Source organism: Prinia subflava, chromosome 1 (genome assembly GCF_021018805.1).
Source record: "Prinia subflava isolate CZ2003 ecotype Zambia chromosome 1, Cam_Psub_1.2, whole genome shotgun sequence".
Classification (NCBI taxonomy): Eukaryota; Metazoa; Chordata; class Aves; order Passeriformes; family Cisticolidae; genus Prinia; species Prinia subflava.
Genome location: NC_086247.1, coordinates 23,909,438 through 23,970,385, shown reverse-complemented (window position 1 = coordinate 23,970,385; position 60,948 = coordinate 23,909,438). Strand labels below are relative to the sequence as shown.

The 60,948-nt window shown below is 41.4% G+C and overlaps 1 protein-coding gene and 1 long non-coding RNA gene across 8 annotated transcripts; one reads left to right on the top strand and one right to left on the bottom strand.

Moving 5' to 3' along the window:
- Nucleotides 1–10,293: 10,293 nt before the first annotated feature.
- On the top strand, nucleotides 10,294–17,913 carry PDP1 (pyruvate dehydrogenase phosphatase catalytic subunit 1). 4 transcript variants are annotated; one of them, XM_063391109.1, is made up of 3 exons: nucleotides 10,315–10,444; nucleotides 10,884–10,918; nucleotides 13,953–17,913. In XM_063391109.1, exons 2-3 carry the CDS (start codon nucleotides 10,888–10,890, stop codon nucleotides 15,602–15,604), a joined length of 1,683 nt encoding a protein of 560 aa, XP_063247179.1. In that variant the 5' UTR covers nucleotides 10,315–10,444; nucleotides 10,884–10,887; the 3' UTR covers nucleotides 15,605–17,913. The 4 variants fall into 4 exon arrangements, with proteins under 4 accessions (XP_063247195.1, XP_063247187.1, XP_063247179.1 ...); XM_063391125.1 differs by lacking the exon at nucleotides 10,884–10,918 and having other exon boundaries at nucleotides 10,294–10,343; XM_063391117.1 differs by lacking the exon at nucleotides 10,884–10,918 and having other exon boundaries at nucleotides 10,311–10,444.
- A 5,893-nt stretch (nucleotides 17,914–23,806) lies between these two features.
- On the bottom strand, nucleotides 23,807–42,728 carry LOC134547336 (uncharacterized). 4 transcript variants are annotated; one of them, XR_010079446.1, is made up of 5 exons: nucleotides 42,596–42,717; nucleotides 41,027–41,147; nucleotides 31,451–31,525; nucleotides 29,219–29,263; nucleotides 23,807–27,417 (listed from the first exon to the last, which is right to left on the bottom strand). It is a non-coding gene; the product is annotated as an uncharacterized LOC134547336 (long non-coding RNA). The 4 variants fall into 4 exon arrangements; XR_010079447.1 differs by having other exon boundaries at nucleotides 23,807–27,342; XR_010079448.1 differs by lacking the exon at nucleotides 41,027–41,147 and having other exon boundaries at nucleotides 42,596–42,728.
- Between the last annotated feature and the right edge of the window lie 18,220 nt (nucleotides 42,729–60,948).

Genomic DNA, 60,948 nt, shown 5'->3' with positions numbered 1-60,948 from the left:
GTGCCCCCATATGTAAACTCAAACAAAGGAGTAATATGGTACTAAGAGAAAACAAAACAAAGCAGAAGAAATGGATCAATATAGCACATTTCCTGTCTGCATCCAGCTCCCCTGATGTTCTGGGCTGTCAGGGAGCGCTCCACTCACCAGCTGCTCCCTGGTAGGTGGTACAAGCCTATTGTTCATCTCTGCTTCATACAGCATTTTCCTCTACTCTTCTGGTACAGAAAGTAAAAGCAAAGGATGAAAAAGAATAATTGTCAAACGTCAAAACCAAATCTTCCTTAACAGAGGTGTTTGGTTTGAGACAGCCAGTGAACAAGTTTTTGCTTGCTATTTTATGTCCAAGAGAAGCCAGAGAATGCTCTGGATGCTGTATTTATTTCAACATTCACTATACCAATGCATCATGTAGAGCAACTGCACCGTACATGTGTTTGGCAAACACTTAAGCTAATCCATAGCCAGACAAGTTTGGTTAGTGATGCTTGGAGGCAACAAAGAAGGCATTTCTAGTTCACAGAGATGGGCACATTTCTGGTAGGACTCATCACTGAATCCCAACCTGGTCAGGGACATCTGGCTTCCCAATATCACACTACATCTGGTGATTTGGCCTTGGTAGCAAGACCAAACAGGCTTGGCCAAAGTAACAAAACAAAAGGTAAAAGTGGCAAGGCACTTGGCAGAATTATGATTGCTGCAGGCGAGATAAAATCATGAAAACATCATGGTCTGCACTGTGAGTGCTGTAAAGCTGGCCTTAAGGAACGACTGTGGAAAATGGTACAGTGTGAGAAGAGACTCAGTTATTCTATAGTCCCTTTTCCCTGAAATTGTCTTTGAAGCTTTTTTTTTTTTTTTTTAAGAAAGACATAACAGCAGATTTTTAAACTTTTCTTTACTGACATGATTGGAATGTTTGGGTGTGAGCCTTGCTGCAATATGTGTTACAGGCTGAACACTGCAGCAAGTCCCATGCCTTTAAGCACAAGCTGGGCACTTCTTGTGCACTTGGGAGCCCTGATATTTTACTGTCTGGAAACAGTTCAGAGTCGTCAACGACGCAGATTTGCTTATCAAAACCCCACATGGCTGAAGGACACACACACACTGACCTTTACTACGGCTCTGGGAATGCTGCTGCAGCCTGAAATGACTTTCTAGAGTTGCTCCCACTGTTTGAGTTCTTTGCAAGTACTGGCAGGGATACTGTGCCTCTGAACAAAGCACCTTTTAAATATGTACTTTTTAGAGAGAGGGAGAACTATCTCTGATTCAGCAAGGCTTTCAGATACCCTTTCCAGATTACTACAGTGGTTTCATTCAGTTATGAAGACTTCAAATTAAAAGTTAATGAAAACTGACACACTTCTTATTTCTCCTGAGGCGCATTTGCACTCCTATTCAGACGGCTGAGAAAAGTAAGTCAGAAGAAAATGCCTCCTTGTCTGACAAAGGGTGCAGGGATTCTGGGAACTGCCTGGCAGCAAATTCCTGCATCAACACCGTTGCTGTAATTTTGAATCGCTTGTGCTCATTTTCCAAGTGTGCTTTATAGCCACCTCCCACATGGCAGCACATGAGTAAAGTATCATTAGCTCTGATGGGCACCCTTTGTCTTCCCAGGAAACGACTAAATGCTATCCTCAAAAAGCTGACCATTGGAGAGAAATTACAGACTCATGTTTGGCACAGAGTGTGGCGCTCGCAGCTGTACTGACTGCCTGCCAGGAGCTGCCTGCCTACAGAACATGCTGTCTTCCAGCTGCTCGACCCAAGATAGTCCAACAGGATAAGAGCAGTGTTAGAGAAGTGAATGGACCTTCTGTTTGCAGATTTCTCTTGCTTGGTTTTGTAGCTCTTTTCTGGGGAAAGTGAGTTAGTTGCTAGTCTTCACAAGATGGCAGATTCAAAAAGTGAATATACCTGGATTAACCTAAGGCACTGCTTTTTGACTCAGGGCAAGGTGTCCATTATTAACATGCAAGAAAAAAACCCCACTGTGGCTCATATATTCTACCCACTGATAAATGCAAATACAACCCAGAATGACTTGAATACAGAAAAATAATTGGGCTTTTTTTTTTTTTTGCTAACACCTTTAAACCCTTATGCTTCATAGACCCTGTCCTTACTTATTCCAGCTCTTCTTTTAGCTGTTTCTGTTTAATCCTAGCAATCACCTTGAGTCATAACATTGGGTATAATGCAATAGACTCACATGTACAATTCTTGTATTTTAAAAGTGCTTGTTTTTCTGAATAGAGCAAAAAGCAGGCAAACAGCAAGATCTCACCTGTGCTCACATTCAAGCCCTTTCCAGGAAGTCCTTTGCACCAGTGTTCTCCTTTTTTTCAGTGTCATGACCCTGAACTCAGTTTACTGTGCTCTTTGTGTTTCTCGCATTTTTTTTGTTTGTTTGTTGTTTGTTTTGGTTTGTTTTTGTTTTGGTTTGGTTTTTTTAGTTTGTTTTTCTCCCCTCTCCTACATGCACATGTATGACTCCACAATTTCTGGCTTAACCACTTCCTGTCTCTATCACTTACGAGCACACTGCATTGCAAGTGTAAATGGGGACATGCTATTACTTAACTTTGTGATATTGGTGCAATATTTGGGGAGGTGGATTGTACTGGTTTGAGTTTCAGTAATCAGAGTAATTTAACTGCTTCCTCATGCCAAACCAATTTAATGTATTTTTTTTCCCATCACATAGCTTTTTCCTACTATTTTCAACAGGAGTTGATGTGATCACAAGTTGATTACATTTTGCTGCATGAAAACAGAAGTAAATTAGAATTGCACACATGAATTTTGCAAATGGCGAAAATGATGATGGGATAGCTCCATACACTGATGGAGAGAACAAAAATCACTCCCAGGGTATGGTTTTGTATTTTCTGCTGCTCCCCTGGCCTTCTGCAATGCCCTCCCCTGCTGCCAGAGACTGCTGCCTTCCTCCTCTGCGTGCTGAGCACTTGGTGGAGTCGTGCCCCGATCTGCTCTGTCAAGTGATCCAAGTTTAAAAGTGCTTTTGGGAGAGTTCAGAGCACTTTCACTTTAAAGTACAGCTGCATACACTTTTTTATGGGCGGTGACTTGGAGGGCCTCAAAGGGGACATGAAATAGGAAGCAAGAAAGGTCTTTCTATGAATGAGGGTACAGTTGGATGGCTTAAACCAGACAGCAGACAGAGTGAACAGAAACACAGCAATCTGCCCTAGAGAGCCCAGGGTTCTCTGCTCTGGTACCTTTAACCTGCATGGTATGGGTATGACTGAGCCCGTTTACACAAGGGCGCAGTGACACATCTCAACCCAGTTGTTCACTGGGTAGATCAAAGCACTCTGTGCACTTTGACCCTGACTCTTACATCTTCCACTGGGATCAAATGGGAATGGAGATGAATTGCTGTGAGCACCAAAAGTGAATGAGCATGAAGACTGTGCCTATGATGACAATATCTGTGAATGCATTTGTTTTCTAGTATTGAAAGTAAATATTTTATTCATTCTCTCATAGGAATGCATGATTATATCAGCAACACATTTAAAAGAAACAAAAAATATCGTGTGTTGCAGCAGTTTGCTAAGGAAACTGAAATAGTGAGTTAGGTTAATCAGTCCTTGATAACCCAAACTGTAATTTAAAACGCAAATGCCTTTCTGAGCTCATCTATTCTGAGCTGGATAGAGCCCAGCATGTTTCAGTTTTTAAATAACTCATTCCCATGACCTTTGCAATTCACTACCTTACACAACAGTGCAAAAAAGAGCCTCATACACATGACTCAGGCTGCCTTAGGGTTCCTGAAATTTAAGAAGGCAGCCTACATAACATGATCACAAGCAAAAGGAAAATAAAAGACAGTTTATATAACACCCAGACAAACTGAACAAACCTCTGCAGTTACACAAGGCTGCAGAGACGCACCTAAAGTTCAAAGAAGTTTCCAAGAAACAGCCTGATGTGGCTGGTGTTTAGCCCATGTTTAAAGTCAACACTAACAGAATAATCCTTATTCTTAAAATGCTACTCTAAAACACTTAGCTTGCAATCTGGACAAATGCTCCAGGGCATTTGAAACACATTGAGTAAAATGATCATGGGGAAGGAATAAGGTGCCTGGACTGCTAACTTGCAAGCCCAAAAGGCTTGCAGGAAATGTGTCCTGAGCTCCTGAGAAGCAGCAGGGTAGCAGTCATCTTGTGCTTATTGAATGTCCTCCCAATGGTCCTAGATCTTTTTGGAGGTTTCTCAGAGGAACAGCCCATCTGTGGGGGAACATGAGATCAGGCACCACCTCCCTAGCCTCTGCCACAGGGACAACATTGAGCTGTGTAACAGAATATGCAGGTTATTCAGACTTGCAAGCCAAATCCAGCCCTGGGCTGGAATCCAGATTCAAAGAAAGCATCCCAGTGCCAAAGCAGGGCAAAATTAGAATGGGGATCTCTAAATGACCTTATAAAAATTCCCCATGAGAAGAAAGGCACCCCTAAAGCAGGCCTGCTGGAAATGATCACAGTCAGGCCTTCTCTTTTGATTAAAAGCCTGGCAACAGGAGCACAGCTTTGCTCTGCTGAGACGGCCTGGATCTCTCAGAGGGAGTTGGCTGCCTGCAGTTCCTGAATACCATAAACAAAGCTCCAGATCCACTTGAAAGACACAGTGTTGCTCCTTCTGCTTGTGGCTATCTTACCTTGTAACAGCCTAATGGCTAAAGCTTTTAACTGTAAAAGGCTGGTGTAATTGTCACCTGCATTCCACACCACCTCTTTTTCCAGGTGAATCCTGTTACTGTCTTGCTGCAGGTCAGCTGAGGCAAGGACAATGCCTTACCACGAAGTGAAGACTGCTCACTCACACAGGAATCCACCACTCCTTGGCTCAGAAGGCAGCAAATGAGACTCTGTAACCTTCTGCTTAGGTACACCTGCCTGGAAGAACAGAATACTGGATCTAGTCAGGGAAGGGAAGAGATTAGAACAAATACATGTTTGGTTTGTTGTTTAAAAATATACATTAAACATATAGTATAAAGCAAATGATAAATATTTATGTAGATGGGGTCACTTGCGATAATCAGTCTATTTACCAACCAAGGAAACCAGTAACCTGACTCATCTTTTTTTCTACAGAGAAAAACAACAAATGCTTATTTTTTATCATCAAATACAAACCCTAAAGGATACAAGGTCTTGCTTTCCCAGCATTTAGGTAAGGCTAAACTGAGAAAGGCAAAGAGGAATAAGAAGGAGGTCACTTTGTGATTCTTTCTAAACTTCCATGTTACAAGTGGAAATGTGACCTGATCTAGCCCTGGGCCCCAAGACACCTAAGAGGTTGGTTGAGAGCCTATTCTTGGTTCTAAATTGAAATTTCTAATTTTGTCTTCCATAACTACTTTTCACTTCAAAGTATCCCCTCATGCTAAGACAGTAACACTGGTACTGCTATTAGTTAGCATTGGTTGCTCTTCCTCATTGCTGGAGAGAATATTAGTCTTTAACATTCACTTTTGCATAGAAAGATCTCAACTGAAGCAAGCTGTTTCTACAGACAATCCATTGGCTTCCATCTCTCAACTCCAGTGACCTCAAATAAAGACAAAAGGCTGTATTCAATTATCAGTGTCTGAGCAATATTTTATTTCAGGGCATCATCTCTGATAAAAAGAACCCAGGATATCATTCCAGCAGAATTAGGTAAACAATATTTTATCTGTTGAAAAGTGTAAGCTATTCTCTGCATGGAAAAATGCAGGCAGATTCCCCTCCCAAGTTTATTCTCTGCTATTTCCCCTGAAGTCTGTTGAATCTTTTGCATGGCAGCCATTATAACTGCAAATGTAGTTACTTTTTAAAATGACTGTAACAAAAAAATATGAAAAATTATGAACTACAACTGGAAAAGGGATCAGACTCTTCAGAACAAAGGTAATGGCTGGATCCAGCTTCCTGATATCCTGAAATTACTTCCTCATAGCCAGACACTGATAATGTCATAAGTATCATTCTTGAAGCTGGCAAAAAATTATTTTTCTACAGAATTTCCCTTACTTCATCAAGCTGTCAGAATGCTGTATTGCCCAAACTGGATACCAGACCCTGAAAAACCAGCCCAGGTGAAGAGTGCAAACTAGTGCACAACTACTACCAAATGAAAAAAATGCAGTTAATTCTCTGCTAATGAGATGGAAATCAACACATAGGATGGTACAAAGAAGTCCTGAGGGGCAAGAGGCAACAGTTACAAGCCTAACATGGAAGATTCTGATTAACTAAAAATCTTCAGAATGAAAGTGGTGAAGTACTGGAACTAGGGTCCAGGCAGACTGGAGAACCTCAGTCCTCAAAGATGTCCAAAACAGGACTGACCACGTCCCTGAACAACCTAGCTTTAAAGATGGCCCTGCTTTCAGCAGGTTCTGTCTGACCTCAATTACTCTCTGCGTCTAGGAAGCTGGATCTGAATTGTTGAATGTGTCAGGCCCATTGCTTCACTTCAGAAAGGAATTAAGAGTGAAGATACAAAGGGCCTGCAGGGGAGGCAAAATAAATTAATCTATCTGTGAATTCCACAATGACAGCAAAATGCCCACTGAAAGCAATTGTCTGTGATTTGCCATTGGACTTGCCTTTAGAAAGGGCAGGGGAGAGATGAATCCTGTGGCTCAGTGCTGCTGCCTTTCTCTAAAGTCGATACTCCCAGACATTCTTTAAAAATCACTTTTTGCAGGGCTCATTGTAAAACTTCAGAAATGTTCACTGTACTCAGGAACCCTGCTGTGCAGAGGCAGGACAGATGCACCACCCACAGCAAACACTCCCTGAGAGGGCAGCAGAACATTTGAATGTACAACCAAACTCTCCCTTTGAAGCAGACTAAAGAGCACAGGCCACCGCTGTTTGCAGGTTCTCCATCTGCTCTGAGCTCTACTGACACATTTATTTTTGCCACATAATGGTCCTGATTTCCGCAAAAAATAAATTGCTGCCCTGTGGAACATCATACTTAGATTGCTGTCATTGCTTCTGTAATGCTCTCAGGAAAGGAAATAACAGAGTTTAGTCCTGTCCAATCCTTCCTGTTTATTCCATACCTGGCTTGTTTGTCTCCCTTATTCTCTCCCTTGTTAGGCTTTTCTTTCTGCTCTCAAAACTTATCTGAGTCTTCTGCCCATTTTTCCTGCTCCAGGTTGGTAGGGCAGCCTGCCAACTGTTTGATCCATGCACTCAGTTTTAAGACAGGTTTTATGAGCAACTGCTCCTTTCAACAAGCACAGGAGCAACACGGCATTTCTGTAACATTGGGTGCAAGGATATCATAAGAATGTTAAGGAGTCAAGGGATATAAAACCAAGTGAAATATTATCCCGTGCTCCTGAACTAGCTTTCAGTAAAAATGAGTCAATAAAAATGAATCAATAAAATATTTATACATCAGGCACAAGAACGTATTTAAACTAGAAAGTTAATGCAAACACTTGATTTCAAATGAAAATGGATTTTGATGACCTGTAATAGAATTTCTCTGGAAATGTATTGTTTTGAAAATGTGTGTTAGGGTAAGTACTGCAGCACTTTAGCTGCAGTGCTAATGCATAGCTGCCTGTTGGTTCTGCAGTGCAGAATTAGCCACTGCTGACAACAGGCACGTTAAGATAAGAACTGATGTCTCTTGTTACACTCTGTTGATAATCCTTTCATCCAGGGAAACAGAGAGACTTTGCATACCTTGAAGAAGTTACAAGTAATTGCTTTTCCATCAGTCCCTGGTGTAAAATGTTAAATGTGGAACAACATGTTTTTATTCATTAGAATATTTTTTATTCTTTAGAATCAGCAAAATATGGAGTGTTGCTCAAAGTGCACAGAAAGTCTTGGCAGCAACAAGATGAAGAGAAGGAAAATCTAACTTTCCAGTTAAATTGCAACATCCAACTTCCAGCAGCATACCAGCAAACTCACATAAGCGCAAGGAGCAAAATGTCAGCCAAATTTTAGCATTTTGTCTCTAATTTGTGGGATTTATATCTGGCTGCTAGGACTACAATCTTTCCTCACTCAGTATTTTATAATTCAAATTTTGTCTTATGTTCAGATATATCAACAGGATCCTATGAGACAGGGAGCTACAGCTTCCAAGACCAACTCTAAAAGTAGCTCCTCTCCTGGCCTTAAATCAGGAAGAAAGGGATAATTAAATCAATAAACAGGGAACTGTACCATTAACCTTTCAATTTCAGTGCAAATTACAGAGAATTGAACTAATGGGCACAAGATGTTCTGAAGGCCAAAAGTGCTAAATGTTAACTATTTTGTGGATTTTTTTTCCTAGGTAGGCAACTCTAAACAGCAACATTCTCTGTGAAAGTCATACATGAAGCCACTCTACAAACTCCTCACTTAGAGGAATATGACTTCATCCCAATCCATTTCTGTGTTATCTGCTCATAAAATGATGACTCAGATTCACCCAGGCAGAGGTCTGTCTTCCCACAGCCTTCTCCCTTCTGACAAGGTAAGAAGGTGGCTTGGTAGTGCACCTTTACATAGTCTATAAGAAAATTTCTAAACTTGGAGGCCTTACAGTCACTCTTGCTGCAAGTAGAAAATTATGTAAAGGGTTGTTATTTCAGCACATGCTGGCAATCTATTTTTAACCATATGCTATTGTTAAAAAGGAATGCAAATGCAATTAATTTATTTTCCATGCTGTTTAATGAAGTTTTTAGTGTATAATGGTGTGTGTCAGATGCCTCTTTTTTTTCACTTCTAAAATAAGCCTCAAAGAAAAGATGATGGCGTACCATTCTGGACAAACAAATGTCTCAAAAGTCACCCAGAACACCGATAAATAAAAATTTTAATACTCTGTGTTTTGAACTACTACCATGAAAAAATTCCATTTCTAATGATGGTATAACTTTATCTTTCTAGCTGATTTTTACACAGAGGGTCACAGGGCAATACTTTCCATTCTAACATTTCAAGTAGAGCTCTTGAGTCTTCTGGGCACTAAGCGCAGATTTTCCTTTATTTCTTCTCCTGGTTTTGGTACACAGCTGTACACATCCTACCAAGTGAGCGAAGATGTAAGTACGATCAAAAATCTATGTTCTGTTACAGCTGCTGAGGGAATGCTAATTGGGACACCCCAAGGCTTGCTAACATCTGCTGGCAACAAAACACAGCAAAGTGGATATCCCAGACACCCTGAAAAATAGTAAAGAGTGACAACACAGACATCTATAAACAGAGATGATCAAGGAAATCAAAATACTATCAAATTTATGTACTTTCCATGTTCAGAAATATACAGGAAGAATAAGTCTAGATCAGAATACCTCAAAAACACATGCAAAATTGAGTGTTGCCCTGGAGATGTGAAGCAGAACATTAATTAAGAGAGGGGAGAGAAAGAGGGAGGGGAGACTGCTGCTGCTGCTGCACTGGCAGGAAGCACAGGTGTTGCCCTTGCAGGTAAGAGCTGCTCCTTCTTCGTCGCCAATGCCCTCAAACCATTCCTTGCTGGCGCTGACGGCTGCAGTGTGGCCATGGCAGGGCAGAGAGGTCCCAAGTCTTTGGCGCTCCACAGCAGCCTGCTTTGCCTGGATGGATTCTGGAGAAGACGAAACACCACAGGACAATTAAAAAAAAAAACACCAATCCAAAACAAAAACCATAACGTCCCCATGTTTCAGTATAAGCTTCAGTGGCCTCTTGCGGAGTTAACATACTTTGTGACTGCAAGTCAGCTCAAACATTTCAAGGGGACCCCCCCTCCCCAAAAAAAAAAACAACTAACAGAGTAAATGCAAATACACCCTACAAAATTTAAACATTCTCCCACATTCGGTCTCCGTAACAGTAAGAAGCTGTGTGACTCTTGACTCCTGACCAAAGGAGTCAGGAGCTTTCCCAGGCCAGAGAGGTCCCTGGCTTAGGGGACAGACTTTAGCCGTGTCTTGCGGAGCTAACGTGCTCCGTAGCTGTTAAAGACACTTCATGAACGTTTCAGGGGAACGGCCCCGGCCCCATTTCCCTCCCTTCCCTTCCCTTCCCGCTCTCCCTGCCCTCACGGACACGTCCGGGGGCGGGGCGCGGGCACAGCGCTCGCGCGCGCCGCCGGCGCCTTCCCGCCCCTGCGCGTGCGCGCGCACGCGGCGCCCCCTTCTCCCCCGCCCGCCGCCTTCTCCCTCAGCCTGAGCGTCACGTGCCCGCCTTGCCCTCCTCAGCAGCCAATGGGCGGCGCGCCGCGCGCCGCAGGGCCCTTTATAAAGTCGCGGCGGCCGCGGGCGTGAGGCGGTGGCTGTGGGGGTTTGCGAGTGGCGGGTGCGTTCGGGGCGGCGCGGTCTTGGGCCTTCCACCCGCCTCCCTTCCTGTGCCGTACGGTCCTTCCACCCGCCTTCCTGAGCCGCCTGGGAAAGGCCCAGGTCTGTGCCCTGGACGGGCGGAGGGAGGAGGAGGTGGTCGTGCTGGAGGCGGGCGGGCGGCTGCCTGGGGAGGGGCGGCCATGTCGGGGCCGCGCAGCGCCTGAGTGGGCAGCGGTATCCGCCGCCGCCGGGGCGCGCAGCGAGAGCGGGCCCTGCCCCTCGCCCTGCCGGAAGGGAGAACGGGGCCAGCGGGGCTCGGTGCCCGGGCGGGCGGCGGGTTCGGGCGATCCCTGCGGAGCTGGCTCACTCCCATCGCTGGGCGAGTGGCAGCAGCGGCGCCGTGCGCCCGCAGAAGGGCTGTGTGTGCGTGTCTCCTCCTGTCTGCCGTCCCACCTCCGTGCCGGAGCTCTACGTCTTCTCTAACAAACTCTCTGCCTTGCTTCTCCCCCGCCCCCCGGGCTTCTGCTTTGTGGATGTTGGCGGCTTCATGTTGTGACAGGAGAATGTGTGTATGTCCTGGGCCCAGGCGGATCGGTATGTATCTCCCTTCGCGGAGCGACGGGCTCGGGGGCTCGGATGGGACCCAGGGAAAGGGGCTGCTAGGCTGGGCTGTGTCTGAGGCCGGAGGGAAGGATTAACGGTGCTGCTTGTATTGAATACTTCTTATTCCTCCTCTCCACCTCCCCGTCCTCTCCAGCTGGCTCATTCAGCTATGTCAGGTATAGGAAAGGCACCCGAGTATTTTTACCTGAAGCCGTGGGTGTCTTTAGCGCAGTGTTTTGGAGGAACCTGTGCAGTGTCAATTAGCCCTAATAGTATGGCTATAACGAGCCTCCATTAAGGAAAGATGGCATATTTTCCTGGTTTTTTAGTACTACAAAACCTGTAAGTTGACCATTTGACTCGTTACTGGTCGTATTACATTCATAGTTTGAAAAATAGCACTTGTACCCTGCTCCAAGCTTGGAGAGGTATTTATACTGGATTGATTCTAATATCTTGACAAATTTTGATTGTACTGTAAAATTTGTACTTTTTTTTTCCTCTGCTGTCTTTTGATCAACCATCATGATCTTGGGATCTTAAATATTTAAAGGGCAGGTGGAGTGTCTGGTTATATTTGGGGCAGTTGTGTTGGGGGTAAGTGGGAGTGACTTTAATTTCAGTTCAGGTTTGGACACTTGGAATCAGGCATTTACTTAATCAGCGTGGCATTATTGAAGCTGGTACATGAAACAGACTGATCTCTTAAGCTGGTATAGATCTGCTGTAAATGATATGAGCCATGGAAAATGTGAGGCCAACTTCTTACTACTTCCTCTTGGATTTCATGTAACGTTTGATAAACTAATGATTAAAAATCATAAGAATATCCTTTGGTGGCACTGCAGAACTGTAACAGTTAGCAGCAATACATTTGTGGTCTTGCTTCATCATGGACTGGCAGAACAGTTGAGGCATCACTGTGGGTCAGCACTGGACACAAAAGCTGAGCAGTCAGGACAGCTCGATCCAGGTGGAGTCTGACAGGAGATAAGTGCTGAAGCTGAGGTGCTGCTGCAGGCCAGGCACATCCATAGAACCTTAAGCAAAATTGTTGCTTTTAAATGTCCTGTGAAGAAATATCCATAATTTTAACCAAACTAGCTCCCATATAATTAGAAGGCTGTAAATAGAATTTAAAATCTATATTTGGAGTTGCAGTCTACTGCTGTCATGCTGTGTGTATGTGAAGCCTGGAGTGGAGAAGCAAATGGCTAACATAAATTCAGTATGCATCTGGAAGCTTCAGCCAGTTCACTGCTCCTCTTTGTCTGGACTACAGCCCAAGCACTTCCTGGTACCTGCACAACAGAAAACTTCAATCTTCAGCTGTCAGTGGGAGACTCAGGAGAGTTTTTGTCAATGTAAAATAGTCACTCATTAGTACTGGGGAGTCAGTGGAGTGACAGCAACATGAATTCTGTTCTGCTTTCAGCACTTACATGTCGTGTAACTGAGAAATGGGCTCTACTCTGGTTTACTTATAAAGAAAAAACAAGCCTGGAGGGAAGAATATGACTTGCTTCCCTTTCTTGAAACAAGGAGAAAGGGGTGAAGCTTCATGTTTCCAGACACTTCTCAGCTGGCACAGGTGATCAGAATCATGGCTGAAGCTATGGAAAGCTAATGGAACAGGGTGATGCAAAATGCAGTTTCTGCTATATATTGCATGATCCTTTAGGCTGAGTATGGGGGCTGTTGGGTTGAGTCTCATCTGAAATACTGGTATGCCTGCTTGGCTAAAAAAAGAATCCATTTAATGACTGAAGCACCTTGCATTACACAGCAATATCCATTTCTTCAGTAAAACAATTTGACATCTAGCAGTGCTGATAGATTAGTACTTATGACTGCTGTACTTATAATGGGCTTTTCTGAGTAAAAGCTTTTGTGATGAAACTTGATCATAAAAGACAAAATTGAATTTGCCTTAAATGTGTGTACTTCACACAAGGCACAGTTGAGCACCATTTCCACTCTGGAATTGTCTCTCAAGTATTACATTGTGAAAGACTTCCTTGTAGCGAGGCTTGGTGAATCAGGCTTTTGAGAGGCACTCTCACTAATGTTGTGGTTTGGTATGTAAATGGAGACAAGGAAGTGTATGCCAGTGTACTCTTTCTTTAGGGAAGTGAAAAATAAGGAGGTTTTAGATGTGGCAAATAGCAGTAGACTATTTTGTCAGATACTAGTGGTTTATCTTAACACTGAACTAGCTTTAGAGTATTGTCCAAGCCTCTATTCTAGTCATGAAAGCAAACAATTTGCATCTAGGCTTTCAATTGAGTAGTTTTTAAAAGTGTTTTAGAATCTTAAAATGTACTGGGATGGAATAGCTGTTGGAAAGGTGTATTTCCTTTCTACCTATTGTACTTCCATCTTAAGCTAGAAAATTGCTGCATAGACTGCTGTGGCTGTTTTGTATATGTCACACAAGTTTGAGGTTTTACCCGTGAAAAGGGGAAAAGGAAACAACCCACTACTGACTTCCGATTGCATAAAGAATATCAGTTGTCTATCACCTACTTCTTGCTTCTGCTGTCTAAACCATCTTTGTTGTATATCCTCTCAGAATTGTTTCTTGAGTCTTCCTGTTAGATGCTTTCTTTTCTTCAGCCTTAGAGTTTTCTTCCCTGTGTGTCACATCTGTCAGCTGTGAAATGACCAGGAGAGCAAATATCTGCAGAAGTCGTGTGGGAATTCTGTAGAGCGCTCCATGCTAACCGTTGTGCTGCTGTTTGAAGCTTCACTGACTGTCTGGGTGATGCTTTCACTTCCTGCCTGCTGAGCGGGTATAAGAGCTAAAATACCTGTGCTGGAGCACAGTGCAGCTTTTTTTGTTACAGCCCACTGTAGTGTCTATAAACAAGCGACTTGTAATGCCTTTCCTTGTCAAGTCCTTTGAAGCTATGTACTCCATATAATAAAAAACTTGGTTAGGAGCTGTGAACATCCTAACGCAGGGTTCTGGGGAAAATAATCTGTTAGCTGTCCCGCTAAGCATAGTTGTTCTCTTGTCTTTCAGCAATTCCAGTCCGAAGCTCCAGGCTGCCATTGTTGTCTGATGCCATGCCAGCACCAGCTCATCTGTTCCCATTGATTCGTAACTGTGAGATTAGCAGAATAGGCAGTACTGCGTGTTACTGCCACCATAAACATTTGTGTTGTTTGTCAACTCACTTTGCTCACAGTCACTTCAGATATGCACCGCAGAAGAAATTTGCGGCACTTTACAGGCCAAAGGAGCACTTTAATCATTTTATGCACACAAGGGATTATGCTTCTACGCCGCAGAGGTTTTACCTCACCCCTTCACAGGTCAATAGCATTCTGAAGGCAAATGAATACAGTTTCAAAGTCCCAGAATTTGATGGTAAAAATGTAAGTTCTGTTCTGGGCTTCGACAGCAACCAGCTGCCTGCTAATGCTCCGATAGAGGACCGGAGGAGTGCTGCCACGTGTTTACAGACAAGAGGAATGCTTCTGGGTGTGTTTGATGGCCACGCAGGCTGTGCTTGTGCTCAAGCTGTCAGTGAAAGACTGTTTTACTACATTGCTGTCTCTTTGTTACCTCACGAGACTTTACTTGAAATAGAAAATGCCGTGGAGAGTGGCAGAGCGCTGTTGCCCATTTTACAGTGGCACAAGCATCCCAACGATTATTTTAGCAAAGAGGCTTCCAAGCTTTACTTCAACAGTCTAAGAACTTACTGGCAGGAGCTGATTGATCTCAACAGTGGAGAGACTACTGATGTGAGAGAAGCTTTAATTAATGCCTTTAAGAGACTTGATAATGATATTTCTTTGGAAGCTCAAGTAGGAGATCCAAATTCTTTTCTCAACTACCTAGTACTGCGAGTAGCATTTTCTGGCGCGACTGCCTGCGTGGCCCATGTGGATGGGGTTGACTTGCACATTGCAAACACAGGTGACAGTAGAGCGATGCTTGGCGTCCAGGAAGAAGATGGATCTTGGTCTGCAGTTAATTTGTCATATGACCACAATGCACAAAATGAGCATGAAGTGGAACGTGTGAAAATGGAGCATCCAAAGTCTGAAGAGAAAAGTCTTGTGAAACAAGATCGTCTCTTGGGTCTCCTGATGCCTTTCAGAGCTTTTGGTGACGTGAAGTTTAAATGGAGTATTGAACTGCAGAAGAGAGTAGTAGAATCAGGCCCAGATCAGCTGAATGACAATGAGTATACAAAGTTTATTCCTCCAAACTATCACACTCCCCCATACCTCACAGCTGAACCAGAAGTCATACATCACAAGTTACGGCCACAGGATAAATTCCTGGTTTTGGCCACAGATGGGCTGTGGGAGACAATGCACAGGCAAGATGTGGCTAGAATTGTGGGGGAGTACCTCACTGGTGTTCACCACCAACAGCCAATAGCTGTTGGTGGCTATAAGGTAACTTTGGGACAGATGCGTGGTCTCTTAACAGAAAGGAGAGCAAGAATCTCTTCAGTATTCGAAGATCAGAACGCAGCAACTCACCTGATCCGTCATGCAGTGGGTAATAATGAATTTGGAACTGTGGATCATGAGCGACTGTCCAAGATGCTTAGTCTTCCAGAGGAGCTGGCTCGAATGTATAGAGATGACATTACAATTATTGTGGTGCAGTTCAATTCACATGTTATAGGCGCATATCAAAATGAGGGATTGTGAATTTAATGCAATGATCTAGTTACCAAAGTTGTAACAAGGGCCAGTATGAGCAGCAAATTTAAAACACCCAAAAATTAAAATTAAAAAAAGCCTTTGGCAAACAATTGTTCATTTGTTAGATTCAGCATATCTTGTTTCTGCCTTTCCCTAGAGCTCTAAAAACATGGGAAGTGCTATTGACCCAATACAAAGGTGAAGAGGATGTCCTAGCTTGGGAAAAGAGTTTTTTATAACAACTTTGCACTATTGATTTCATGAATGCTGCTAAAACAATGTCTTGAATTTGGCAAATTTGAATGAGGGAGGAAGTAGGATAAAGAATTAACTATCAAAGATCTGGCTGTTCAAGAAACAGCTTACTTATAAAATATCTGCAAATATATATACTTAAGGTAAAGATAAGTAAAAAGTATTGTTGAATTTTTTACAGGGCTAATTCTTGCAATGGTTATCTGTGAATATATTGTCTATTGTTTCTTCTAAGCAGGTCACTTTAACCAAGTAAGTCTTCAGTGTAACAAAGTTGTCTCACTTTCATATGGACAATGTCATTCACATAAGGATATTTGTCTAAGTGTTGACTTTCAATGCAGGTCTAAGCCATAATCAATACCTGAGATTCTGTTACAGCTTAATCATATCTTATGCATGGTAATTCCTAAACTTCTTGTGCATTAATACTTGGCTGTGGGTTTCTGCACAACTTGGAGGGCAATAATGCATTACAACATGCAGCAAGATACCAGGTAACTTTGTGGAGGACTTCAGTTTTCAGTATAAAGAAACTTTTAGACTTTCCAAAAAAGTCAATATTGTTGGTTAAGGCTATGTTTGCTTGCCTAAAGGTTATGTCCTTCATGGACTCCACCTCTCCCTGACATTGCTTATCTAGTAAACAATTTTTCACCTGAAAAGTCAGGAAATCATTGCTGACCTCTTTGTAGCTTTGTAACTTGCACTCATTTTCACTTTGGCTATTTCAAAAGGTCACAATGTTTGTCCTTCACTTGAATTTGTATGTGTAAGTTGGATTAAAAACTACAAATTACAAAAAAAAATGGAAGTATGGCTTGTAAATAGCATTTTAATTGGGAAACTCATTGGCATGCACGTGTATGTTCAGTGGCTATTTCTAGCAACTTCTTTTAGTTGTGTTTCTGGGCAGCTGGTGTATGCATGTCTTTACAGTCCAGAATGCTATCACAGAGCAGTCTCTGAAATGGATCTTGCTGGCTCTGACTGGTTAAATTTGAACTTAAAGGATTGGCTGTACTTGTGTGCCAAAGTTGTTGGGCTTGTAACAGTAAAAGTAGAGGCTGACAGCTAATTGGTCATCATTGCATCTATTTGAGGTATGTTGCATTGTGTACGGATTTATTTTAACCTGCCCTTAGGTTAAAAACTGAAATGCCTGCTGAAACGCTAGTCCTTGATGACTGAGAGAACACATTTAACTTTATTCCTGGGTTCTAGAGAGCAATGATACGTCAGCTTATTTCACTTCACCAAAGTGTTTCAGTTAAAATAACTTCCTAGCCCTCATCATAGCTAGTTAAATCAACACTTTACTCAATTAACTGAAATATGCTAGGTTTCTAAAGTGGCTTTTTCTACTAAATATGTCTTGCCAATTAATGCTGCTGTTACATAGGGTGCACTTACTTTGAACAACGAACCTGTCCTATAGTAAACATTGGCTCCTCAAACTCAAAAATGCTATGTGTGCTCAGTGGCCTGCAGCTTTAGGATGTCTCTACCTAACCTTAACTATCAGCACCAATATTGTTGTAAGGTTAATGATGCCTAAGTTCACCTTCAAGATGTACATAACCCTTCTTTATTTGAAGGGAAAAGGGGAACTCTAAAATGCTTAGACAAGTACTGGCTGTTGACATTGCTTCTGTATGTTGTGTTTTGGTGACTGTGTCATGAACTAGGTCAATAGACTGTTCTACCATTAGAATGCAGTATGTATCTCAGCTGTTGCAGTATTTCACTTTCTTAACTTTTTTACTGTTAAAGCTCTTAACATGCTTTGATGTATTTAACCTATGATTGTTGGTACGGATTTGGTACAAGTCGTAGCTAGAAGAAATGCACACTGGTCCCATGGATACAACTTCTGTTGAGGAGAAGCTGCTTTTTGTATTAAAGATACTTAAGTATGGGGTCAGACAATATTTATGTATTGCTTGGAGACTTGCTCAGTATGTATGCAGTAAACAGAAGCAGCGTAACTGCCTGCTGAACAGGTGATCTGAACAAACATCTTCTAACAGATTCCAATAAAATGATCAATTATGCAGAAATCCATGTGTATTGAGTTGATGTAGAATGTGAAATCTGTTCTGCTAGGACTTTGTTCTTTTGTGTGATCCCTGTTATGAATACAGGTGGCCAGTAAAAGTGAAGTATAAATGGGACAGAGACTTGTCCTTCAGAGTTCAGTGCCACTTGAGAGCGCTTCAGTGCCACTGTGAGGCTCAGGGCCACTCTGCGTCAGGCACGCTGCTGATGCTGCCTCCCCTAGGCAGCAAAGCTCAGATCCTTCATCTCTATTGCTGTGTGTCTCGGTTCCCAGCACCTCAGGAGTGCCTTCAGGGCCAGTGCTGCTGGGGAAGCAGCATCATTTTAGATCTTAAAACTGTGTACTGTACTCTGTATCAAGCAATAGAGATTTTCATAAACAGTCTAAAATATGTGAAGATTAAATTGGGGCAAGAACAAGATGATGGTGAGCTGAGCAGAAACAGCGCTTGTGCTGCAGGCTGAGGACATGTTTGCCTTGTCTACCAGAATTGTTGCATTGTGAAAAATACAGATTTTCTGTATGTAAGGGTGGTGCTAGGATTACTTTTTTGAATAAGGATTTCACTGCTGCAAATATGTGGTTCAACCATGAAGGATGGCTCAAGTCTTCACAGTCAAGACAAGATTAAGGTCAGTCTTTAAAACTGTTGTAAATGAATATGTCAGTTCAAGAGTAATACTGTATAAGAGGAGTGGGAGATGTGTTGCCTGTACTTCTTACTTAAGGCTCTGTGAACTGTTGGCCTGTGTTCAGTGGTATGTGCATTGTATTTGCAGCCCATCCATCCAAATGCTGAAGCACAACCCATGTCAGTTGTACAGAGTGTTGTTTCTAATTGAAGCTGATGCAGAACTGTATTCAAAAGCCTTCTTGGCTGGTTTCAGTATTAATTCACACCACTGACATGGTGGTTGATGGCAAGTCCATGACGTGGTGGTTGTATTTGCAATGCAATAAGCCTATTGTTACAATGCTGGTTACACCTTCTGTTTTATTTGCTGTTTGTGAGTATTAATAATAAATTTCTGGGTAGAGGGAAAGGATAATCTGACTTTTGTAACTAGATCACAGATGAAGTATAAGTTGGCAGAGAATTTTGTGGCAAAATGAAAAGCAATCCGAGATGCAAAAATGGTCTGTTCCTATCTGTACTGCAAGGGTTGAGGGTAAAAAAACCCCATACAGTTTCTCTCATGCATTGATCAGTGTGCAAGTCTTCGAAAACTGCATTTCTTGCAAATTACCCTCCTAATCAGTCATGAAACTTTGCAGGATTACATAAAACAACATAAGCAAATACAGGCACCATTCAGTATATACCATGATAAGCAGGTAATTTATTTTGTTCCTGGCAGTTAATAAGAAATCAGATTTTTTTTTTTTCTTTTTTTTTTTAGAACTTAACAAATAAAAGCAGTAGACTGAAAGTTCTCTAGCTCAAAAACTAAGGACTGCCCCGTACAAGATTGTTCTAGGTTTGTTCTCCTATATCATCTTTCTATGTTGAAGGAAAAAAATAGATGAAAAGAACTGCAAAGTATATATCTGTTATGGTTCCTAGCCTGGGTAATTAAGTAATCAGTCTTACAGATTTCAGGGGATGTTTTATAAAGCAGGCTGTTCACTATCCTCATGGCAAATCTTTCTCTGAATAGAAAAATGCTTGCTTTATAGGCTTTCTACTAGATTTCCTACATAGAAAATCCTCTTTAATAAAACTTGTGAATACCAAACTATTTTTATAGCATCATGAACTAGTCAGTTTTAATATCCAAAATGTGTGCTTAGGGTAGCCCTTAATGTATTACCTCACATCTTAATTGCAGAAATAATCCAGTTAGGGCTGTCTAACTGGACATCATGTGTCATGGCACATGATGCTTGAAGACAGCAAATATGCCTAAGAAATAGGGAGATCATTGGTGTTAAGAGGAAGGCTCCCCTGATCTGACACACAGCCATGCATTAAGCATAGTTTCATTCAAAAGCTCTGTATGTTAATGAAATGAATTGCTAGTCAAAACTGCTATAAACCTTTAGTCATTAATTCTGTAGTCTTCCTGTTGCTTCATCCCTAGTACTTCTTTGCCCACTGTAGTGGTGCAATAGCTGAGCTAATAAGAATACTGTTTTCTGGCATTTTGTGGATTTTGTGCAAGGTGATTAAATGGCTAATAGTAATTAGTGTTCCCAGGTTCAGGCAAGTGGGAGAGGAAAGAATGTTTCTTCCCTGGTAGCAGCCTCTTCTAGAAGGGGGGAAATGTAAATCTTTCTCTTAACAAAACCTGGCTGCTGTACAGAAGACCTAGCCATAGCACGGCAGTGTTTGATAGGCATTTATTACTCCTGCTAAAAAGCAAAGTATGTTAATTTGTACAGCATGCTGCATTAGTGCAGCTGCCACCCTGCTACTCTGGAAGTAGCTCAAGTGTCCCTGCAAAACTTGGTGTAGTCCTATGTATGCACAGCACTGTTGCTTGTGGGCAGATCCCTTACCAGCGTTTTCTTAACACACCTGGCTTGGGTACTTGTGTGTGTGTGTGCTGCGTGGTGAGTGTTGGAGTGCCTCTTACAGGTGCTGGAGCTGTGTTCAGTGCGTGCTGTGGGGTCTCAGTAGCTGTTCAGCCTGCTCCACATCTACATTCAACTTCATTAAGGTTTTTTCCAGAGGCAAATCTTAAACATTTTTTCCTAGGTCTTCAAAGGTAGAGTAGTCCTGAAGTTTTTGCATCTACCACTTTGCAAAATAACTTTGGGTTTTTATTGTCTTACACTGAATATTCCTGTAATTAGCCCTATTCTAAGGGCTTGTTCGTGCTCTTTGGTTCTTAAGGTATGTGGAAGTGCAGCTCAAGCTCCAGTGTCATCTTTTGTATTGACCTGCACAGATGGTGTGTTAGGATGTCACTGCTGTGCACTGTGAGGTGTTGCTGTTACACCAAGGACTCTTCTGATGTCCCCTGCTCCAGAGCCCTGCCAGTGTTCAACAGTGAAGTGAGCAACATACGATTTCCTTGGCATAACCTCTGAAGCCTGCACTTGGAACAGTGTTCAGCACTCGTTCTTGCTTTCATGACTAAGAATCTGTAAAGCTTCCAACACAGCTGATCAGAGGAATCTATGTTCTTCTATTCATACTTTTAGAAAGCTCAATCCTAAGAACAGCTTGACAGAAAAGATAATCCACGTCTTTACAAAGTCCCCCCTTCTATGAAAAAAAAGTAAAATATCCAAAATTGAGGAGGCAGTGCCTTTTAATCAAAATAGTCCAGCTAGTAAAATGTTGAAATATTATTAATTAAGGAAAAAACAGAGCCTGAACTTCTGATTGGTAGTACAGAAGTTGGAAGAGTGTTCCAGTTGGTGGCTTGGGAGCACGGTGGTGTAGCAATGCAAGGCAGTCCTGTGTCTTTCCTGAGGCTGATCTAGAACAGAACACTGAAGTACCATTCACTGCTTAGCAGACGCTGACATTAAAGAGTCTGAGAAGCTGTCTAGCTCAAGGTCAGAAAGACAGATAAGCATCAAATACATGTAAATTTTTTACAGACACTTCGTATTTTTAGTATTTGGGGCTTTTTTTATGTTTGGGCCATGTTTATATGATGTCATGCCAAATTACGTTCAAATAGTTGAAAAAGAGTCTGTATTCTATAGAATCAATGTGTAGGAGGCCCTTCTTACAGCTGAGGAAGGCTCCTGACCACTCCTACTACTTAATGAAGAATATATAAGGAGCTGTTGTGAAAATCTAACTGACAGAAAAATGCAGTGAAAGGGTCATGCAAGATAACATAGGCTCTTCCAGGTTGGTAGATGGCAAGCATTTAAGCTGGTGTACTGCATTTTAGAGCCACTGTATCATACAAGATTTTGGGAATTAGAATTGCCTGAGCTATGACAAGGGTTCAGACAGTTGAAATATATCATTACTAAATTGATAAAAGGCAATTCTGATGTCTGCTGTATTTGCTAACTTGTATTAAAATAGAAATATTGGAGTATTATGGGTCTTATTTCTCAATGATGCAGTTGAAAGGAGTATTTGAAGCATATCACAGCAGTGATATTAAAAGCTCAGTTCTGAAGTCAGAGAACCATAAAAGTCCTTTTGATGTGAGATCAAGTGTTCCCAGGGTACCTGCAGGAAGAGTGCTTGGAAACTCACTTGCTGCAGATGCTAACACTTAAAAAAAAAGTTTACACAACGTCTGTCTAGCTAATGAAGAGACATTGTAAGCCCATCATAAGCTGTGAAGCAGTGACTAAAATGGCAATAGGAAGTTAGGAGACAGATTCAGAAAAGCAATAGAATGTGGAGTATTTCAAAAGTACACAGAAACACAAGAGTGAATCCTAAAAAAAGTTCAGGATGAAATAGGAAAATATAAGGGAGAAAAAGCCCATCAAAATGTGTCTGTAAAGCTGAAATTGCACACATGAAAGAAAACTTAGGTGTGTGTCATGAAACAACTGCAGAAGGCAGCACAGTAAACCACAATGATGGCAGAGAGGGCAATGAAGAGAAAGGTCTTGGATCAGTTATGGTTGGTGACGTGGTCCTGTTCAGAAAAACAGCCAGCAGATCAAGAGATCAGAAATGACTGAATGTCTAAGGTGAAGATCAAAAAACCCCTGAAACAATAAAAGCTGAATAAAGAACAGCCACTGTTGTTCTGATTTTTAAGTGTTTACTGTTTCTGTGCAAATATGAAAACAGGCACAAGTCATCCAAACAAATGGATGTGTGCAGGGAATTTTGAAATCCAAGGGCAGTGCACATTACAAAACATTACTTTCTCGATTTTTACATGCATTAGTACCTCAGTACAGAAGACAGAAAGAAAGCTGTGAGTGAGGATGAAAAAAAAGATCAGAAAAAACTAGGCAGAGGAAAGAAAATGAGCTGAGGAGAACTTGTAACTTCTTTTTCTGTCTGTTTTCTAATTGGAATGATGCCCGTGTGGGTTTTTTGAGCCCTGGGGCTATGTTTGTAGACCATGAAAAGTAAAGTTTGGCTTAGAATGTAGTTTAAAGCAACTACAGGCTTACATTTTCGAAGGTGTTAAAATGCCAAACTGCAAGTTTTGCTCTCCTGCATTCCACCAGTTGCTGCCCAGATGAATGCTAATCGTTGTGGCATTCCCTTGTCTGACAAGTTTTTCTTGTTCTCCATACCTCAGGTGAATGCTGCTATCCTGAAGACAGAGTGTTCATTTTGTCTATCTTAAATTATCTTCACCCAAGAACAATGCTGCAAGTATGCAGATGGGTGTTCATGTGCATTCCTTAAATGCAACATCCTCAAGGCATTTGGAGATCCTGCCAGTCTTATCAGGGACAACTGGGTCAACTGCTACCAAGAGGGGAGTAAATAATCAGATGACTGAATTGTTAGCAAAACTGGGAAACATCTCATGATGCCTGCCAGCTTCATAAGCAGAGAACTGTAATTTTTATCATAGGATAAAAATAGGACTTTGAGGATGTTTTGTTTCCAGAACCTTCCTCTGAGATAAATTTAGTTGCCAGAATATTCCACTGGTGGCCATTTAGTAGAACAGTGAATATGTCTGTATTGATGGTGTGATTGGGCAGAACCTGCCAGGGACATAACTGCAACATACATTTCAACTTTGAAATAGCAAATTGATTAATTATTGACTGAACTAAGCAAAAATTGCATTCTAGAGCATTTGACTAGCAGGGACAGTAATACATCCACAGCAAAACAACAGGAAAGAAAAACCTAAAGTAAATAGAAAACTTGACTCAGATCTTAAGTTTAATCACTTAGTAGGCAATCCTATATACTATGACAATAAAAGCATTATTGTCTGGATGAAAGTTTGTAAAATATTAAGTAAAACAGCCTGTTCCAGCCGAAACAAACAACCAAAAGGCCTAACACACCTAGAATAAACAAATCATTTCCATTGTAATTTCAAAGGTTTTTTGTAAGAGAAGGGTAAAACCCCAAAACGCCAGTGGTTAATAATAAGGACAGAGATACTGTTTGAGCAAATGGATGCCAGTTTTGATCTACTCTTTATTTTAAAAAAATCAATAGACTACTCAAGAAACAGGTCTTTACAGATGTACGTGTAAGAGAAAACTAAGAAGCAGTGTAAGCTACAATGGCTGAGACATCTTGGATATAAATAATGAATTTGCTGAATTACTCTTCAAAGAGTGCTTCCAGTGACATCAGCCAGCACTGTCAGGAGGCATGGATACATCCCGTAAGTTCCCATGGACTTTAATATGTCTTTTTAAAAAATTAAATGTTTCTTAACTTGATCTTCTTCCTCTTGCTCCAGACTTTCTTGCAGGTTTGAGAGCATGAGGTCCCTGGAGGCTGGCCTTACCAGTAAACACAGCTAGCTCAGCTTTCTTGTTACCAGGTCCCCTACCCCATTCAGCAGCAGGCCCACATTTTCCCTTGTCTTCCTTTTGCAGGTGATATACTTGTAGATGTCTTTGCTGCTGTCCACAGTTCTTTACCAGGCTCAGCTCCAGATGGGTTTTGCCTATTGTAACCCTGTCCCTGAGTGCTTGGACAGCATCTCTATATTCGTGGCAGTTCACTCATCCTTGCTTCTACCTGTTGTAGAACACTTCTTTTTTCCACCTGACCTTTGTCAGTCTCCTTGCTTGTATTTGCAGGTGCCTCCTGCCTTTGACTGATTTCCTGCACATTGAGGTGGATCATTCTGAAGCTGGAGGAGGTGATACTTGAAACTCAGCTAACTCCTCTAGTTCCCTTTTTTCTTGGTGGATGCATTGCAAGGATTTCTTCAAGTAGACACCTTAAGAGGCCACAGCCTGCTTTTCTGAACTCCACAGGTCAGTTCTGCTATTTTCCTTGTTTTTTGTGGGATGCACCACTATTTCATGGCCATTGCGGCAAGAGCTGCCTGGGACCTTCACATCCCTGATGAATTCTTCCTTGGCTGTATTCCTTGGTTTTAAGTGTGGGGTCCAGCAGAATGCTTTGCCCCCATTGGCTCTGTGATCATATTTGTTAGCAGAGGCTCACTCCAGTAACCCCCAGATTGCTTGAGTCCTTCTGGGTTGACCTCCAGCCAGTATCGTAGCAGGGCAGAGATTTGTTAGAATGCAAAAATTCAACATTTAATTGATTTTATTAAAACAATCTGTTGAAGGTACTTGTTTCTGAATAATGCAGAAAATAAATACCATGAGATTTTTTTTTGAAGTCTTAACAGCTCAAGTAATTTTATTTTGCAAAGCAGGCAACAACTTAAACAAAGTGAAAAGTAATCAAGATAGCAGACAGATAAAAAAGAGATAAACTGCTAACTTTACTGTGAATTCTGGGTTTATAAAATAAATGTACAAACAGGAAGGAAAAAAACACTGCTTTTAAAGTGAGTGAGCTGAAAAAATGAGCTAAAACCCATCTACATTAAAGAAATCTTGAATTAAATTCTTCCTTAAGTGAAATCAAGAGAAATTATTGCTTGTTCTTTTGAGGTGTCTGGCAGCATTTTATTGATCTTTGACAGGTGTGGATTTTGTTCGTTTTTCTACGAGGAATGACTGGGTAACTGTAGGCAAGTTGCTCAAAGTGAAGTTTTGAAACAAGATCACTTAATTTGCAAACCTCAGGCTTTGGATTACAGTTTCAAGAGCCCGTGCCCATACAGGCTCAGAGTGCACATGCACCCTTTTGGCATCAAACAGCTCTCAGAAGGCTCAGTACACCTGAAAATCGAGCAAGAGAAGTCACAACTGCACAACTGTTTGCACATTTGCTCTTTCTACTCTTCTCCACATTGTTGTAGCTGTAGGATAGTAATGAGGCTATTCACAAAGACAGTGCTCAGTTAAACTGAGCTTTGTGGGTTATACTAAAATAAGCACAGTAAATTCGAAATGAAAACTGCTGTTGCACTTTCATGTAGTAACTTTACTGGGTAAATCTCTACTTTTACAGCGCTTCTTTCAGCATCATCTTGTAGTTCCTGTAAGGATCTTGAATCTGTAGGGAAGCAGTTTCACTTAATCACACCTTCCTGCCCAGGCAAAACGTGTTTGGCATAATAAATAATCAAGTGTAAGGGAAAAAAATTGATTTTGTAGGCTCTTGTTGTAGGCAGTTGGTCTTTGATGTTCCTTCCCTTTGGGTTAATTTCCAGTCACAAAACATCTGTTCTCCTTGTAATTGGGAAAAGTTGGGATAATTTAATTAGACAAACAACCCCTATCTGGCACATCTTCTTTCTGATGGGAGTTTAGTTGAAAAGAACGGCACTGTTTCTTTCATCAAGAAGTGGTTCTTTGCTAATCTGTTTAGCCTGGGTACGGCTGAGGCAGAACCCTCGTCTTTTCTCTTAATGAATTATTTGTAAATGGGGCTCCTCCTTGTGGGTGATGCTCGTAGCACAGGGCTGCGCAGAGGCGGGCGGTGCTGCGGCTGCCTGGGTTTGGGCACAGCAAATCATTCACGATTAATGTGCAAAAAGCCTTTCAGTCATGGGTCAGCACTTCACACCGGAGGTTCATGTGCAAGCCCGAGGGAGGGTTGATGGATACGAGCTCTGGAGGTGTTTTTGTAGAGCCAGGCCAAGGCGGTTCGAAGGGAGATGCTCTCCAGACTAACCCAGCCATCCTTTTGTTCACAGCATAGCTAATGTCTCAATGGCTGCAAGGCACAATGGCTGATACCTGCACGTTTACACACCACTCTTCAATTAATGTAAAATTATTTTACATTTACTGGAGCTGATGCTGGCAACAGCATCAGGCTTGGCAAAGGCAAGGACCCTGAGAAGAAACACTCCCCTTTGTCCTGTGCCTGCAGTTCTATTTTGCTGTGATTTTTCAGTCAAATAGTCTCTTAGTAAAGCTGGAGTAATGTGCTGCATTTTCAGCCTTTAAATATCATATTGGAAGATTATGTGGAAATGAAGGGCCCTGTAGAAACTGAAACTGTCCATTCAAGTTTGAAAAATTCAAATTTTATCTTAATAGAAGTTACAGATAGCTCTTATATGCAATATTTTTTATTTGATGTTCTATGTTGTATATATCTCCAATCACAAAACATGTTTTCCATCTAATTATGAAAAGTCAAAAAAAAAAAAATTAGGTGCACTTGAAATAAAAACTCAGATTTTCTCAGTATAACCCTTTTGAATTTTCATTAATTTTAAATTCATTATTTGTGAAAGGCAAATTCTTAAAAGGAAACTGACCTATTTTTTACAGAAATTGTGAAAAAAATCTCCTTTTTTTTAATATTAGCTGCTTTTTTATGGTGTCTTCAGGCAGCACTGCTTCTCTTTGTACTTAGCATTGAGATTCCCTGGGCAGGAAAAGCAGTAGAGGTTGGTTCTGGTCCTGGTGGGGTGTTTGTGTAGCTCCCAGCTTTAGTAAATGGCAAGTATGACATCCACACTCACTTGGAAAAGAGGGGAGGAAAAAGCAGTCATTCGACTTCATTTCACTTTAGTACTGTTTTCTTTTCACTTTTAAGCTAGAAGGAGAAGAGGAAGCAAAACTGTATGTCTATGCATTGTCTTTATTCTCTAGTGAACATGTTAACCAAGGATTTGTTACGGAACTCCTATGAAAGCGATATGCAGGTGATTAGACAAGATCCAATACAGGGAATAGCCTCCACAGTTCTCCTTTGCTTTGCTCTTGGTCAGATTCTAGACAAGACACGAGCAATGACTTTTCTGTGTCTTTCAAAGTACAGCTGTGACCAGACATGTGTCTGTCCCTGGATGTGTGACAAGTGCTGGCTCTGCCTGCAAGCTCCACGCACTGCAGCTGTGTCAGTACTGTCAGTGTGTCAGCTGCTATGAGCTGGCTTGGCAGCAGGAGCATAGTCCAGGGACTTCTCATGTCCCTTTCCTCGTGCTGTAGCTTCACCCTACTGAGTCCTGAAGTGACACCAGAGCAGCCAGAGGAGTCACCAAACCAGCGATTTGGATTTCTCGTAAGATATATCTGCATAAGCCTTGGGACATGAGGATGACCACAGGCAGTGCTGTTGTGATTTTATATTTTGATCAGAGTTATAACAGTAGAAATATACTATGAAAATAGTAATTAAAAAACCTATCTAAGTGATCTGACTGAATCATTATCTACTATGCATGCTACTGAGTGCAGAAAAAATTCCCATACAGATAGGTAAAACTTTTTCTGTACAGGTAGTTAAGAAAATAAGCCAATTTCTTTGCTGTTTGTGATATGGAAAGAGTATATTCAACAGCCCTGAAAGGAAATAAAAGTAAGAACTATAAAAGAAAAGGTTTCTTACAATCGACCTGTCAACAGTCTTGCCAAGAAGAAATGAATCAGTTATTATCTTTGTGTCTATGTCATTGTCCCAGAGATAATGATATCATAAACAGCTGAAGTACTTGCAAATTTTATAACTGCATTTGGAAATTAGAATGACTTCCATACCTTTAAAGGTGAAAGCTATTTTGAGCACCCTAGGAAGTACATTGTTTTAGTGACAAGGTTTTTTTTGACTGCAAACTGTGGATTTCCTCTAACTTTCTCAAACAACTGTTGTGTTGGCTTTGGAGATGGTATAGAAGATAGAGGATAATGGAATGTGAGAAGAATGGTTTAGTAAACGGATAAATATGATGTGTGAATTTATTGGCAGTTGTTTTCCTGCTTGAGTCAATAATCCAAATGAGCCTTTCCTACAGAATCTAATGTCACTGTATTGTAATTAATTCAAATTTATCTTCCTGAAAGACTGGCAGAAAAATACCTTTTAAAATTCAATATGCATACTGTTCCTCAAAGGAAGAATAAATAAGCTTGAACAGTTTCAGAAGAACTAACAAGATAAAGAATTGAAAAATACTTGAACTGACAGAACTGTTTTAGGAGAGAACTTGGTATTTGAGTGGATAAGCAGGAAATTATGATCTCCCTGCCATCTTACCATGTAGAAAATGAACAGCCACTTCATGGCAAGGTGTTTTTTTTCTTTAAATTTTGTCCCTATGACTAGTCCTATATTTTATGAGAAATGATCCTGACATCTGTGATATAATAATTCTATCATTTTCATATACATAACAAAACTGGTAATGCTAAAATTTGTCTGAGCTTCTGTAACCCAGATCTCAGCCTAGAAAGAAATACTATTCCCCTGTGATAGAAGCTGACTTTGGAAAGGGAATTTATTGAGATGATTATAACTGTGTAGATCCTCTAGTAAATCACATTATCCTAGTGTTTTGCACTAAATGGACTTCTGGCCTGAGCTAACTAAAAATTATTATGTTGCTAAAAATGCTTACCAAAACTCAGTCCTGCTCTTGGTACATTATGGGAACCATGTTCACCTGTAAGAAAACAAAATAATTTGTTTAATGTACCAATGGGGACTAAATGTAAGACCAGAGAAGTACAACTGTGTAAGAAGCACTTTGTTTTGGTGTTGTATCTGTGAGAACCCTCTGGACATTCCCAAACTTGGACTCTCAATGGCAAAACACCCCCCATTACTTGCTGAAACAAAAGCTGCATGATGTTTGCATGATGCCCAGTGTGCTGCCCTCCAGGTCCTTGGCTCCTGGAAGGAAGGGGCTGAGCTGCTGAAGTCAGGGGAAAGTTGTAGCATTCATATCCTGCTTTGAATTTTGGAATAGTGTCTGCGATGTCTGAATTTACTCCTTGTGACTCCATGCTGGAAAGCACCATCTGAAGAGTATTCTGCTTGTTATTTCCTACATCTGTCATGATGCTTGTTGCACGCCTGAGTGTGGATGTGCCCTGGCTGGCATAAACCAAATGACTCATGAGTCAAGAATGCCTCTCTCCAGATTTAGCTCAGCTTTACAGATTGAGATTGCTGGCCTTTGCTTTTCAGCTGACATCAAAGAGTACAAAAAGAGTTGGGGTTTTGTCTCCGAGCATTTTCCTCAACTTATTTATTCCTTGTTATATTATTCCTTATATTTCTTATATTTATTATAAGAAATATAATATAATTCTTATAATTATTCCTTATATTTCCTTAATGCCTTTAATTCTCAAATATTTCCATTTCACAGAGCAGCAAATTGAGTGCTTTGTGCCCAGAGTTTTTCCTCACGTGGCACACACTGAGCAGCAATGTCCTTCTCAAGTCCTCCCTTCCATTATTTGGCCTTTGGTCTCATTACTTAAATGGATGATCTTTAAAAGATGAACACTTTGTTGTGTTTAAAACCATCTTTTTAGAGGGAATTATTGGAAATCTTGTTACTCAATTTTGAATGTAAATATGGCCATTTTGCAAAGACACAAGGACCAAGGCTTATGCCTTTAATGGGCCCTTAATTTTTTTCTCATTTTCTACCTCCTAGCAGCTTAGACATGCAGCAGATTTCACAAGGGGGTGGCAGATCTGATAGCTCTGGTTAGTTCTTCCATCCTTCTTGGCACATGACAAGTTCAAAACAAATTCTAAATTAATTTTTCATTTATAGTATGGAGATCCTAATAAATAGAGCAGCTAGGATGTTTTCTTTCTCTATAGTTAAAGCAGTTCCAAGGGACAAAAAAGAAACAAAATAAAACAAAGAATAAAAGAATAACATATTCTATGACAAAAAGTAAAGGTGGGAGAGGGATACAAGGTATGCCAAAATGAAAATTGCAAACTTTGAAGTAGGAAATTTGTTTCAAACAGGCCATTTTTATACCTCAAAAAAACCCATTTGCTTGGTACACTAATATGCCTGAGAGTCCTTTAGTGTGGCACAAATATTGCCTTAATAATTTTAAATAATCACTTTTACAGGCAAGAGTCTGCTCAAGAATTCCATTCTTCTGTTTTCAACTATACATTTGAAATGGATGTTGTATTGCAGGCACATCTGTCTGCTGAAGTTACTGTTAGCTTTTCTTGGTGTGCCACAGCTTGGCTCAAACCCTGAGTAACAGAAGTCGGTTCACCAGTGTAGCTGGGGTATTATTTTGACACTTAAACATTATTAATTGTTACTGAAGTAGATGTCTGCAGATGCTATTAGAGAGGATTCCCTCATTATTTAATAACCAGGAAAATTTTCTTATTATTATTGCAGGCATCATTTGTTTCCTTTCCTTTAAACTTTCAGAAGTTTAAGAATAATAGTACTAAAATGTTAAAAGGCTAATACAAGGGTTGGCCTATTCCAGTGTGTTGACACTCTGTTGTTGGCATTTTCTGAAGCCTTGTATTGTACTGAATTTCATAATTTATAATAATTCACAGTTGAGTGAATTGGGGCCATCCTTCCAACAGAATCTGTAATGGCTTGTTTTAAAGAGTCAGAATGAATCCTTTCTCACATTTCTCACGTCTCCTTTCTGCAGAGCTAGTGCCCCATAGGCTCTCAGCACCACACAGGAGTACTGAGCAGACTCTCCACCACCCTGGGAGTACTCTGGGCTTTAGATCATTTTCACAGTGCTCTTGTCACATCCCCTGGCAGCATCTGAAAGCTGTGCTGGGTAGGGCAAAAGAAGCAGCCCTCATCTGCCACCATCAGTAAAACTCTCACCTCCAGATTTCTCCTGGGACTCGCCTCATCTCCCAAAGTCTTGCAGAACAATGTTCTTCATTCCTGTTTGAAGAGCTATTTCACAGAAAAGTGCCAAAATATTAGGGGCCCAACATTTACTGGAATAAGTTGTATTTATTATTCATATCCTAAAATGCATGTGGGCATATAAACAGCAGAATTGTAGAACAGTCCAGTATGGAAGGGACCTCAGAAGATTGCCTAGTCCAACCTTTTTATGGGAAAGGGAGTGTAGATGAGATTAGTTTAACCACCCTGTTCAACCACATCTTCAAAACCTCCAGTAATTCCCTCCACAACCCTGGGAATATAGTTCAGTGAATGATTATTCTCACTGGAAAAAAAATCTTTATCTGAATGCCATGTGTGTACATGGCAGTCGCTGTGCCTGCCTGAGTCAGCAGTGCATGAGCAGTGAGCTGCAGCTGGTGACTCCACAGTAGGGTAAGGGTCCTGCCCAGTCACCAATACATCCTGGAAAAACCTGCCTACCCATTTTGGCAGAGATTTTACCTGGGTTCATTATCTAAACAGGCTAAAATCATCAGCAGAACTGTTAACCTCAAGTCCTAGTGGCAACATCTCATAGTGAGAAGTACAATGTGACAGTGGTAGAGTTGCTCAGTAGTTGACCAGCATAATGATTTTTCACTAGAAAGTGCTAATTTACCAAACTTTGTATTGTAAAACAACAATTTCAGTAAGTTTAAAGCCTCTTTCAAAATGTCTAGAAGTTGTTCAAATATCCTACTTCAACTTTTCAGTTAGATTTTTAAAAAAACTCATTTTAAAATTTAAATTAATTTCAGTAAAATTAAAGCCAAATTGAAACAAGTATTTTGATCATCAGCAGGAAAAATCATATGTCTAATCTAAAGTTACTCCTTTGCCAGCTTTCATTGGTTAAGCATACATCAGATAATTATATATTTTCAACTGAAGATAGCTGATAAGATCTCGACTCATGGATGAAGGCAGTGACAAAATGCCTGGCATTCTGATGGTGTCATAATTTTACCCTGTCTCTAAACAAAATGTTTCCCTACAACTTTTAAACCATTAAGATGTCTTTATATGCCTGTACAGTTATACAGAGGTCATGTTGTCTCAGTTCCTCTGAGATATTTCTCATTTGGTCATTGCAATGGGAAAAATAAGTTTGAGAGAATTCTTGCCCTGCCATGGCAAGATGACACAGCTCTTCCGAGCCACAATATGATGCTTTGGTGCAGCTATTTGGTCAGGAATCTGGGTCTGTTCTGTTACTTTCACATTTTTAGCTTTTTGGCTGCATGGCTAGATCTTCCTCATTTTCTCACCCATTACTGGACCCTCAGTTGCCCTCCTCTGGTCTTGAAATGGATAGCAAATCTCCCCAGTCCTTAAAGCTACTCATGTTTCTCTCAATTTCCGTTTTCCAGTCCTCAGGTTTTGTCCACACAGAACCTGAAATTGCATTCTGGCAGAGATACCAAGGTATGCAAATCTGCATGTAAAGATGAACAAAGCTGGCAGCGTTATGGGTTCATGTATCAACAATGTAGAGCTGCTTGTTGGCTTCCTCCTGTTCATTGCAGATAGCAGGCAAATTATACTCCAAGCTTAGTTGGCAATAAGTGATATTGAAAAGCCATAGCGGTCAGGTGAATTCCTTCATGATAGAAAAAAGTGAAACATTGCACCCATTTTTAAAAAGGGGAGAAAGGAGAGCTCTAGGGACTACGGACCTGTCACCTCTGTGCCTGGGAAGATAATGGGACAGATCCTCCCAGCAGCTGTGCTAAGGCACACGGAGAACAGGGAGGTGAATTAGGACACCCAGCACGGCTACACCAAGGGCAAGTCCTGCCTGAACAAACTTCTGGCCTGCCATGATGGGGTGACTACATCAATGGACAGGGGAATGGCTGTGGATGTCATCTGTCTGGACTGGTGTAAGGTCTTTGACATGGTCCTCCACAATGTCCTTCTCTCTAAATTGGAGAGAGATGGATTCGATGGGTGGACTTCTAGGTGGATGAGGGATTAATTGTATGATCACGTCCAGAGGGCAGTGATCAATGGCTCAGTATTCCAATAGGGATCAGTGGCAGATGATGTCCTTCCTAGAGTCCATGTTGGGAACAGTATTTAATGTCTTCATCAGTGATATAGACAGTGGGACCAGTGCCCCCTCAGTAAGATTTCTACTGACACCAAGCTGAGTGGTGTAACTGACACATGAAGGATGGGATACCATCCAGACGGATCTGGAGAAGCTCCAGAAGTGGGCCCATGGGAATCTAATAGTCAACAAGCCCAAGTGCAAGGTACTGCACCTGAGTTGGAGCAACCCTCAGTATCAAGTCTGGAGAGGAAGAGATTGCAAGCAGCCCTGACAAGAAGGACTTGAGGGTGCTGGTGAATGAAAAACTGGACATGACCTGGCAATGTGCACTTGTTGTTCAGAAAGCCAGCTGTGTCCTGGGCTGCAAAGAGGTGTGTGCAGCAGAGTGAGGGAGGTGATTCTGCCCCTCTACTCTGTGCTGATGAGGTCCCACCTGGAGTGCTGCATCTAGCTCTGGGGTCCCAGCACAAGGAAGATGTGGAGTGTTGGAGCAAGAGTGTCATACACATGATTAGGGGGCTGCCCACTATTTACAAAGTACGATGATTCACTTACATTTGCATAGCAGCAAGGCTCCTAGGCCACCTTTCTGGGAGCCCTTGGCTCTCATGTTGGCATCTGTCCCCCCAAGTCCAGAATAAGCTGGATGCAGCCATCACAACTCCTACTGGTGGTTATGGCTTAAGCATGGATGAAGAGGGGGTGGGAGAATGTGCTGCTACACTGTCCAAGGTCTGTCTACAGCATTTAAGGTTGACTTTGACTGGGTTTTTTTGAAAAAGAGGCTGCATTCCTTTTGGAAATTTAGCAGAACCTGGAAGCGGACCCTGGAAGGAAACCAGTGGGATTTGTAGTGTTGATTTTTACAGCTGGAAGGAACAAAATAGTGAGGGAACCTAATTGCAGCTTATCTACTTAGGTACAATTTCTCCAACAAGCTGCAGACTCTAGTTACAACAGGATGCTACAGACTTGGTGTCATTCAAAACAGGAAATGCAAAAAAACCCAGAAACTAATAAAGTATCATAAAGTCAGTATAGTGCAGCCCAAAAAGATCTGAGATAATCTACTATTGTCTTATTATGTGGGACATAGGCACTTCCCCTTTTTAATGATGCTCAGCAATTTGAGCAACTGTTCAAAGTGACCTTCTAGTGCCTACAAAAATTATTTTCCCAGGCAACTAACTGTATTTTTTTCCTGTCTTTCACCACTATCTTGTTTTTGGAGTTCCTCCTGTGGCATACCTGCTAATTTGGAGTGGAACTGTGATCATGGAGTGGCCAAGGGAACTGGGGTTGTTTAGTCTGGGAAAACCTGAAGGGAGGTTGTAGACAGGTAAGGTTGGTCTCTTCTCTCAGGTAACAAGGGGCAAACAGGCTCAAGTTGTACCTGGGGAGGTTTAGATTGGATATTAGGAAAAAATTATTCACTGAAAGGGTAGTTAGGCATTGGAACAGGCCGCCTGGGGAAGCGGTGGGATCACCAGCCCTGCAAGTATTCAAAAACATACGTAGACATGATGCCTAAAAAAATGATGTAGTGGTGGACCTGGAGTTCACGGCTGGACTTGATGATCTTCCAGGTCTTTTTCAATCTTAGTGCTTCTGTGGTTCTATGATTCCATGCCAGGAGAGGCAAAAGCTCCTTTGCCTCCGGGAGAGCTCAGCCGGGGCCGGGAAGGAGAAGCCAGGCAGGGGGCAGCATCCGCTCATCCAGGGCCCGCTCCGTGGCTGCAGCCGCTCGGGAGGTGCGGCCAGAACGGGGAAAGAGGGTTTGAATCTCTTTGATGTGCTGATCCAGGTTCTGCGGTAGCGGTGCATCAAAGCAGCGGCAGCCTCGCTGGCGAACCTATTTATACAGATATCAAAGTGTTCTGCGGCAGGAAACCTACTGTCACGTCACTGGTGCAGCATCCGTGGCTAGAGAACTGGGTGCTAAGAAAAGCAGTGGGGACAGTAAATGGGACATCTGGCTGTGGACTTCTGTTGGATCTTGTTTTATCTGGAGTGCAGAAACAGATCAAAAAACGACAACTAGTCCAGTTTACTGCTAATCCAAGAGTTACTACTTCTTATATATGTATATATGGGCCCTTTGTTTCTTGGTGATAGATTTGTTTATGTAGAGACACAAAAAGCTGCAGGTTGTGGTGACAATTTGAATTGCAGAACACCTATGCAGTTATTTCCCTCCACAGCTAACCCTGGAAGCCACAGATCAGGGTATGAATTGCAAAATTAATAGAGTCAGTTCCTGAGCCTCCTATAAAGGATACAATACAAAAGGGAACAGTGATAGGTCCTTTTTAGACTATGAGACTGTAAAAATGAACACCTAACAGTCAGTATTACCAGTCCTAGGAACCTTTGTGGAGTTAAGCTTGTGCAAACCAATTAATGCCTGTCATATGTAGTTTGTTCTTTCTTTCATCTTATTCCCATGAAAACTGAACAGTGAAATGTTTATGAGATGTTTGGTCCTTGAGAATTCAGGCTTTGATTTCCTCTATTCACCAGACATGGCACTTTCCATCACTGGCAGGTTCAGCTCTAAAGCCCCAGCTGTCTTTACTGGAGAGTTATAGGTGCTGGATATGTGTTCTGCAACCTTTTTAGCAGGGTGAAGTTAAATGCTAGATCTGCAAAAATGCACATACAGGCATCTTACTGGCAGAGGGACCATGGCACATCCAAGCACTGGTTGGAGACCCTGTCTTGAACCCAGCCAGGTGAGCTCTCCAACAGCCCTCACCACTCCCTGGGGCATTGGATGTTCCTTTATCATCCGACTGCCAGGCAGCAAGAAACTTGGCAGCTTGCTGCCTGCAGCATTAAAGCCATTGCCTCCTGCAGAATGGCCAGCTCTGTGCCAAAACGAACAGGGGTCAGTTGCAGTCTCCTTTTATGTGGTGTGGTGCAGTTCTGGGTTGCACCAGAGGCTTTCAGAAGGAGACACGGGAGATTCCCAGGAAGCCAGGATAGGCTGCTTGGCTGGCTTTGGTGAGCTGGCAGCCACAGTGCCGGTGCCCTCAGCAGTTTGTTAACGGGATGGACTTGGCCCACTGCTCCTCCTCCCTGCAACAGCACACTGAGATTCTTAATGCAGCATACTGCCCAGCTGATTCCTCAGCCAGGGCTGAACAACAGATACCATCCCTCCCACAGCCCACTGGAGTGCAAGGGAGATTTGTCATTCCTTAGAATTGGAACAAGATTTGTCCTTGAGGGCTATATTCAGAAATTAATTCAGACAGACTGAATGTTTCTAGTCCAGAAGTAATTTTATTTTTCCTGGATATTTCCCTTGAGCTCTTCTGCTGCCTGCTGAGATATTCTCACTCCAGGTCAGCAGGTACAGGGCTTCCCTCACAGTCAGGTCAGATTAGGGGAACTAGCCGGAGTGGTGCAGAGTTCCCTGAGAAGACACAGAGGATACATCTTTTTGGCAAAGTAGATGACAGCAAAAAGTGCTGTCTGGGCTACCACCTTCTTCTCACTGCTGCAGAACTATTTCTGCCTCATATCTGTGACTTCTTAATATAAACTACAGTCATAATCTCACAAGAGGGAGCCACAATATTCCCTCACCTTTGTGAGGGAATCTTTACTCACAAACAGTGCCCTTTCTCTAAGTCTTCTCAGTCCCTTTCTCTCTGCAATCCACATCTCTCCCACAAGACCCTGAAATGGCATGCAGTTTTTACAGAAGGGCTTGTGTTTCTGTCTCTTCTTCCGTCCCCTGCTTTACCAGTTATTGCAGGTATTTTAAGCTCTGGTCTCGCTCTCCTAAGGAGTACTCATCACTAATCAGAGGCAAAAAGTGGGTGCCACTTTGAAAGAAAACAGTGAATCTTGCTCTATTCCTTGAAAGACGTGAGGTAGGTACCTTTTGTCTGAAGGATTCCTGGCTTTGGTACCCGTAGGAGTGCAAGAACCTACCTGCAGACCTGAATTAATCCCCTCAGATCCTCAGAGCTCCAGCTTCCTTCCTCCACCTTGTTTTGTATTTTAAAAAAGTTAGATGTCCATACACTTCATGGGATGGGGTCATATATGTTGAAAGAAACCCCCCACTCAGAGATGCCTGACCCCATCCCATGGGGTGTAGAGATGTCCATCCATTCTGTAACAGGGAATGCTGTGCTCTACTCAACGAGTTCAACATTGCCTTAATGCCTTACTGGTTTCCCAGGGATATGGGTGTTTGTGTTTAATTTTTTTCCACAGGTTGTCTATTTTAAACTTGTTGTTGGTTTTAGATCAAGCCTACATCTCTTCTAAACATCTTAGAGTGCTAAGCCAAGTGAAGCCAAAGGGTTTGTACCAGGAAAACAATGACTCATTTTCTCTAGCCAACCTCATGGCCCAGCACCTATGTCAGCTTTTTAGTGTGCTCCAGTTAGTCCATCCTTGTGTTCAAATAGACAGAAAAATGCATTACATTAAAAAGAAATATCTCTTTCAGTCCCTTTCCTTGCATATATTTGGAAATATGCATGCTAGCACTGAGAGCAGGTGGAGTGGGGCCGTAAGTGTTGTTATGACCTACTCAGGGCTGAAGTTTTTGTACTTAGATGCTTTCCTATTCTAGTAATGGATGCATGTGGAAACTCAGATTGAATTTTTTTCCAATGAGTTAACAAGCGACAGTACTTAAAAGTGCTGTAAGGATTTGTGAGATCAAGTACTTGTATCATTCTCTACAAAGTTAATTAGATTCAAGCAGCTTACTCTTCATGATTAGGATCTTAAACTTCAACTGCATGTGCTTCGTTTTTCACATATGGGCCAGACTGACAAAATTCATAAATACACAGAATCATCCTAGAAAACTGCAAGCATGTTTGTTTTCACATTCAATTTTAATTAGGAAAAGACCACTGTGAATCATCTGAAAGGTTCTCAGACATCTTTTATCTTTATCTAAAGATATCTAATGACATCTTTAGGTTTTTTAATGCAAACTTTAGCTGGCATGCTCACAGAAAAGGTAATTAACAATATACAAATATACTCATCAGAAATAAAACTTGTATTTGCTTCCTATTCAAACAAACAAACACCTTACTGTTAGTCAGGCATGACAATTTTCCAGCTAATAGGTAAATGAGCAGCTGAAGTGAAATGTTTGATATCTCTCTCTTTACAAGTTCTTACTCAGATGTGACATGGAGGTTTAGACAAAAAAAGACATGGACTCTTCCCGTGCTGTGAAAGTGCCTGCTAGAAGAGTGGCACTTCCCACCTGCAGTTGCTAAAATGGAAGCAGTGAGCCCAAGTTAGCTCTGGGGGTGTCTCCATTGCTCCGTTGCTGCCCCATGCCTGTCTGCCCAGAGAAATGTCATCAGCCATTGTACAACATGGTCTGTCCACATTCCTGAAGTGGTCACACACATAACACATGGTGATGCTCTGCAGAAAAAGCATCTATGTCAGTGTGAGCTGAAAACTGTTTAGAAGGGACAGACTGCCTTCACCATGTTCTCTGGTATGGCTGTTGACCTGTGCAGTGGAGAGAGCTGCCAGATCATCTTTTTGCTTCAGTCCTTATGTGAATGTTTTATTGCCAGCCTAAGGCATTAATGTATGGCTTTTCACAATCTTCTTTAAGAGAATTTATGCTTTTTTCTAAGCATGTATCAGATGTTCCAGAGAAGGCACAGTCCTGGGTCCTTCTGCTTTGAGCTCTTGATCTTTATTGATCAGTGCAAGAGTCTCCAGAATAATTCCTTGCTACCATGATTGTTGTATCTTTTCCAAATTCATTTATAAATTGGACTATTACCATGGTAAAAGTTAAACTCTTCATTGTAAATGCTTCACCAGCACATCAGTTTTATTTCTCTCAATCTTATATGCAAGACTATCCGACTATCCGGGTGGCTCTCCTTCCTTGATTGCTGCTGACACACTCTACTGTTTTGTAAACTAACTCCTGTCATTAATTTTGCCTGGGTTTTGTTTTGGGTGGGGTTTTTTTTGCCAGCAGGACTTGCTAGAGTGCAGACAGTGCCAAGGTCTGCAAAAATTTCCATGTGGCTGAGGAATATCTGCAGGAAGGAGGAGGAGACATGAGAGAAGTCACCTTTCATTAGTGTGAATGTCTTGAGTGCAGCATACAGAAAAAAATGCAGTAAGTGGCAGCTTCTATAATTTCCTTTTTTTCTGCAAGGACGAGTCTTTTGTCAAGGAGTCAAAGTGAGTTTCACGCAAATGTATAGAAACACTTAGCACTTAACACTTTCTAGACTTGGAGTGCTAGAAATACTAAAATACACTAAAAACTTTCTGTTCTGAAGATTTATATTTCAATAGGTGACCCCCTGTGTTACATGCATATATGCCACACATCCAGTACATCAGCCCTTATCTCCAGGCCTTTGAAGGGAGCCTGTGATGAGTGCACTACTCTGTGTGCAAGTTTATCATCTGTACAGGGTGGATTCTTTTTGTCAGTTGTATAAGAGCCATAGTGGGATGGGTGGGAGTCCTCATCTTAATCCCACTGAAGTCAGAGGAAGAGCTCCTGTTAACTCTAACAGGCTTTGGATCAGTGCCTGTGGGAAGCTATTTTATAAATCCCAGCTTGCCTTGAGCAGTGTTTAGTTCTTATAATTTACCAGGACATGTTTTGATACAAAGCAATTCTTTATTTCATTTCTTCTAGGAAGGCTTGGAGTAATTAAGTCACTCTGTTGAGCTAAGATCTGCGGTCTTGGAGGTGAGGAGAAAAAAGTGGTGATAGGGCCAGTATTTTCTTTGATGCAGTCCTGTTTATTTGTGAAGAATGTAAATAGCTCTTTTTTCCCCAGAGCACAACTGGGATCACGAAGGTTACAACTCTCTTGCTTCTAGCACTGAAACCTTGCAAAATCATGTCTCCGTCTTTCAACAAATGCAGTCTCATTCCTGTCCACAATGCAGTTATTGTATGACTATGCAGCACTCTCTTGTGCAGTCTGCTTGCTTTTTTTTTCCATTATAAATTAGATCCTCACTCAGTGTTCCTCTAATGAGAGACTGTTTCCCTACTTACCCCCGTTTGGACCCCATTTATGCTGGATATTTATATTTTTGTATTTTTTACATTTATATTTACAAGCTTCTGGGGATAGTGACCATTTTTTGTTCCACGTTTATATATCATTGGTCTCTTGGTCCACCTTGAGGATAACAACAATAATAGCAAAAATGAAAACATGGTGTTCTCAGTTTCTTGCTCCTCTGCCCAGCACTCCTTCCACCCAGTACTGCTCTGGTAACCCTGTCTAAGGTGGGTTTCCAGAGCTTATAGGATGGCTGTTTCCAGCCCCATTTATCCCAAAGGAGCAGTTAACTGAAAGGTGCTGAAGGGATGGGGAAAGCAGACAACAGAAAGGGAATGACTTAAAATAGTGTATCTGGCCTCTTCCTTCCCAACTGAAACTCACAAAAGGCTGACTCACCTGATTTAGGTCTGGGGACAGAAATTCAGGATTCCCAACAGGCCAGAGGAAAAGGCCACAACCAGCACCTGCAGAGGGTTCCCTGTGCATGCAGGCAGTGTTTTCAACAGATGAGTGCTGTCTGAGAAGGATTGAATTACTAATGTGAGTGTATGAAAACAAGCCTCCTGCTGACAGGATTTCCTATCTTAAAGCTTTGTAAGTGAGGGGAAAAGATTTTCTGGAGACAAATTCTGTTCCTTGAAGAATCAGTTGGTAAAAAGGAAAGAATTCACTGTGTTTCCATCCAGTTTGGACTCATTGCTGTTGCATATCCTGCTTTAGCATGGGATTGATTTGTGAAAGTGCAGTGTTTACAGAGGGAAACCTGAGCCGGGCACATCCAGAGAGTTACAGTTTGTCAGTGCAGTTTCTCTAAAAGGAAGATTATATGCAAGCATTTGTAATGTAGCTTGGGTGCCAACCCAATTCTGGGGGCCTGCTGTGTTCAGTATAATGGTACATTGCATTCCTTGCTGCTGGGAGACCATTTTATCACAGCATTAGAAGTATAAACTGAAGTCAAAGTAAAACCCAGCTTTTTTTATTACTGTTGAGAAGGTCATAATGTACCCTGCTGAAAGAGTGCTGGGGCACAGCAGAGGGCATCCTTCAACAGAGGTACCAGTCCAGCCCTCTGGCATGGCTGTGCAGGAGCATTTAACTTCAGCTGGGCAATTGCACCAATGCTTTTCATGCAATCCCTGTGCTCCCAGAGCTCCTGCTGCCCTCATCTCTTCCCACAGTGGGATTATGTGGCATGGGGCAGTGCCATGCTGAGACACCAGCCCTGAATGAGTTGCCTTGTCTACCAGAATCATTTATATCATGCTGATGCAACACTTGACCTTTCTGAGAAACCACATGCAGTTGTTCAAGATGCTCTGTGTTGACATCCCTGTTTTGTTTGTACCCTTGCACTATGTTGAATATCTTCTGCTGAGCTATGGAAACAAATTCATGTACTAGCTTTAGATAGGTGTTTAGATAGCCAAGCTATATCCTCTATGGCCCTGGGTACTCTGAAAGACATAAAAGTATAGAAAGTATAAAGTCTTGCAGATATAAATGAAAAATCATTCATCTGCTCTATTTCAGACACGTTTAGTCTCCTGACATTTTGTCCCATATTCTTCTAACATATTTGAAACTCTGAATGGTGTAGGAAAAAAAATAAGGTTATGCTGAAAATACAGAGCACTGGAGAACAGCTGTGTTGTGCCTATCTATCATTAAATAAAGAATAGAGCTCTAAAAGTGTTTACAGATTATAAAACAAAACCAGATTGAATATGTCTTAAATTCTAGGAACTAACCTAAAATTTGCTATAAAACAAATATATGGCTTACAGCTGGAAACCTGTCAAAACACCCAAATGGTTGCTCTGCATTGTCTGGAAAGAGTTTCTGTGCCCAAAGAGTTCAGAACAGCAACAGATGTACTGTTGCATAAGAGAGGCATCCCTGTTTTGAATTTCAGTTTATAGGACAGAGAGGCATACAAGGGAAGTAAAGTTCTTTTCATCTTACCCAGGTGCCTCTGCTTCCTCCTTAACATCTTGCTCCATGTAGTTCTCCTATGTTAAAGCGATTAGCAGAGATATGGAATGATGGGAACATACATCATTTTAAGAACAGAAAAAGCCATCTGGCTCAGTGTTTGTGGCTGGCTCTTAATTCAACCACGCTGAGTTTTTTTCCATGCCCCTCAAGCCCCTCCCTTTCCAGAAACAATCTATGTGATCCCACATCTCTTCTTCAGTAACGCGTTCCAGATGGTCAGCTTTGTGCAGAATGGATTTGCCTTAGCTTCCCAGGTTTTTCCTAGGTTTATGTTGTTGTTGTTTTTGTTTTCAGATTGCTTCCCCTTTATTTGAAACCTCTTTACCCAATCGTCTAGCTCTCCCTGGATCTTTTTTCCTAATTTTTATAGTGCAATCAAGAGATATTTTTCTCGCATGTGTATTTTTATCGCACTCATTCCCTGCTGCACAACAATATTGAAGCTTTTCTTCTCTTTAATTGAAGGTGTGGAAGAGAGGTTGTGGGAGGCTGTGTAAGTAGGCAGCTTTATAGAGGGCATTCAATAATCAGTATTAATTCAGCATTTTTGTGGAACATTTTATTCAGTGGATTCAATAACATTCCAAATATCAGCAGTATGGCCTTTTGCACTTTAGGATGGCATCTACACTTCAAAGAGCTCAACTCTACAGTTCCTATCTCTCTCCTGCTTCCTGGCTGCCCATGTGGCACCAGTTTGTCCCTAGTCCCTCTTTTGGATGAACTGGTTCCCTGTGAAACACAGTGTGCATGTGGTTCTGGAGGTCTCTCCTCCCTCCTGAGACCCTCCTAGAGGGTGAATTTGACAGCCTTCACTTTCACAGCCTGCTGGCAGTGTCCTGGAAGTGTCCTCTTGCTGTGCTAGCCCTGTTTACTCTATTTACATTGGTGGGACTGAGGAGGTTGTATTTACAAGAAATTTTAGAAACTGGAAATAATTATGAAAACATCTTGAGGCCTCAGGGGAGTTCAATAATTCTGAAGATGGAAAAAGATGGTCTTTTATAACTGGAGTGTTATACCCTCAATCCTCCCTGCAAGGAAATCGCCAGTTTTCCTGGACAAGAAGTAAGATGAGAAATTAGGAAGATTTCCCACATTTTCCATCTGTTGGTGCAAATTTTTGAGGCAATGAGTGTGTGACATTTCACAAAGTCAAGAGACTCTCCCGATCTATAGCTGGGGGCAATTCCTGCTCAGTGAAAGCTCAGCCTTTAATGTACAGATTTCTGGGAGAAAAGTGGTCTGTGGTGCGGGGACAGAGCAGCTGGAGACACCGAGGCACAGTCTGTCACCTCTGTCACCAGCCTTGCCATGCCTGGAGCCCTGCGTGGGAGCTGGCTGGTCACCAACCCAAAGCCCTTCAGCCCAAATTCTGCTCTGAGCTGCCACTTCTCCCTGCCTGCACAGGAGTGCATTTATTAAATTTAGAGGCATAGTAAAACACAAAATAGGAGAAGTTCTTCTATAAATACACCTTAAAACAAAGAGACTATTTTTTTTTTTTCCCCCATGGAAAAAATATTAACAAAAACAGTGGATATCTCACAGCTCATATTGTTTAGAAACAGATTTTATTTTTCCAGTCTGCTCTAAATTTTTCCATTCTCTGTCAGCTTGGAGGACAATGCAAATACAGCACAGCTACATTTCTGCTTTCTATCCTACACCTTGCAGATCACATTGACAACAAGTTAAGCAAAAGAATTGCTCAGAGTCACAAGAATCCTTTGATTTACAGAAACCCCTAGACTGCAGACACACCATGGTGTCCTGCAGGAGCCCAAAAATTTGGGAATGGATTATGTTGCATATTTTTATTAATATCTTTTTTGTCTCTCTGAGTTCATACCAGTTATGAAGGAGAAAAACTTTCTGTGTTTAATCCTTCATATCAAATTTGATACATAAGCTCAGTTTCACATGTTTAAGATCAATGACAAGAAAATCAGTCAAATCAGCCCACTTTTTTCATATTCCCTGGTGGGAAAGTCTTCTGAAAACTAGTTGTTTGTATTTTTGTTCAGTACAGGCATTAATAAGGCTAAATGAGCTGCCAGTATGAAGACTATTCATAATAATTTCATATTGCAGAGGGTTTTGTGGGAAACTTTATGAAGATAAATGCATTATACACACACACTTCTTGAAGGCTTATCTCTGGTTTTTTTCCTATAATAATAATTGAACAAGAAAACACTGCAAGTATGTTCATCTGCTTTGAAATAGGACTGAACCACATTTGCAATTGTTTCATTTATTTTACCATACCTTTTGAGCATCTGAGTACATCAGTACCCAGAAAATGTTAATGTAGACCTCATTTGATTAAAAATCCCAACCTGTTGTTATAAGTAGTTTTTTCACCATAATATTTCTGATGAAGATGTCTCCAGACATCTGACAGACACTCTGTAATTACTGTACCCTGTGCTTCTCTCTCTCGCTCCTTATCTCTGAGAGAGCAATTGAAACGTGGAAACCCAAAAACTCAGGAACACCTGGATCTGCACTGAATGCATTGTAGGATCAGGGCTGCAGTTTTGTATCATGTGTTCTCTAAGCTCTCCTCTGTTCTGGAGTGACCGCCTTGCACAACCTAAGCCATAGCTGTGTCCTGCTTGTGGTTATATACCCTGATCCACTATATGATCACCATTTGGACTGTCACAGACTATGCCTTTTGCAAAATTTTGCTGCCTCTGCAATGAAGCACAATGGAGTCTGCAGCTGTAAGATGCCCAGAGCTGAGCTGTGATCTGTTTAGTTTTCACTTTGCAATCAGGATCATGCCTTTGCTCTGAGATGTTTGTCATGTGACATATACAAGTGATTTTGCAATATGAATACTGTGGTTTTAAAGGTTACTTTTTCTATTTGTTCTTTAATCTGGTGGTTACACAGAAGTTCTGGGGATAACTCTTATCTGTTGGGAGCACACCCTTCTCTGTTCAGGAGCACATGGAGATTGTGGCAGGTAGATTGGGCATCTGCTGTGCTCCAGGGAGGCTCTAGATCTGTGCTTGTCTTCTGCTAGCTTAAGGGTTTGTAAAGCTCCTTAGAGAAGGTGTTAGGGAATTGCTGTGGGTGGCCTGACTATCAATGGCTCCCTGCAGGAAGGAGCACAGCCTAAGTCCAAGGTCTGGGGACAATGACAGCAGTGGCAGGTTGTGACAGTATGATCTCACAATAAACAGGGAAAGTGGCTTTGCAGCAGATGTGGGGAGCAGCAGAAGGCAGGGAGAGGGCATCATGCTGCAGCCCCTGTGTGCTCACAACACAGGTCTCTGGTGGAAGCAGCCACAGCAGCCTGGTGGAGGCTCCGGGCCAGCAGATTTACCAGATCCATGTGACATTACATCTTTTGGCTGGAAAAACTTTGTGGAAAAAGCAAAAGTTACACTGGATCTTGTTTTGATTATTTGTTTCTAACCTCACTACAAATGGAAAACATTTCTGTGATGGGTGTCTGCTCGTTATTTTCCTATTGTTTTATCATCCTCCCTGTTCTCAGTAGGGACTGATAATTCTCAAATGCTGCTCCAAAGGCTGACACTGAGGCCAGGTTATAGAGCTGCAGCACTGGATATGAGTTGTTTCCTTCTCTTTGATTTTTCCTTCACTTTATTCTGCTTCTGCTCCACTCTCTTTCTCCTTTTATTTTTCTGTCTTTCTGAGTACCAAGTACAACCAGCAGCCCCTTCAGCAAACGACCCAGCAAACGACCCCTCTCTCTTCCTCCCAGTTCTGTTTGAAGGTGAGAGAGATGGTTTGTTTGTGATAAACATGAACATTTCCATAATCAGGACAAGTAAGGTGTAAACACGTACACACAGAGATAACCAGTATAAAGTAGGACATTTGGTGAGTATTTTTGCAAACAAAGGAATCAAAAAAATATAGTTGTAGGAATAGCAATAATTTGTAGTAAGCTTGCAGCTGCTGAATCAAACTGAACCAAAGGTTGTGTTCAAAATGGCCTTTCTCAAGCATATATGGCCTTTTGAACTCAGAGACTGAACAGAAATCTCAGGTAACTATGGGCTCTGCACAAAAAGAAATTTGCTCTCAAAGAACTGAAATAATGATTCATAGAATCATGGAATGGTTTGGATTGGAAAGGACCTTAAAAATCATCTCATTCCAACCCCCTTCTGTGAGCAGGGACGCTAGAACAGGTTCTTTCACTAGAACAGGTTGTTCAGAGCTCCATCCAGTCTGGCCTTGAACACCTCCTTCACTGCTTGAAAATCAAAATCTGACATAGCAGAAAATCAGTAATGACGGGATGGAGAGAAAGAGAACAGGAACAAGTAAGCTTCTCTGCAACATCAGTGACCTTTGTGAAGTTGGATGTCCCATGTCGCTGGGCAGGTACAATGAGTTTTTTACTAGAGACTGAGTGCAGGTTTTTTAAAGGTAAAGATGTTGTTTCACACCAAATCACAGAATCAGCTAGGCTGGAAAAGTCTTTGAGATCATCAAGTACAATCCATGACCTAACACCACCATGTCAAGTAGAACATGGCACTGAGTGCCACATCCAGTCTTTTCTTAAACACCTCCATGCATGGTGACTCCACCCCACAGCTCATTCCAATGTCCAATCACTCTTTCTGTGAAGAAATTCTTCCCAATGTAGAATTTTCCACTGGGTCGTAATTAAAACCAGTCAACATATATATATAACTTATAAGAATATACATTAAATTATCCTGAGAAGTAAGTTTATTTCAGGATAGTTTTAAGTGCATAGGGTTTATGTTCCAGATAGGTAAGAGGTGCATTATAGTGCCTAAGTGAAGTAGAGAAAGATTATGCAATACTTAGCTATATCTAGATCTAAGCTTAGGCCTTTCCTTCTTTCACAGTTTAATGTCTCAATTAAAAAAAACCAAAAGTTTGTCACTGTATATGAAAATATAAAAACATTCACAACAACCTTTTGTTCTTTGCTTTTAGGATTAAAGCATGATTCCTCTTGTTAAATAGTTGAAAAGTTGAATCATAAAATAAACACAAAAAATAATGTAATGCCATTCCTAATTCCAGCTGCCTCCATCTGTTCTTTGCCTGAAATAAAAAAGCAAGAATCCAACAGTGTAAGAAAATAGCACTTTTGCCTGATCCTTGCTACCTTTCAAAGCATCCTACAGTAGAGGTCACCATTGTTGAGAACAACAGCACAAAGCCCTGATACCACAGGTGTCCCAGCTCTCCTGTCGGCTGGACCTCACTCTCAGCTCTGTTTCAAGACACAGACCACTAGAGAAGATGAAGGTTATTCCAGATGCAGTGTCCTATCCTGCCCCAAAATCCCAAAGGATGGGTGGCCTCAGCCACCACCTAGGCCAACAAAACTCTTCTGTTTTGATCTGCCAATTCTGTTAAAGAGAAGACCTTGGGAGTGTATCAAAAACTTAACTAGACAATCATAATCTCTTCAGCCAGATCATAAATTCTTGATTGCCTCAACTTAAAGCCCAGTGGCAGAGCAGGATCCTTGCATCCACATCCCATTCCTCTGGGCAGAGTCTCTCGCCACATCCCATCTTGCATGGTGTGGTACCTCCAGCCTTACTGAGCTCCACAGTGCATTTAATGTGATGTTCTGTGATGAAGTCCAGACCACAGAGGAGCTTGGATGGAAAACAGGCTGAATTTCAGCTCCTGCAACTAATGGAATATTGTAACGATATTTCAAAATAGAAGATATTTATGGTCCAAATGTGCTTTTGTTTCTTCTCCAATGGCATGAACATTTTCCATGGTGGCCACCTATTTCTTTGTGATGAAATTTGTTTACTCAAAACCCTAATATTCTCAGTAATTTTTTGAAAATGAGAGACCAATTCCAAACCATGCTGTATTTGTTTACTATGGACTGCATTAGTCCTCTTTGTTAAATTTAAGGATGAGATATTTGGCCTTCAAATTTTAATTCCCTGCTTGAGTGAAGGCTGCCACATTCCCACCATATTTTTCCAGCCACATCCACTCAGCACAAATACTGTGATGGAGTAGACCATGGGCTGCTGATAAGACAGTCAGCTTTTAGTCTTCCATGGAGATATCAGCCAATCAACCTCTGTGTGCATCCATGGGCTTCACTATATAAAAGCATTTTAGATTAAAAGTTTGAGTCTGGACCCTTCTGTATTTTCTAAGCATCACACAAAACTGAAGCATGTTTTTGATATGTGACCTTAACATCACAGAAGAATGTAAATGTCTGAACGATACTAAAAAACTTTTCTATTTTTGGAACCCCCTTTTCCCCTTATGCCTCTGGGCCTTTTGTTTTGCTAGTCTGATTGCAAGGACTTTAATAGAATCACAATTTTATTAAGCAATTCCTTTCTTTAAAAAGCAAACTTCTCCTTTTTTTAACATTTGCTGAGCACTAATCTTGGTAAAATCTTGCGCTCATAAAACGAAGCACTGCAGTAGAAATTTTTTGCAAGACTGAGTTATTTCTTCCTGTTGAACTTTCAAATTACAAGAAAAATTTATTGCCCTTTTCTAAAAATATATTCTCCAGTTAAATTAAAAAAATAAATCTTTCAGCAGGTATGTTGAGAGATGCAGACTTTACTATTACTAGTTAATAAAAAATTAGTTTGTCTTTCTAAGTCTTACAGTAACTTATAAATGCCCTGTTTATTTCACCTTTGAGGTTCATTGTTGTCTTGTTAGATAAGAAATTATAACTTCCATTTATTTTCCCTTGCAGCATATTGATTTTTAATACCTTACTGAGGATACCTAACATAACCTTCAGAAAAAAAATTGGTTGAATCAGTACACCTTCCCTTCCCTTCCCTTCCCTTCCCTTCCCTTCCCTTCCCTTCCCTTCCCTTCCCTTCCCTTCCCTTCCCTTCCCTTCCCTTCCCTTCCCTTCCCTTCCCTTCCCTTCCCTTCCCTTCCCTTCCCTTCCCTTCCCTTCCCTTCCCTTCCCTTCCCTTCCCTTCCCTTCCCTTCCCTTCCCTTCCCTTCCCTTCCCTTCCCTTCCCTTCCCTTCCCTTCCCTTCCCTTCCCTCCATTTCCATATGGTTCTTCTCAAGCAAAAAACATTTGCTTATTTGTTCTTTATATAATGTTAATTAACCATAACTTCTATGAATTTGCTTTACATAATTTCTCTTGTAAAGGTTTTTCCAGAATTCATAAAATGCAATATTTCACAATGGCACAGGACGTAGCTGAAAAATTGGCAGTAAAACTGGGCAGATATAAACACAAAGGGAAAGGCTTTGCAAAGGGGACAAAACACCTCCTTGGATCCACTGAAACTCCAAAGATGTAAAGAACCATAAGGCAGACTCTTGAGACCCAACCTACCCTTATTCCAGCTTACTTAATGATCTTCCTTTTGCCTAGGTGTGAAAAGTGGTAAATATTCTCAATTACACTTTAGGATCTCTCTTTCAGTCTTTCGTACCTTTGATTGAGAAAACTGAGTATGCTGATTGAGAAAGTACCTTTCTGTTTAAATAGCTAAGAGACTTTTTTTTGTCTTTGCAGTTGTTTTCAGGAGATATTTTTTGCCAAGATTTCATTAAAAGTGATTTTCTTCTGGAGCTTATTGTAGCAAAAATTAATAACCTTGTTGTGATACAGTTGTTGTTTCAATCTGCCAGTATGGCTCAAAACAATTTCTTATGGAATTAAATATTACAGGGAAGAGTGTGGGAAATATCTATAAGAAGTTTTTGTCCAGACCAAATTGGAAAGAAATTCTGGTTTTTAAAGGTGAAAACTGAGACTGAAAGCCCTTATCCTTTCTCAGTGTTTGCTTCATTCTCTTGAAGAACCACTGTCAAGATCAAGATTCATGGTTTCCCCCATGGCTGCAGAGGAAAACATTATGTTTTCCATCATCTGATAAAGCTTACTAAAATGTTGTCTACAGCACTTTTCTTAGGTTATTTGTTCTGAGTGGCATGTTACGTCATTTAAAATTATTCCCAAGGGAAATAATTATTCATTATTCAGCTGTTCCATATATTCAAGGCCAGACTGAGTTAAGAGACATTCCAAATGAAAGGAGATGTATTAAAAAGGAAACAATGTAAGACTGCTCTGATTCTCACTAATCTAAGGCTCCTTTCCATTGTTCTTCTTGGGAATAATATTTAATTAAAGACTGAAAGACCTGATCCAGTGAACTTGTATTTAATTAATGTTCTTGCAGAAAGTGGAATCTACTCAAGTCTGTGTGTCTGACTGTACCAAGTCATGGATGGAACCAGTTAATGGGAGGAATAGCCCAGTACTATGTGCTTGCTCTGAGAGGAATCTACAAGGCTCAGATGTGCTTGCTCCAGACAGTCACTAAGTCACCAGGTACAACAGAAAATGCTGCTGCAGGAAGTTGTACACAACCATCAATGTATTAGTAACAAGGGAAAAATCACAGAGGAATTTTTGAGGTATCAGTCACAAAAACACTTCATGACAGTGCAGTAACCAGATCCCATTAGTTCCTAAACAAGAATATGTGTTTCTGGATGCCAAAGAAAGAAATATGGGAAATAAATGACCTTTCATCCAGGATAATTGGGGTCTGTGATTGTCTGTGTTATTGTTGATAATTTGTCAGCAAAAGAAACCAGAGAAAAGCAAAAAAAACCCTACAAAACAAACAAAAAACCCAACCAACCAAACCCTAAAAGCTAAAAAAGAATAAGAAATATTTTATTCTTGGTCTTTCAGCCGTTTTTACTGCTTGAGGCCAAGAAGGTCACTACCTACAGATTCAAGGGACCTTGACAGCTTGGAGAGAAGCAGACTCCAAATGGGATGGAACAGTGTGGCAGGGAGGGTTACTCATGGAATCCCATTTTTGTATGTTGAGGGTTTTTTCCTTTGGTAATTAAGTTGTGACATCTTGAGGGGGTGTTTTTCTAAAGTGGTGTCTTCATTAATGTAAGTCCTTGCAGAAATAAATGATGAGCCAGAAAGTTTTCACATCAGGTGGCTCCTGAAAGAATGTGCAGGCTCTAGGGGTGGCATTAGGTCTGCAGCCATGACCTTTAAATTGTAGGGCCTCATCACTACAAGGGCTGGAAAACGTAAAGTTGGCCCCAGGGCCCCTTCAAGGAGTTGAGGCCCAGGATGGACTGAGCTGACAATCAGCTCCAGCAAGCCAAGGGCATGTGAAATTTCACATGTGGGTCTTGTTGAAACGATCCTTGAGAGCCTGAGGAGAAGAAAGGGGGCGACTCAACCAGATCTCTGACAGGAGGTTTGTTCATTCCAGTTAGATTTAGTACTGATGTCTACCAATGTTGTGGTTTTCATCTGTAAATGTGTCCTAACCCTGGAATACGTTTGGTATTGTCAAGTTTTAATGTCAAATTAATTTGCCTGAAGTTGAAGCCAGGCTCTTGTGGTATCTAAGCAACTGTTCCAAAACAGTGGTTAACAGGAGGCTGGGATGTGCTGAGCGGGAGGCAGGGAGAGCCAGCAGCTGCACATCCACTGTCTCTCCCTGCCCAGAGCAAGGTCATTTGTACACGTGCACCTGAGGGGCTGCGTGACCATCTTTGGGCTGGAGTCAGCATCCTGCTCACTGCAAGACTTTTTTCTCCCAGCTTCCTCTAACAGCCTTTTCATGACAAAGCACATTTGAAAAATGGTGCTTTCACACACAACAAGCCACCAAATCCAGGATCAGAAGCTATAAACCAGAGGCAAGTTTTTCCACCCACACACAATTCCTTTGCCCTTTTGCCTGAAACCTTTCTTGATCCTGTTTTCCCTTCAGTTGAACCAGAAGAGCCAGAAAATACCTATGAACTGTCTCTGACCTTGAAAAGTCCCCTTTTACCCCATTGACTCAGCAGCAGGCACAGCACATCAGTGTGAGTTTCGGCTGTTCTCTTGATCCTGCTGATCTTTTCAGGGGCGATCAAACTGCCCGTGTTTCAGTTTCCAACCAAGCCTCTGAAGAGTGGAGCTGTTTTAAGGGGGAAAAAAACCCCTTGGTGATCAGTCAAAAGAGAAAGATGAAATGTGCAGAGGGTAGTGCAGGATGCCACGGGCAAGCTCTGGTGCTCAGTTCCTTTCCAAAGGTGGCCGTCTCTGTACATATTACCTGTGTGGGAAACACAGTGTGCAACATCCCTGTCAGTCACCTGGGTTTCCCCAGGCTGCAAATCCTCCCTCTTTACCTGGCTGGTTCTCGCTCATGTCCTTACCTTGCTGACTCATCTCAAAAGCCTTCTTGCTCCCTAAAATGGATGCATGGGTTTATTGTTTAATTTAATCTACACTACATTAAATTAGAAATGGGGCTTTGATGTGTGAGTGTGGGCAGAGAAAGCACCAGCTAGACCTCGGCTTGCAGCTGCAAGGGCTCACATTGGTTGGTTCAAGTAGTTTGTATTCACAAATCATATACAGTCACAAAATGTCATGATGTTGTTGACTGCATACCATGACACCTCATCTGAATTCATAAGCAATTCAGACCTCACACTAAATGGAGGGAATGGTTTTTGTCAATAAAATCATGCAGGATCATTTAGGAAGAGAACGGCACTGAAAGCTGCAGGCTGTTTTGCTCTCTGTTTAGCCCACAGTAACTCTCAAATAAGAATATTGAACTGAATTAGATTGACTCGTGTCCTGTACTCTGCTCAGTACACTGCTTTCCTGACCAGTGTTTAAATGGAAATATCACTATTCTGCAGTGTGGCATGAAGGCTGAACATGACCATGTGCCTGCTGACTGCTTAGGTTGCAGTCACTCACCTGGATGATGTGCCAGTGAGTATCAAAATGCAGACACCCCCAGCAGTAACTCCCAAAGATGTGGTTCACTGGTGATTATCAAGGCCACAGAAAATGGTCCGTGAACCACAAGGGATTCATAAGGGCTTTGTGTTCAGGAAGGAGAGTGTCTGCAGGGCCACGTGGCTGCCTCTCCATTGCAGGGTCAACAATCCTGCAGAACTGTTCCTGAAAAACAAATAACTGAGGATAGTGTGTTTCTCTAGCACACACAGACTCAGCATGGGGCTGATCACAAAAAGAGGAGGTAGCTGAGGCACACTTCCACCCCAATCTGAAGCATTACTGTGCCTAACTACGTGACTAAGTACCAGTCTTTCTTCCAGACACAAGAGATCAGATTTGGTTTTGGATCTGATTCATCCAAAATAGCTGACAAGGGCAGTAAATCCTGGATTTGTTTCTTTCTGATTTATTTCCAATGCTGCTGAGTAATTCCCTTTTATAGAGCTGTGTTGTTGAGATACATGTCTCACTCTTAATTTCCACTTCCTTTTAATCCTCTGTCTAACTGTTTTCTTGCAGAAGATATAAGTGGAAAACTGAAGTCGATGGGGATATGGCACACAGGCAGAGGTTCACTACAAAACCCTCCCCTACTTGTTGTAACTGAAGATATATGAAAGAAAAGACAGATACAAAGCAGGGGTTTATACAGTATTCTTAAATGTTGTCGAACTCCCACTTGTTACGGTTTTGACTCCATTCTTTCTCCTGCTCTGAGTTTAGACAATTTTCAGTGGGAGTTCTTTACAGTGGATACTTCTGTGCAGTTGGCACTGATTTTGTCTCTCTTATATTCCAGTCTCCTATTTATGTGAAACAGCATGTCCTCAAAAAATGTCTGGGCTGACCTAGAAATCTCTAATTTTAACATAAAATAGTATCATATTTATATCTCTTCTTCTGTATTCTTTTCAGGATTTTGTGTCTGAGGTGTGAGTCTTGTCCGCCCCCAACCTATGCAGGCCTGAAGTGAGACATATGGTTAGCTCCAGGGAAATGTTGGTGCTTGCAAGCCTCAACTCTTGCCTTTAGAGTTGAAACTTGGATCATCAGCTTTAAGTGATCCTTCTGCATGTCAGTCTTGTAAGACCTTTGCTTTGGTGATCTTGGTTATTACTTTCAGGGCTGTAACATTATTGTAGCTTGGATTATCTGTAACTGGCATGATACAAGCCAGCCTGGCAGCCTAACAGTGGGACAGGGATTGCAGTTCAGCCACCAGAAAGCAAAGTTCAGCTGCCTCAGCCTGTCTGTCTTACGATAATTACATTACCACATGTTGGTGACTAAAAACCAGTAAGAGAAGGATGGGGCAATTCAAACCCCAGCATTTGGGAGGGTCTCTGTGTCCGGGCCCTTCCCAAAACCCCAGTCCACTGGCAGTGATTTTTTCCTCAGTGTGAATGCCCTGAGGCCATTTTACAAATGATTCTATAATTCCAAATAGAGTGGTGATATTTTGGGAACTGAACCCCATGAAGACAACTCAGGAAAGTAGCTTTAATCCACAAGTTGCTTCTTTTTTGTTAGTGCCAGCATCATCTGTAATTATTCTGAACTTTTACTTTTGGTGCCTCTTTAGTTTTGCCCCGTGTTTTGAACACCAATAATCAGATATACATGGTCTATAGCTCTGAGCACTGAAAGCCAACACTGAGAACAAAGTGTTGTGCTAAGCACAATAAATGATGCCAGTGACAAAAACTTGACAGAAAATCTGGGACATGAGAGAAAAAAAGCACAAAAGCTACCAAGTCCTGAGACTGAGCCCATGCTTGCTGAGGACGGGTGCCTCCCAGAGATATAAATCCCCATGCCTCCCCACCCAGGCTTTTCAGATGATGTTAGAAGAGGTCTAATAAAACATTCTTGTTTTAGTTAATCATTCCTTCAAGCTCTCCCAGCCAAGCTGAGTTGCACTTCATGAGGTCAGCACACTCCTTGTACTCACAGCCAACGTTCCCTTTTTTTATTAGTGTATCGACAGCACAGTTTTCTCCAGTAACACAGCAGCGTCAGGGCCTCATTTTCCATGGCATGAAACTGTTCCCACTTCACCTGCTAGCAAACACAGCCCTGGTTTTTCGAAGTAGACAGACTGTTCTTGTCTTGTATGCCTTGACTTTGTCTTGGAAGTTTCTCCTGACAATGTACAGGCCAATTTGTGAGTTATTACCCAGTCCCCAAAGTAGCTTAATGTCTTTCCCACAGTGAAGAAGGTAATTTAGAGAAAATGTCCTCAAAGCCATCTTGGTTGTGGCTGAGTTATTATGTAGAGTCCTTATTACTGGCTTGTCATATGTGGGCGCTGTAAAGCTAACAGCCAACTGGGAGGCATGGGTTTAAAATGTGTCATTTCTGTCAGTGTCTAACAAGTGCTAAAATATCAGGATGATTTTGAAGGGTTTGGGACTTTCTCAGGCTGTCAGAAACATGCTAATTAAGAAATACAGAGGGATTACAGAATCAGAGAAGCCCCCAAGGTGAGGGGGGCAATCCTTCTCTTCCCAGCCATCAGTGATGGGAAGAAACTAAAAGCCAGAAAGAGTTTGAAGGCTGAAAAAAGAAATAGGCAGAAAAGCTCTACCTTTAACAGGAGAAGGCAGGCACCAAAAAAGCTCCAGGCTCTAAATGGCCCTGGAAATCATAGGAGATAGGAGAGAGTTGATCCTGGTCTCTGCAAGGTAAATAAAGCCCCAGATCAGCTAAGGAGGAGCCCTGCTGATAAACAAGGTCTGTAAATGAATTTCCTTGCTTCATGTTTTTCTTTTGCAACATTGCTTGCAATTGCAATGACTCAAACATGATTCTTAACTTGTTGATGTACAATAAAAAGTGCTAATTTCTTCTGATTTTTATCCAGCTTTAAAAGCAGTTCCAGAGAAATCTGACACATAATAATATTCCTGGAGATGATGTACCCCAAATGCCATTTTTAGTATTAGTCACTAAGACAGACACAGTTGGGGCTCTCCAACCTGCAAGATGCTTTCCCCTAAAACTGTGTTTGTGAATTGAATAATAAGATGTTTAGTGAAGGAGAGAAGTCTCCCTCACTGGTTATCACCATTCTTTCTTCTGCTACTAGGGAAAGGCATCTGCACAGCAACCAAAACTTTGCAAAGACGTTAAAGGCATTGGCCAATAAATTGACCATTATTAAAAAATTAAAATTATTGAAATTTAAAAAGTAGGATCTGTGGGGAAATCTGAAATTAAAGAGATTCCTAATCAGGCAGAAGACTGCCTGAGAGAGACTCAGAAATCACTTATCTCCCTCAAAGGAGAAAGATTTTCTATCTCTATGGGGCAAATCAGTATGGATTTAAGAGCATGGAAAATATGCAGGTCCTGCAAAAAGGCAAGGAGATGTTACCTTGGAGCAACCTTGCTTTTATGTCTTCCTTCAAAATTAATAATGGAATTCCAGAAGCCAATAAATATTTGAAGGGCAAAGCAAGTACTCTTACTTTTCCAGAAAACATAGGATTAACAAGAACTTCACAGGAACTTATTTCCTAAACTAACCAAGCAGTGTTGAGTGTTTTTCACTTGTTAGATAATGAAGCTTGAAATAAGGGATAATTCACAGACTAGTTTTCTGAGAAATCAGTGGGAGGATGGTTGGTTGTTTATTTTAACATTCTTTGTATGGGTTAAATACATCTCCCTCAGTCCACTTTCTGCCTGGAGGGAAGCTGAGAGCAGAATATTCTATTGCAAATTCTTCCAGAACTGTATTTTCAGCATTAGCTGTTTAAGGGAAGAAATTGTAAAAGGGAAACAAAATTTAGCAATATGTTAAATCTGTGGTTACATAACTTTTTTAGCTGTCTTTTTATTCCAACATGCAAGACAATATGTCAGGAATTCTAGTTTGAAAGGGCTTAGGCTGAATCTTATCATTTTAGGCTGAAAGAGTCTCACTGGTAAGAATGGAGGTCCCGTGGGTCTTCCTAAGGTGTGTGAAGAGCTGTGAAATTTACATTTCCCAGGGTGCTTGAAGTGGAGGGGAAAAAAAAAAGACCTGATTATTTTTGAGCAGGGGGAGCAGCCAGACACAGGGGTGGCTCTGGGAGGAGCTGATCCTCTTCTGGCATGGCTGATAAAGAGCTGGGGCTGAAGGGCACTGAAGAGCTGGGCCCTGCCTTGCTGAGCAGCTGCAGGTACATCACCTCCAGGAATATTATTGTGTGTCAGATTTCTTTGGCATTGCTTTTAATGCTGGATGAAAATCAGAAGAAATTGCCATTTTTTACTGTACATCACCAAGCTAAGAATTAAGCTTTAGTCATTGCAATTGCAAGCACTGTTGCAAAAGAAAGATACCAAGTAAATGCCAAGGACACATTCCTCAGACTGCTCTCCTGTGCTGGTGCCTGCTGGCCCAGAGTGTTTGGCCTCTGTGCTAGCAACTCCTTTCCTCCCCAGCACTCAGTTTGCCTGACCCTGGGAAGAGACCCCACCCACACCATCTCCCAGTGTGCCTGGTGTCCTCTGGTGGGGATTCCAGGGTGCAGGGCATCCACCCAGCTGTACAACACCTCGGCACAACCTGGTCCCGTCCAACCAATGTGTCCAGCCAGAGTCAACATCTCAGCCAACAACAGACAGAAAACAGCGTGAGCTGGACAGAGAGCTGTGCTTTAAAGTGGTGTTAAATAAATGTCCAAAGTGGTGCTTGCATGACTGCCCCTTCAAGCTGCATTCAAATTGGTTGTGTGTTGACAGCAGCAGGTCACTAGTTTCCATTGAGATTTCATTGTTGATCAGTGAGTGTACAGACTAGCCACAGGGTAATTTCTTATCCTTATTTAATCAAATGGAAACTTTCAATCTATTTTTGTGTTCACAGAACAGCCATTTCAGTTTATTTAAGTAGGTTAAATACAAACCAACACCAAAAAACAGCCCAGCAGCATAACAATGCACTCCCTTTTATTTCTTGATAATAATTTGATATAATTTGCAATAATTTATATTGTCTTTATTTTCCTTGGTCTTGTGACTTCTCAGAAGCATTTCCTATAGTGCCCATTGGCATGTGTTTGCTAGTGCACAAAGCTCTCTGATTTATAGGCTTTGACTTGGTGCTGGGGCTTCAAGGGCAGCAGCTCAGCAATTGCAGCTCCAGCCCAGGGAGATAAAAGTGGCACTATCCTCTCCATGTTAAAATCAGGAACAAAGCTCTCCATGGATTTAAATGGAGCACAACGTGGACAGTTTTATTTTTTCACTAAATATAGACAGCACAGTCTGTCCTTCAGATGTCCAGAAACAGGAAAGAAGAAGATGTAGGTTTTATACACTGGGATTCACTTGAACATAGTGTGATGGAAGGAGGGTGGGGGTGGCTTTTCCAAGGGCACTGGGGAACTCCCCATGTGAGTCATGGCCATAGTGTGCATCTCATAGGAGCACAGGTCAGGGGCACTGTAATGGCACAAGGCATTTACAAAAATTGACTCTCTGGTGCTGTGGATGACACTGGGATGCAGGTCCAGCAGGGCCAGGCAAATCTGCACTAGATGTGGCTGGAAGGTTGGAAAAATTCCTCTTCACAAGAGAAGTTTGGGTTGGGGGATTTTGTGTTTTCTCATATTCACATTGCTTGTAACAGCTATACACGTGAAAAATCAAAAGGAGAAAGTGAGAGAGCAGGAGGGATGTCATCCACTTGAGGAGGTCTGGAGAAGATTTCTGCCACCACCTGACACAGCTTGGCTCCTTGAGTTCTGTAAAGCAGAAGAGATGGGAGTAAACTCTTCCCAGCTAGTGAGCACTGAGCCATTGCAGAATTAAAAGAAAGTCAAACAGCTCTCAGGAAGATGTGATTGTTTGATAAACAAGAACATTTTATGGTAAGCTCTGTATTTGCAAACACAAGGATGGGTCAAATGTCTGCTCTTGGAAATTTTTTTTTCTAGTAGAAGTGTCCTTTAAAGCCTAGCAGTTAGAAAATGCCTTTGCTAAAAATAACTTGTAAAAGGGCTATATCCATCCATGATCTTTCACTCACAAAATTTAGTATTTTGCTAATATTGCTGGCTTTTAGATCAGTCTATTTTTGCAAGGTAATCTAAACCCCTTCATATCAAATCATAGCACCTGTAAATCTCAAAAACCACATAACTTTAGGCACATCTGGGAAAGATTTCAAATGTAATGTCTGATGCTGAAAAACTCAAAGGCACCAAAACTGAAGAGGATGTCAAAGACATCTGCTTGAGTAACTTTGGTGACATTATGTCCAAATGTACATATACAAATGGATATATGTTGACCATTTATGATATTATCCTTGTATACACCATTTTAACTACAAAAATGTGATTAAAAATGTAAGAAAAATTTACAAACTATCATTGCAATATATTGACAGAATTCAATGTTACATCTGTAATTTGTGATTATTTTGATATATGTTGCAGATCAAATTATAACTAAGATGGTAGAATTTAAAAATTTAACCTGATTGCTTGGAAAAAGTATTTACATTTCAGACATCCTGGCTATGAGATGTTGCATGCTGCTTAGCATTTTCCATTATTTTAGAAAAATGCAGATAGTTGAAAGACAGAATCAAAAGGTCAAGACATATTCCTTTTAACTACCATGATTCACATCTCATAGTCTCGTTTCACTCAAAATTCTCATTGTCTTCAGTTCTGCAGTAGAAATTTCGTGGAACTAGAGAGCATTCTGCCTAGTAGGACTATGTAAAAGCCAAGCCACCTCTGTGATGATTGCCTGTTTTGTTTGCATTATGTGTTTTGGAAAGTTAATGTTGTTGATCTAAAAGACCTGTATAAAAGTTGCCACTGTAACCAGATGTTGAGTTCAGCTCTGAATCTGTAGTGCACAATAGCCCATAACAATTAAAATTGAATATCCTCAAAGAATTAACAGTTTTGTGTAACACATAAGAAAAGTCCATTCATACAGAAAAACTCTGAACAAGACTAGACATAAGGATCTTCTCAGATTTGACAAAACACCTTTTTTTTTGTTGTTGTTTGTTTGTTTTGTTTTATTTTGTTTTGTTTAGAAAAAAGCTATTTTGGATTACCCTGCCCTTTCACAGTATTTTCTGCATCCAACTGCTAAGGTATTTTTTGTTAGTTCTAATGTTTTGCAATCAGGATTCTATGTATACTTTTTCCAGTTTTGTTGTTAATTTGCTATTAAAACAACAAATTGTGTCATTAAACAACTATATCACAGATTATAATATGTTAATTTTAATATCTAATGTATGAACAAGTTTAGGAGTTAAGTCTATGTCTTGCTAGAGAGCTCCAAAATAAGATTAATGTGATGAATAAGATAAATGCTAAGTCCAAAATTGCGAATTGCAAGCTTTGATGCAGCTGATGACTTGAGAACATTACCATTTTAATGTTGCATGTACGCAAAAACAATTATTGTTCCAAATATAGAAACCTTGGAAAAAGATCACCCATTTGAAAAAGGGGCCTACTATATCACAAGAGTGGTATCTTTGTTTCCTGTGTTTC

Excerpts from the sequence above, each read along its gene's own strand:
- PDP1 (XM_063391100.1), top strand. The coding sequence starts at position 10,858 with ATGTTGGCGGCTTCATGTTGTGACAGGAGAATGTGTGTATGTCCTGGG. Across the intron at positions 10,919-13,952 it reads TCCTGGGCCCAGGCGGATCG|CAATTCCAGTCCGAAGCTCC; the intron begins GTATGTATCTCC and ends CTTGTCTTTCAG.